We start from the raw sequence: 71,474 nt of genomic DNA, 5'->3' as shown, positions 1-71,474 counted from the left end.
CCTCCCAGGCGGAGGAGTAGGTCAGTACTGCTGTGAAGCCCACCGACATGTTAGGGAAGTACTTCAACAAAGGCTCAATGACTGAGTAGCTGCCAGTGAAGCAATGCCTGTAGGAAAGTATGGTTCAGGGCTTGCTCCCAGGCCTCAGCAGCAGCCCCTAACTGCCTCCAGGCCTGTAGCACCCATTAGTGGACCCTAGAAGAGAAAAGCTTGCATCAAGCAGCTTTTCTCCAGAGCAAGCTGAGAAAGGAGCCAGTACAAACACAGACAAACAAGCTGGTATGAGGTTCAGATACATAGCACCACCAGCCATCCCACCTCCATCCCACAATCTAGGCAGCCAACTGACACAACTACAGCCATGGCACAGGCTGGAGAAGTGTGGGCGAAGAGACAGAAGAAATATAGACCAGCCTTCCTAAGGTTACAACTACAGCATGGAAAAATCATGACTGTGCTGTCAGATCACTAGAAGGAAATTGCCAAATGAAAATCATGGCAAATGGGGAAAAAAATCTCCCCCACCACCACCCCAATTCATTGAGACAGGGTCTCTCTACATAGCCCTGGTTGTCCTGGAACTAACTGTGTAGACCTGGCTGGCCTGGAACTCACAGAGATTCATTTGCCTCTGCTTTTTAAATACTGAAATTAAGAATTTTCTTCTTAAATGTGTCAACAGTTCATGTTCTTGGGCAACAAATACTGTTAACTCATCTGGAACTCTGGACTTCCTGTAGCCACAACTCCCCCATCAAACTGACTGAGCTTTAATCCAGCTGTACATTTAAAGACAGCCATTGTCAAAGCCCCCAAAACCCAAGCAACCATTTCTCACTGTACCTCAGCCAGTTGATAGCAGCACAGTGACTGAAAGCCCACTCCCTTCTGCCATCTGACAAGACCTAGATTCACTTCCAGCCTCCCCAAATTCTATTCATCCCTTCTGCCCAGCAAAACAGCTCACTCAGGCATCAATTTCTGACCACCACTAGTCAGACTAAAAAGCCCATACCTGGGCTCCCTCTATATTCATGTCACATCTCTGTCCCGCACTCTACATACTGATGCCACCAGCCTTTGTCTAGCTTCTACAGCCTCCATGGCATCTCCAGAGGTGGGCCATGCTTGGTACATGCAATGTAGGAATACAAGAGAGTTTTCTAGACTAACACTGCGGTTGCCACTGAGGTAAAACACAACCTGATCCTTTAGTAATACCTGGGATAAAAGGAGTTTTCAGTCAGGTATGGTGATGCATACCTATAATCCCAGAAGAGGGGGTCAAGGCAAGAGGATCAGGAATTCAAGGTAATCCTTCTCTGTATATCTGAAGTCTGGCCTAGGCTAAAGTGAAACCCTATCACAAAACAAACAGAAAAAAAAGCTTTCAAGTTCAAGTAAGGAAAAGAAGTATAAGAAGTACATTTTCTGAAACTTTGGAAGGGTCTCTGTATGCTGAGCTACTGTACCCTAAGCAGCCTCTCTGACATTTTTGACCAGGAAGCCCCTTCTACCTCATTTGTGATTAAAGGATATTAACTTAAAGCTGTTGAAAAGTCATAGCTGTATAAGCAAAGACTCGTCTAGTATCAGAAGTTCCATGACTTAATGTTTAATTCTCTTGAATAGATACTTAAAAACACATAGGAAGTCAGATGTGGCGGCATACGTTGTAACCCCAGAACTCTGGTTGAAGCAAGGGGATATCCATGAATTCTAGACTACACCAGGCTTTCAAAATCCTGTCTCAAAACTCCCAAATTACATTTTCTTAAATGTAATATGGTAGAAGAGGTAGAAATTATATAAATGAAGTACTCATGCTGGGGGAAGGTGGCACACACCTTCAATCCCAGGTCTTGAGAGGCAAAGACAGACAGATTTCTATGAGTTCGAAGTCAGCCTGGTCTACAGAGAGAGTTCCAGGACAGGCTCTAAAGCAATACAGAAAAACTGTCTTGAAAAAACAAAATTAAGCCTGGCAGTGGTGGCACTTGGGAGGCTAAGGCAGATTGACCACTGTGAGTTCGAGGCCAACCTGGTCTATAAAATGAGTTCCAGAACAGCCAGGCCTGGTACACAGAGAAACCCTATCTGGAAAAACAAAACAAAAAAATAAAGTACTCATGTATAGAAATCTTTAAAAAAAAAAAAAAAAAAAATTAAGTTACTTTAAAAAACTACAAAAGGCCTTTAAAAAAAAAAACAAAAAAACACCCAAATAGCATGATTGCTTTCCTTGAGTTTCATCTGCAGTTAGTGTAGGAGTGCCCATGTGCCCACTGAAGCTGCAGCGCCTAACCTATGGATCTTGTAGTCAGAGGGCACAAATTTTTTCATGATGTCCAACAGATCTTCATCAGCTTCACGGCAGTGGATGACCAAGGGCTTCTTCAGAGACACAGCCAGCTGCAGCTGCCTCTCAAACACCTGAGAGAAAGCAAAGTGACAGCATCTGATTAGTGGACTTAAGTCTGGTACTTCTGTCTCTAATTTTTTGCTTCTAAACTATACAATAAAATTATACACAAAGGTACCATCTACTGGTACTTTCCTACACTGCCAAATCCTCAAAGCTCTTGTGCTGCTAAACAACTTGCAATCCTCACTGGTTTTCCTGGGCAGGTACTATGGCCAGCTTAGAAGGCAGTAACCCAGAACTAGAGATACTCCCACAATTCACTTCCCTGAGCAGCTAGCAATGTATAAGGGTGCAGGAGCAGAGATTAAGTATGTGTAATTCCAATTTGCTGTACTTCAGCAAGCACAATACCTCACACTTCTACTTTGAAGACGTTAACCAACCTCTAGACCTTTCCCTATGCAAGAGTTGTACACTCACTCACACCACCAACAAAATGCCTAAGTCTTAGGGTTCGCAATTCCTGAATGTCTTTCTAAGTAAGTACCTGTGGATCCACTTCATTCTGTAGAACTGGTAAAATCCACAGTTAATAATGTAAGCAAACAAGTAGAGTTAAATCTCTCTTTCCTCTACCATGGCCAAGTTTAGAATAAATAATACCAGCAAATCGCCTCACCTGACACACGACACTTCCATAAACAATTATTTTAGCTATGCAGCATAGCTCATGTTTGTATCTTCAATATCAGTAACAATACACTTTTGGTAATATCTACTTAGGAATGGCATTTACATGTCTAAAGTATGTGCAAAATAATCTCAAAACAGGGCACTATAAATTCTGATACAGCTTTTAACTTTTTTAAAAAATTACTACACCTTTATTATTCCTTTTTTTTTTTTTTTTGGTCTCTAGACAGGGTTTCTCTGTGGAGCTTTGGAGGCTGTCCTGGAACTCGCTCTGTAGACCAGGCTGGCCTAGAACTCAGAGATCCAAGTGCCTCTGCCTCACGACTGCTGGGACTAAAGACATGGGCCACCGACACCCAGCACACCTTTATTATTCACTTAAGGTGAGGGCAGATCAGAAGACAACTCTCCTTCCACCAAGTGGGTCCAGAAGATAAAACTCAGGTCATCAGGCTTTATGACATGTGCCTTTAACCACTGGCAACCTTAAGTGTTAATTAAGCACATGATCACAACCAGACACAAATCAAATGATTTTTACATTGATGCTGGAATCCGAACTGAGGTCTCATGCTTGCACTTGCATAGCAAATCTTACCCACTCAGCTATCTCATGCCCCTTTTTTCTGTTCTTTTTTTCTTTTTTTTTTTTTTTTTTTTTTTTTTTTGTTTTTTTTTTTTTTTTTTTTTTGTTTTTTGTTTTTTTTGGAGACAGGGTTTCTATGTATTGCTTTGGAGCCTACTCTGGAACTTGCTCTATAGAGCAGGTTGGCCTCGAACTCTGCCTCACGACTGCTGGGACTAAAGGCATGCACCACCAACGCCCAACTCCCTATTTTCTTTTCTTAAAATTGTTGCAAAGCACAATTTTAAAGTTGTTGTAGCACATCTCCCAAGGCCCTAAATTCTATCTCCTGCATGAGGAGGGTGGGACCACCTACCTACACAACATATATTTTCTTGATTCTTTGACAGGTAATTTTAAGACAAGCCACCAATTGTCTCTTGCAACTTACCAAGAGACCTAACATTAAATATACAATAGCTGGACACATACATACAAATTATAAAAACAAAAAACAGTAAAAGGAAAAAAATCCTAGCATGCAGGGTCCAAGGGAACAACAATAAAGGATGTATACCTGTGTTATTCACCCAGCATTTTCTCCTTATTATCTATGCTTTGGTCCTCAGCTGACAAGTCATTAACAGGGATTTTGGATTTAACCCTGCTCTCCTAGGGAAACCAAGCCTTTCTTGCATCTTTATTAACTCAACAATTAATTCCAGATGAACACAAATAGAGGCATAGATACCCAGGGTTCAAAAAGGTGGGTGGGGACAGACTCCATTCTCCTTGGCTTTTCATTCAAAGAATAATGATCTTAATGATTGATCTGTGCAATGAATTCAGGAAATATCTAGGGCCTAATCCTTGGAACATAAGTAGTTAAATCCCTGATCACACAGATAAAAACAAGGAAAGACTTATTAACTACTCGACCCATTTTCCTCACTTTTTTCCCCTCTATTTTCTCAATCTTTCAGGATATAAGTATCAAGTAACAAAACTAAGCTTCACTGTCCCCCTCCCTCCAGCTACACCTCTTGTGTGTACTGTGAATCAAACCCAGAGTCCAAGCATAGCCAATGCTAAGTGCTCAAGTACTCACTCAGGTATGACTCCTCCCAATACTGCCTGACCCAATCCTTCTCTGGGTGGTTCTTCCTCTCCAAGTAAAACTTTCAGGCCAGTACAAACAGGTTGCTTGTTAATCACTATTCACATTACCTGGTGTCTAATTTAAGCTTTATGGAAAAAAAATACAGAATCCACTTGCTTCCCCTCTCCAGCTTAGCATCCTCCATATTGACAGAAACATCTAAGGTGATAAGTGCTTCACTTTCAGGTGTGTGTTCTGCCCTTCTCCAGTCAACAATCTATTTCCTTATTCATTATTTTTCATTTGAGTCTCATCTCACCAAAACAAGTGACAGCTACAAGAACACTAGCTAAGTTCAGCTTGAGTGACTCTAGGACTACAGATGTGATCTGAGCCTCTCATACTCTAACAAAGGACTTAGATACTGTCAAGCACGGTTCCTGGCACCAAGCATCCAGTAAACTTCAGCTGTACAACTGTGTGTCACTGCAAGGATAAGCTCCTTGAACTGCTCCTCTTGCCCTGGCACACATAACCTGTGACACAGGGACTATCCTGTTCAGTTTTATCAATCTGCCAGAAGCTGGAGTCATTTGCAAAGAGTAAACCTTGAGAAAATGCCCCCACCATACTGGCCTGTGGATTATTTCCTTGAGTGATGGTTAATTTGAGGAGACCACTGTGGGTAACACTACCCCCTAAGCTGACAGTCCTAGGGTATATAAGAAAGAAGGATGAGCACACCAATCTGCAGCATTCCTCAATGGCCTCTGCTTCAGTTCCTGCTTCCAGGCTCCAAATCTTGGCTTCCTTTTGGTCTCTGTTTATCACAGCAATAGAAACCCTCAAGAGGATGGTAGAACCTGGGAAGCAGAGGCAAGTAGATCTCTAGGTCCAAGGCCAGCCTGGTCTATAGACTTCCAGGATAGCCAAGGCTACACAGAGAATCCCTGTCTCAGAAAAACCAAGTAGTAGTAGTAGTTTGAAAACAGGCAGCTGGAGAGATGACTCAGCATGTATGTCCTGTTCTTCCTGAAGACCTGAGTTCATTTCCCAGAAACCATGTCAAGCAGCTCACAAAGACCTAGAACTCCACCAGGGGCTCTAAACTCTTTGGGCCTTCACAAGCACTGCATTCATGTATACACCTATAGATGGATACATATACATCATTAAAATTTAAATGGATCTTTAAAAAGTTATTTCAATAAAGGTCAGGAAGATAACTAGCAGATAAAGGTACTTGCTACCAAACCTAACAAATGAGTTCAATCCCCAGGACCCACAATAGAAAACTAACTCCTCTGACCTCCACTCACCAAGACAATGTGCATGCACATAAACACACACATACAAATAAAATTTTTAAAAAGTCTCAAAATGCCTCATCACCATTTTACTTTTATAAAAGTGCTGAAGAAATCAGATGTAGCCATGCGTGATGGCACACACCTTTAATCCTAGCACTCATAAAGCAGAGTCATGTGGATCTCTGACAGTCTGAGGCCAGCCTGGTCTATAAGAATGAGTTCTACACAGGGAAACCCTGTTCCCAAAAACCAAAAAGTCAGATTTGTTGGCACATGCCTTAATCATTATCACTCAGGAAGTGGAGGCAAGAAATCTCGGAGTTCCACGCTGGCCTGGTCTACATAGCATAGCATGTAATCTAGGATTACAAAAGGAGACAAATAAATTGCTATTGAGTGTGTCTCTGTGGCAAAGCACCATCTCGGCATTTGGGATTTAATCAACAATGCCAATTCCAAATCCAAGTAAAAGAACAAAAACAAAAAGCCCTGGGCTGGAGAGATGGCTCAGCGGTTAAGAGGATTGGCTATTCTTCCAGAGGTCCTGAGTTCAATTCCCAGCATCCACATGGCTCAGGCTCACAACCATCTATAATAAAATTTGGCACCCTCTTCTGACCTGTAGGCATACATGCAGATACTGTATACATAAATAAATCTTCAAAAAAAGAAAGGAAAAAAAAACCCCAAAAACTGGGCATGGTGACAAGGGTTTATAATCCTAGCACTGGGGAGGCTGAGGCAAAAGGATAATGATTTCAAGGCCAGTTTGACACAGTGGCAAAAAAGGCCACTTTATCACAGCACTTGGGAGGAAGAGGCAAGTGGATCTTAGGCCAGCCTAGTCTACGGTTCGAAGACACCCAGGGCTATACAGAGAAACCTTGTCTCCAAAACATATAAAAAAAAAAAAAAAAAAAAAAAAAAAAACATTTGAAGAATGGCATTCAAGGAGCTCTAAATGCAGAATAGCCCTTACTGGGAGGTTCAACCACTAAGGAAATGTACTAGGGAAAGCAGACTAGGGTCAGTACCTGGTGCTGTTCAGGAACTGGTGTGGTACACTTATGAGAGTAGTCCAGGCCCATCTCTCCAAATGCTACAGCCTTGGGGTGCCGTAAGGCATGCAAAAGCTTTCTTTCTTGGTTCTCATTATAGTATCGTGCAAAATGAGGGTGACAGCCAAAGGCCCCCCAAACCAGATCTTCTTTAAGGAGTTCCTCCCATAGGCCATCAGTCAGTGTCCTTGGATCACAGAAGTCAGATATGCAGCCCTGAAACTCCTTAGGGAAGGAAGTGCTATAAATTTTTCTAAACTTTGTAAAGGTCCCTTTGAAAGAAAGCTTGGAGTAAAGCATGTCCAGGTGACAGTGGGTATCGATAAAGCCTTCCTCCAGGCTCATCTCCCGGTGACTCCTTGGCAAGGAGCTGGATGTATGTTCTCTGGTGTGTCGAGGTGGTGTCTCCTCTCGGAATGTCCTTTTTCCCTTTACTTCCTCTTTCTCCTCTGTGCTTCTGGAGAACTGAAGTGAATGGGAATTCTGGGACCCACCTTCCTGGGCAATGTCCAGGTCTTTGGAGATGCTCTGGGTATTCACTGTGGACTTAGAGGAATGAACACTCAAAGGGTCCTGGCTGCTCTTCCCAGCCTGTGTTGAGTCACGGCTGCTAGATCCCACCAATGGATAACCAGGAGTCTTATGGCTACTAGTCCAGTAGCTGGCATAGTCACACCATGGACTACTATATAGATGAGGAGGGTACATAACATAGTCAGTGGGAAAGGAAGAAGATTCTGGAACTGCTGAGTGTTTCAGCAAGACAGGCTCCTCTTGGGAGAACCTCACAGTGGCCAGCTCATCCACATCTGACCAGTCACTCCCTGAAGAGGGATGCTCAATCACCACTTCTCTCTCTGTGTGCTGCAGAGAAGAAAAGCAACATGTTAGCCCTCCTATGGGAAACCCCTCTCATTCAGTGCTATGGTTCCAGAATGGTCTCTCCCCTCCAGAATTCACACAGGCCTTAATCCCACTCTGAGGATATACCAAGGGTATTAATATAACTATGTGATTTAGAAGCAAGACCTTTGCAATGCAATTAGATTCAGATAAAGACTTCAGTGTGTGTAGTGAGATATTCACTTTGTCTGCACCTTTGGCACTTGGCACTGACCACGCCCATTGGGGGATGGAGACAGGGGCGGATGTGACCTGGGGGAACTAGGTCTGGGGAAAGGGCCCCAGAGCTCTCTCTTGCTTGCTGGACAGGGAGAGAGAGCATCCAGAGGAAACTGCTGGTGTTCACCTGTCTCCATTGTAAGTTATTGCTCCCTGAATAAACTTCTATTCAGCCTATTTTTCCTGAGCCTTATTAAACCACAGTAAGTGTGGAACCTGATGTTTGAGATATGGAGCTCAAGGCAGAATTTCTCATACTCTCTTGAAGCTAGATTTTAACTGGGTTTCCAGGTGCTTCTAAATAGGTGTGAAAAAATTCAACATGTAAAATGTTTTAATCAAGTTCTCAAGAAAAAGAAAGTATATTTCCTTTTCTCTCATTAGCTTTCTACTGGCCAATGTCTATGTATAACACACTCAATTCTATCAGCGCCCCCACCTTAGGCTACAAGATAGATACTATATTTAGCAGGGCAGAACATCAAAACAGAATGTACCAAGAGCCGATCCTTATTAAGCCAAAATTCTGCTTTAAGCTACTATCGTGCTGGTCTTTTTTTAGTGTATACCTAACTACACCCTATCACATTTAATAGAATTATTTTTTAAAAAGCCAATCAAAATTTATTAATAACTGAAAGAAATGATGGAAGAGAGGCATTAATTTCCTGGAGTCCATGTTAAATCAAGTATTGCTTTTAATTACTATCTTCTGGGAGCTAGGAGTTAAGATTAGAGGTAAAACTTGCCTCGTATGCCTAGAGTCCTAAATTTGATGCTCAGAATAGTGGTGGACACAGATCAGGAGGGGAGATGCTACCAAGAACAGTATCTCTATCACTCAAGATCAAATCAGAAAGACTAAAGCCAAATATACATAATCAAGAGAATTCAAAAACCAGATGATTGGTTTGTGCTCATTTACCTTTTGAGTATCTGCATGAGAATCAGAGTTATCAAAAAATTCTAGGGCTGGAGAAGGTTTGTCAATGACTGTCCTTTGATCACCAAGCAGCTCCTCATTAGTTTTCTTCACAGACTCTATAATCACTCTTCTATTACAGAAGCTACTCCTGTCTAGCATAGACTCCTCTTTCCTCACCCTGACCTTTGTAGGTGACTCTTTCTTCTGAGGTACAGTGACTGTAACCTTTCCAGCTGGTCCTTCAACACTCTTAACCACTTCTTCCCGGCTCCTGGCTGGTCCTTCCACACTCCTGGCCAGTCTTTCAATACTCCTGGCTGGTTCTTCCACACTCCTGGCCAGTCTTTCAATACTCCTGGCTGGTTCTTCCACACTCCTGGCCAGTCCTTCAATACTCCTGGCAGGTCCTTCATTGCTACTGGCCAGTCCTTCCCCACTCCTGACCGAGAGTCCTTCCCTGATCCTGGATGATCCTTCCACATTCCTGGTTGGCCCTTCCCTGCTTGGATATTCTCCCAAGCTTGTCTTCACCCGAGTGGTGGCAGTCTCTCCCTTCCTCCTGGGCATTGACTTCCCCAGGATGCCCTGGATGGCCTTTAGGTAGATCATTGTTGAACCTTGGTCTCGAAGCCTGTCCTTCTTCCTTTTCTGGAACTTGCTGGGTTCCTCCATAGCATCACTCTGACCCTCAGCTTCAGTTGCAAATTCAGAGTTCATAGAGTGACAAGAACTATCTTTAGAATCAACCTGGAATTTAAAAAGAAACTTTCAAAGATTTGTTCTAAGAACAATTTCATATCTGCAGCACTTAGCCAATGACAAGTCACTAGTAGCTCCATCAGCCCAAGGGAAAGTGAATGAGACAAAGATAAGATTTGCCCAGACAGTAGTTTTTCCCTATTCCACTGTGGAAAGCTAATATAGTAATGCTTTAGTCATTTATTTAAAATTCACTTCTAAAGTGCATCATGGCCTCGTCTTCCCTCAGTGGACAGGGAACATAACAGTATAGCTGCACTATATACTGAAAGATAGGATGCAATAACACACTTCACAATAGCTAAAATAACAAATCAATGTTTTCCCACTGGAACTAGCCCAGTCCACTACAAAAATCAGGAAACCTAAGATCCCAGCAAGGGGGAAGGCTGGCCCAAGGTACCTAAGTATTTAAGTTCTGCCCCAAGGGACTAATCTTCCTTCCAGTCTTCCATTAACTCTTTCCCCAAACTGTAGCCCTGCTGTTAGGAGGATATTCTCCCAAAGATGACAAAGGATACATCAAGCCATCCCACACCTCCTGAAACAAAGGTAGTATCTCAGCTCCATTTTCTTATTCTGTATCCACTCACTCCAAGAGTCCACAGCGGATAAGCTAGACTATTAGTTTGTATTAACACTGAGGTTCACTCTTAGTCCAGCATGAGAGAAAACTAGAGCCCTCAAAAATGCAAAGAAACATCAAACCTCCCCAATTGTAAAGCACAACATATGTGATCCTAGGGCATTCTACAGCCACTGCAGCTTAAACATTTATATTAAGGTCCTCTCAAAGTAAATATACTCATTCAGGCCAGATATAGTGGCACACATCTATAATCACAGCACTTGCCTAAGGTAGGAGGATCACAATGAATGTGAGTCAGTCTGAGCTACATATGGAGTTCCAGATAAGTCTGAGTTATATATTAAAAATTGGTGTCCTAAAATAAAAATAAAAAACACAACAAGTGAGATGATTCACCAACATAAAGTCACTTTCCACTATGCCTAATGACCTTAGTCCAATTCCCAGTACCCACATGGAAGAAGAGTACCCAATTCCTGTAAGTTGTTCCTTGACTTCCTCACAGACATACACATAACAAATGCAATTTAATAAACTCAGAAAAAGGAAGTCCATATTGCATAACCACCACATGCTCTGGTTGCATGACATAGAAAAATGAAGCTAGAAGTTTTCTCCCTGCTGGCTAGCTTTCATAATGCCAGAAGGGGATACTCATACTGTTGGGAGAGAATTGTCATCAATGGTCTTAGTATGCTATGGACCCTTGGGGTGCACACTCCTGTCAAATAAAATGTATCCACTAGTGTACCAGAGTTATTACCATTAAAAGAATAGCTAACCAATTTCTGATTGGAGTTAAAACCAGCTCAAATGAAGATAATTCACATCCAGTACTGCAAAACTGGTCAAAAGCCAGTGGCTGTGAAAGTCATAGGCCCAAAAATGTGAACGCCACTACAGTTATTCTGCAAAAAAATTAAAAAAAAGTTTACTGAACAAGAAAGATAACTCAACAGGCAAAAACACTTGCTGTGAAGCCTTACAACCTGAGCTCAATTCCACAGTGGGAGAAACACTGCTGAAAGTTATATTCTAACACCATTCAAACTGTTGGATGGACACAAACAAATAAAATGGGGAAAAAGGGTTTATTGCTGGGTGGTGGTGACACATGCCTTTTAATCCCAGCACTAGGAAGAGGCATGTTGATCTCTGTAAATTCAAGGCCAGCCTGGCCTACAGAGTGAGTTCTAGGACAGCTAGGGCTGCTACAAAGAGAAACCCTGTCTCAAAAAAAAAAAAAAAAAAAAAAAAAAAAAAAAATCAAAAAACAAAAAAGTAGGGGTTTATTAAGAACACTGCAAAGAGTAGCAAGCTGGATGGGGTGGGTGTGAGATTATTGGTAGAGCACTTGTATTAAGGTCCATGTTCCATCCCTGACCAAGTAAAAAGAAAAAGCTAATAAATGTTACAAATAACCTTCCTGGGGCAGCAGAGATGGTTTCATGTTAAAAGGTGAGTAAAGAAAAGTGGATTCTTGTTTGTTGGCTAGCTAGCCTAGGGTGGAACCAGTAAACTGGATTACCTACTGTCAAGCCTAACAACTTGAATTTGATACTGAGGACCTACTTGGTAGGCAGAGAACCACTTCCAAAAGTTATCTTCAGATCACCACATGAATGCCCCCCATACATACAAAATTAACATTTTAATGACTGTTTTAAAAAGATTTATATAATGAGCATGGTGTTTTGCCTGCATGTATGTCTGCATGCCACTTTATATGGAGACCAGAAGAGGGAATTAGATTCCCTGGAACTGGAGTTACAGACAGATGTTAGCTATCATGTGGGTGATGAAAACTGAACCTGTGTCACCTGAAGAGCAGTAAGTACTCTTAACCACTCAACTGTCTCTCCAAGCCCAATAAACATTATTTTGTTATTTTTAAAAAGAAACAACTGTGGAAGAAGAAGAAGAAGAAAAAAAAAAAAAAAAAAAAAAAAGATGGCAGGTATGGTGGGCACACCCCTGTAATTCCAGCACTCAGGAAGTATAGACAGGAGGATTAGAAGTTCAAAGCCAAACTCAACTGGGGGGATAAATAGTAGTGCACACCTTTAATCCCAGCACTTGGGAGGCAGAGGCAGGTGGATCTCTGTGAGTTCAAGGCTAGCCTGGTCTATGGAGAAAATTCCAGAAGAAACCCTGTCTCCCAAAAAAAAAAAAAAACCAGAAAGATGGGGGTGGGGGAAACAACTAAGAATCAACTTCAGACTTTCAGACTTGAGAAATAACAAAAGAACAAAGTGAGGTGGACATTAGGACTGCCTATTAACCAGGAACTGTGGATGTATCTCAACAGCAGAGCACTTACCTAGCATATGGAGGTCCTAAGCCAATCTCAGCAGGGAATAAATAAAATGTTTAAACATCTTTCCTTTTGAACATTCTGTGGCCTGACACTGAGAACTCTAACCTGAAAGTGCGGGACAAACAAAGCTAAGTGTGCACCTGTTGAAGTCAAGGCGGGCAGAGCTGGTGAGGACAGATTAAGCAACCAGAGATGGCCTAGGGAAATGTCTTCATCAATACTCTTCAGAGCTATGCCAGCTCACAACACCTGAGACTCAAGACACACAGGGTCACAAATATATGCTAAACAAAGAGGCCTACACTTCTGAGGTCTTGAGACCATCTCCCCAATCCTCTTACTATACAGTGCCCTAGGAACTAGCCCCATGTCCCAAAAGAATGACTGGCATAATAACACTTGAGTACTGATTGTAACTATCAAAGGAGACCCCAGTGACCTTCATGAAAGATAGAACCAAGCTAGGATTAGAGGCCATACCCTTAATTAATTAATCAACAATCAGCAATATAGCCTGAGACTGAAAATTCCTGTCCCTGACACTGGGTTCTCTGTCAGTGAAGTTGAAAGCAGTCATCTAACACACTGATACTGTCCAAAACCCACGTGGATGGACTAGTAATGAAATTAAGTTGAATGGGCAAAGGCTTTTATTTACTTGACTTGCATCTGAGCCATATTCAGTATGGTTCTGCCATAAACAACTTTTCAATTCACCATTATTTGTGAACTGGGAAAAAAAAAATTCCACTTGCCCTCCAGAGCTCAGGCTATAAGGTCTAAATTGAGAAAACAAATACTTGGCCTGGAGAAATGGCTCAGCAGATAAACACTAGCTGCTCTTCCAAAGGTCCTGGGTTCAATTCCCAGCACCTACATGGCAGCACGTAACAGTGTACCTCCAGTTCTAGTGGCTCCAACACCATCACACAGACATACATGCAAGCAAAACACCGATGCACATAAAATAAATCATCTTTTAAGAAAAGAAAGAAAAACTTGGTGCTGGAGAGATGGCTCAGCAGTTACAAGCACTGGCTGCTTTTCTGGAGGACCCAGGTTCAATTCCCAGCACTCACATGGCAGCTCAAAACTATTTGTACTCCAGTTCCTGAGACTCTGAAACCCTTATACAAACATATATACAGACAAAAGACCAAAGCACGTGAATGACACAAATTAAAATTTAATAAAGAAAAAAGAAAACAAGCTTAATTAAAGAGGTCCCTGAGTTAAACAGTCAAGTCTCAGCTGGACTTAGGAAACCACCAAGTCAAATATAGTGACACAAATATATACCTCCAACAGAAGGATTGGGAGTTCAGGGTCATCGGCCCCTTATGAAGTTCAATCTAGACTAAATGAGCCCATCTCAAAAAGAAGCCATCAGGAAAGGTTTTAAAACTCCTTTCTTAACAGACTGTCTTCATTACTTTCTCTAGGGGCAGACGCATCTCCCCACAAATGAGACTTTTTCTACATACTCTTCTACATACACAATGCCAGCCCACTTTTTAAGACTACCAGAGCTACAAAGCCTACACAGTAGAAGAGCAGAGATCTTTTACAGTTAAGAATCCCACACTCCTGAAACACTGCCTGGCACAAAACAGGCCCTCAGTAAATCTACTCAAAACCTGAAATGGATCTCTCTAAGCACTCCTCAGTCTGCTCCAAGAATTTACAAACCCTACTGGGGAACTAGACTTGAGTTAATCTCCAAAGGTAACTACTAACAAAACAAAACAAAACAAAACAAAAAAAAACCCCACAAGCCTGGTGCAGTGGCCTATGCCTTTAACTGTGGGTTCCAGGACAGCCTGGTCTACATAGAGAGACCTTATCTCAAAAAACAAAACCTTGTAACCAAACCACCAAAGAAAATGTCAACAAGCCAGAATCTACAACTTTTGTGAAAAACCACACTAAGAGCCCAATTCCTTAGCTGAGATTCATAGTTGTTCTAAGTACAAAGACATTTTTAAATTTTATTTTTACTCGTATGTATGTGGCACATGCAGACGGCCACGGAGACCAGAGGGAGCTGGAATTGGAGGCAGTTGTGAGCCATCTGATTTGGCCTCAGAACTTGGGTCCTCCGCAAGACCAGTATGTGCCAACTCCAACAAATTCTTTAAACTGACCAAAATCTACACCCTCTCTCCTGAGCAACATTCCACCTTCCAACCTTCTCCAGAGATCCCCCAAGCCTTCTCTCTGGGATGGCAGGCCACAAGCATTGTCAAGCTTTCCAGTAGTTGCAAATGCCACCAAGCTTGAAAACTCCCTCTACACTGAACTCCATCCCCCCCCCACACACACACAAAACCACCCAGGCCCTACACAAAAAAAGAACTAATTTTCAGTCTCCTCCCACCAAGTTTCTCCTCTCCACCTCTCAAGCCACGTGCAAGAGACTTTACGGTTGGCTAGATGTCGCCACCACCTACCTTACAAGCTTCCTTCCGAAGAGAAGCCATTTCTTCTACGGAGGAGTGGGCGGGGTGCAAAGCGGACCCCTTGGACGCAATGAACCTTCGAGGGCTCGCAATCAGGAAGCCAGGGGAGGCGGCCCCGCCTGCACCTGAGCCCGAGGAGAGAGACGACGCCGAAGAGGAAGAGGAGGTGCGGCGGCGGGCTGAACTCCGGGGCTTGCGGGCCACATCGTTCCCCCGCCGGGCTTTCAGACGCTGGGGGCTGCTGGCCCCTCGAGGACGCGACGCACAGCTGCGAACTGGTCGGCTGGAGGAGGCCACATTGCCGGGCTCCCGGGGGCGGCTGCGCTTGCTGGGACACCCTTCCGACGTGCTGCCCCAGTGGTACTTGACCTTGCGCCGCTCCGACGCCATGGGAACCTGCCAGGGACAGAGGGACGCGGATTGCAGCACCGGCCTCCGCGGCTGCTCACCTCACACCACCGGGAAGCCGCCAGGGCGGCGGCAGGGTCCGGCCCCACTGACCTTTCCCGTTCCCGTCGTCTGCCCATCCCAGTGCCAGTGCTGCGGGTTTCAGGGACGCCACAGCGCTCCGCGACGCGCCCACGGGCCGAGCGCCGAACCCCACGGAAGCGCTGCCGTAGTCTGCGAGCGCTATCAACACCGCGCCGCTCCCGAGACGCCAAGGAGCTTCCGGCGCGGCGCAGTGGTCAACCTTCCGAAGCCCCTCGCCGGGGTCCGAGCGCGTGCGAAGCAGCCGCCCTTCGGGCTGCTCGCGTCCGCGGGCCCCGGACGCCAAGGGCGGGCCGCGGGCGGGGTGGCCGCTCGGCTCCCGCCGCCCCGTCCCGCCCCGGGCCTGAGGAGAACCACAGGCCTCCGGAGCCGCGCGCCGGAAGTCACCTCTGCCCGCCCCAGCGGACCCGGCCCAGCGCCGCGCCGCACCCTCACCGAAGGCCTCCGCCCCGACGCCTGCTCCGCAGCCTCAGCGTCAGCCCCGCTGAACCTTCCCGGCGTGCGGCGTGCGGCGAGGGCGGAGCCTGCTTCGGGGACAGCGCTCATTGCACCAACGGGAGGGGGCGTTACTCTTCGCAAGATGGAGCGCGTCTATTGGGCAGGCGTTCCGGGGCGTGGCCCTACGCCTCACGAAGCTTTCTGGTTGGTTGGGAGCGACGTGGGGCGGAATCTCTCACGTGGACCGGGAGCAGTGCGTAGCGCCCGCTTGGATAGGCCCCAGCGAATACAAGAAAGTGACTGCTCGGGTTCCTTGGTACCGAATTCTTGCGTGCCAGGCATTGTCACCATTTTTACAAACTAGGAAACTGTGGTTCGGTGAAACCAAGCGATACTCCCCAAAAGTGACGGAATTTGGGGTTAGAAGGCACAAGACACACACACACACACACCAGGCCTGTTGGAGTTAGAAAGCACAATACGCTCACACCCAGAAAGTGAATTTGGGGTAGAAGACACACACACCCAGGCCTGTTGGATAGAATGTAATCCCAATCCCAGCTCAGGAAGAAGAGGCAGGAAGATTGCCAAACTCAAGGTCATTTTAGACAACTTAGACCCTACCCACAAATTTAAAAACAAGAGCCAGGGAGGATCATGAAGCAGCCATGGTGGCTCACATCTATAATTCCATTTGGGTTGCTGAGGGTGGGAAGCTACTGTAAATTGGAAGTCAGTTTAGTTGGAAGCCAGTTTGAAACATCTAGTCTAGTGAGTTTGGCAGAGACCACCTCTGCAATTAAAAAGGAGTGACAACCTATAATCTAAGGAGGCACTGTCCAGAGGATCCAGAGTTCAAGGTCACCTCCAACTACTTGAGACCCTGTCTCAAACCTCCTACCATCCCCAGAAAAGGCAATGGTTGTGGCTCAAAAGCAGATCACTTAAAGGAGAAAAATATTTTTATCCCCATTACGGAATAAACCAGGTGTGAGGAGAGATCAGGAATTCCAGAGCAGCCTGGAATATTTAAGACATTCCACGCCCAACAAAAGAAGACAGGGAGGAAGAGTTTGTCTTACTATTTAAGGTATAATCCAACATTCCAAGAAGCTCACAACTTTGATGGCAGGAATATGAGGCTCTCAGCACTCAGCTGGCTTTCGCTATTATTATTATTCAGTGTAGGTCTCCAGCCCCTGGAATAGTGCCTTCTATACTCAGAACAAGTTCTCTGTCCTTAGTTAATTGTCTCTGTAAACACCCTCATAGTCAAAACCAGGAGCACATCTCTATCTCAAGGTGATTGTGAACCCAACTTGACAGTAAAGGTTAACCATCCCAGAAGCCATAGCTATTTATAACAGTAAAAAATGAAAGCAATTTTAATATCCACTGGTTATGCAAATGCTTCATCCCCACTACAGTGACAGCACTGCTGATGGAACCCATCCGAGTGACAGTATCCTAAGCCTGCTATGTGGGTAAAAGTATTTGCCACACCATGAGGTCTTGAGTTCAGATACCAGAACCCGAATAAAAGCTGACTGTGTAGCAAGGTTATATGTAACTGATATACTCCTACACAGAGGTAGGCCAGCTAGCCTGTGTAAGAAGGAGAAAAATAACAAACCTTATGGAAGAAGGATTGACAACTGAAGTCATCCTCTTGAGCTCCACAAGCATGTGGTGGTATACACACCACATTCACTCACACACACACATACACACATAACACACAAGCAAAAAAATTAAAGCAAGAGTCCTTAAGTCAAACACATTCTGCAAACAAATCACTCACACACAAACTTAATTATAAAATACCTTTTAGGTTACAAATCTTTTTATTTTACAAGAAGGTCACTATAGTGGAATTATTTTAAATAGTAAATTAGAAATAGCTTTGTTTCACAAAAAGGTTTGCAACATGACTTTTCAAAAACATATCCACTGCATAAACATTTTCTACATGGCAGAAATATGAACTTAATACCTTTTATTTATTTTCTAAAACAGGACAGATGCATTTTTCAAAGTGCTTCTTTAGCCACGGACTGCCCCATTCCTCCCAAGAGCTGAGGCAGGGAGAATAGAGCAGGGGTTACCTTACACAGGTACTGAGTTCCTACACATGGAGTGATTGACTTCACTAGCAGCAGAATCAAACATGAGACTAGTTCTCATGGTTCTTCATCCAGCTATAAATAACACACAATCTTGGAGTCTCCGTTAAAAAAACAAAAACAAAAAACTGGACATTGGTGTGATAGGAGGATGAAGGCGCAAAGCAAGCAGTTCATAAATAACAGTGGCTTACAAGATTATTAACTGAAGAAGTAGACAACCTACTAAGTCCCTTGCCAAGTGTCTTGCTTTTGTACTCTTGAACTTGAGAGATGAGTTAAGAATTGCACTAAGACACCAGCTGAAGGTCTTTTAGGAAACAGAAGTTTGCAGAAAGCTGTGAGCAAATATGACAGACAGATAACTCTGAAAAACTCCATGGGTGCTGCAGGATTTCTCTTGTCAGTTTTGGAGGAGTGCTCACTGCTGGGGCAATGGCACCATTGGGATGGTGACCAACATGAGCTCCCTAGAACCACAAAACCACCCAAATCATTGGGTCACATTCCAGGTGCTCCGCTCTTGGCCCACTAAGACATCTTAGAAAGGAAGAATATTTCCTGGAGTTTGTTGTCTGTGTGAGTTGAGGTCCGGTGCCCTTTCCCCTGCAACTCAACACTGATTAAAACAGGTTTCCTTCTGCTCAGGCTGGTATTTAGGTTGTGTGAGTCCTGACAGACCTTGCACTGCTAAAAACCTCTTCCCTGACTGGACAATTGTCCATCCAGTTGAGGATAAGGGTCCTCAGCTGTGCTCTGGTCATCAGGGTCCAAAAAGTTCAATGCTGTCCAGCTTCTCCTCTTTGTAGAGTAGGATGTTCTCCATCAGTTTCCTCTTGGCCTCATTGATCTCAATTTTCCATGAAGTCTCTGTAGCTGATGTTTTAAACAGAAAGTAGAAAAAGTGCAGCTTCAATAAGTGTTACTAGTAAAATTCTTTGAGTCAGACTTGATTAGAGTTTCATGTCAAGATTGTGAAACTGACCCCAAATGCAAGAAGCATGCCATGGCTTCTGCCTTTGCAGGGAAATCTACACACACACACACACCATTTACACCCCAACACACATACACACCCTTGCCGTAGAGAGGCTCTCAGGGGAGAAGCTTAGAGTCAACAATACTGACAACTATGTCCAAATTCTCCTTCTTCCCTAAAGAAGTCAGAATCTAGTCTACCAGTGAGTGAGTCATGTGTATAAGACATGGTAACACTTCATCAAAAGGACTTGACTTTTATTCATTTTTTTTTCACTAAGAAGCCTGGCATATTTGTCCCAAGTTCAAGTGACAGAAGCTGTCTTTAGAAGTGATTGACAAGGAAGAAGAGGCAGGCAAGAGGGACCACACAGGGCCCTGATGGTCCCAAGGAGGTGTTTCTAAGTACAACAGGTATGAGCCACAGTGTGTTTTTATAAACTACTCTAGCAGGACATGGTGGCATATACCTACAATACCAATATAAATAAAATAAGGCAGGGTTTCACTAGATAGCCCAGGTGAAAGTCTGTCTCAATTTATTTAATATTCTTTATTTTGGTCTCTATATCTACCTGTGTGTGTGGGTGTGCACACACACACATACATACCTACATGGGCATATACAGGCATGGCAAGTTGTTTGTGGAGGTTAGAGGATAACTTTGCAGGCATCAATTTTCTCCTTCTACCATGTAATGAACTGGGATCAAACCCAGGTGGGCAGGCTTTAAAGCAAGTGCCTTTACCTGCTGGCCATCTCACCAGCCCTGTGATCCCAGCACTGGGAAGGTGAAGGCAGGAGGATCAGGAGTTCAAAGTCATCCTGGGCTATATAGGAAAGTCTATGTTACCCTGGCTACATGAGACATTGTCTCCAAATTAAAAAAAAAAAAAAAAAACACACTCTAGGACTGGTGATATGGGTTAGTGGTAGGATACTCATTTGCCTACCAACATGAGGCCCTATATCCAGTACCCAGTACCACAAAAATGCATACATAAATACATTTAAAAACTAAAACCTGGGGACTGGAGAGGTGGCTTAGCAGTTAAGAGCACTTGCTGCTTGCTCAGGACGCCAGTATCTGACCTTCTCAGGTACTGTACATAAACATATACTGCACAGAGATACACAGAGACAGAACACCCATATACAAAATATTTTAGTCACTCTCTCTGGATCCTGGAGAGAGAACTAGTGAGCCAGAGGCAAGAGTAGATCAAGGATGAGGGAAACCACACAGCTGCCCTAGCAGATGTGCACTAGCTGTGAGCAGACAGAGGTGTGAAAGATTTAAGAGGCAAGTGAGTCGACAGAAATAGTCACTAGTGAACTGGGCTTCCTCTTTGTGTAACCACTAAGCTGTGAATGCCTGAATAACTAGATAAAAGAGGGGAGGTATGGCCTAAGTTAAGGTCACAAGATAATGTTAGGGTCAATGATAATACATGGGCACCTCCCACTTCCAAGCTTACCATCCTGGGGTGGCTGTGGGCCTGTGCAGGCCTCTGAGGAGGAGTCGGCCTCTGGTCTTCCACTGGTAGATGGCTGTGCTATTCCATTTTCCCTGGAGAGTGGAGAGGAGGCGACCCTTGCACACGATGCCACCATCACAGAAGAGGAGACACTGAGGCTGGAATTGTCAACATCATCTGTTTCCTCTGGGGTATTAGAAGACAGGCCTGTGGCCTCAGAAACCTTGCTCCAAGGGAGGGATGACTGACCTCGGAGATGCTCCACCACCCCAGCCATGGAGACCTGTGCCTTAAGGGAAGAGACAGACAACGCAGGAACTTGAATTAAAGCCAGAGCCAGCACCTAGTCTCCTGGGAGTTATGATCAAATGTCTGCTGTGGTGAGAAGAATAGCATCCTGCCTTAAAGAGATGTGAATTTGACCCCAGTACTCAGAGCCACAGATGAGCGTGTGAGCCCAGGTGGTCCAATCACTACCTTCATTCTTCATATCATGTGTCTCTAAGATCTTGAGTTGAATGCAGAGCCTTGTGAATGCAGAGCCTTGGGTGTGAACGCTAGGCAAACGTACTACCTGGAGCTACATTCTGGGTCCTCTCGTTTGTCTTCTTACATGTTGATTTAAGAGCTCATAAAACTGCCTCCACACCTTGAACTCACTTTGTAGATGTTTTTAAACTTGTGGTTCTGCTTCAGTATCCCAAGTAGTTGTGATTACAGACATGCACTACAGTTCACTCTACATACCCTTCATTATGTGCCTATCATTCCTGGCCAGGCTCAACACAGTGAGTCCTGTCATACACCATCCTGGTGCTTGCCACACAAACAATTCCTGTGCAAAGACTGGGAACATCCGACAGCAGGACAAGAATGGCTTGTTCAGGGATGTGTCCTCTGTAGTTAGTTAAAGGCCTTTAGGCACTTACTACAGCCCGGCTTAGAACACTTGGGCCACTCCAAGCCATCCCTCCAAGAGGGTGGAGGAAAAGCCACAGGTTGGTGACAGACCAGGAAAGAAAGCAGTCTGAGTGAAGACAGGAAGAGACTGCCTTGCAGGAGAGGCCTTGTCCTGCATCCTCTGCAGCCTGGTCAAACACCCACTCTCAGGGTCCCCCATGACCCACACAGCAGCCCTGATTGCTGACATTGTCCCAGCAGGTTCTGCTGAGGACAACCAAGACTAAACGTGGCTTATTACATCACCAATCTCCTAGGTAAGACAGCAGGCAGTAAAGAGCTCACCTCCTCCAAGCTGGCATTACGCCTCCGCAGGCAGAGACATACAGCAGAGGCCCAGGCTTCAGCACAGGCCTCGGGCAGCATCCCTGCCCTCCTCTCCATGTACTTCTGACAGATCTCTTTAGCCACCACCTTCCCCATGCCTGTCTTCCTGGAGTAAAGCGAGGCAGTGCTGCCAGGAATCTCACTAAGAAGCAAATCCTTCTGTTGGAAGAATGAGGAAATCCAGGTGAAATGCTAGGTGTGGCAAGATGTTTTAAAAAGAATCACAGGTTCTTTAACACCAGGTGTTGGTGGTGCATGCTATTAATCCCAGCACTCAGGAGGCCGAAACAGGCTGATCTCTGTGAGTTGAGGCCAGCATGGTCTACAGAGCTAGTTCCAGGACCAGCACCAAAGCAATACAGAGAAGCCCTGTCTCCAAAAACCAAAAAAAAAAAAAAAAAAAAAAAAGACAGACAGACAGACAGACAGACAGACAGAAAGAAAGAAAGAAAGAAAGAAAGAAAGAAAGAAAGGAAGAAAGAAAGAAAGACAGAAAGAAATGCTCTGTGCACAGGGCATTCCCTATGACATCTACAGCTCATCTGAAGTGGCTTAACCTGTCCAGATTCTGTGGCTCCATCAGAAAATGGGAACATGAAATGCCTATTCCTGGGTGTAACACAATAAACATCCAATAATGGATCTAAAGCACAAAGTCTGACAGCTGACAGAAAAAAAAATTCAATAGCCCACTTCCAGTTTCTTCACTCTGCAGCCTACTGTCTGGAGTCCATGTCTTCTCTCCTCACTTGACAGGCAGCCCTCTCAGGGGAGACTCCCTCTTTCTTCCAGTTTCTGGTACTGTGGGCACTCAAAAGGACTTTCACAATTGAATATACTGTTTTTTTGTTTGTTTGGTTGGTTGGTTTTGGGAGGGGGGTAACTGTATACCTTTCCTTGTTTTTCTAATTTATCTATGAATGTGCATGGTGTTTTTGCTTCCATGCACGCCTGTGTGAAGGTGTTGGATCCCCTGGAACCGGAGTTACAGACAGTCGTGAACTGCCATATGGGTGCTGGGAATTGAGCCCCGATCCTCTGGAAAAGCAGCCAGTGCTCTTAATCTCTGAGCCATCTCTCCAGACCCTTGTTTTGTTAAAGACAGGGTTTCTTTGTGTAGCTCTCATAGTCCTGGATCTTGCTATGTAAACCAGGCTGTCCTCAAACTTATAGAGATCTGCCTGCCTCTGCCTCCCAAGTGCTGGAATAAAAGGCAAAAGTTTGTAGAAGTAAATATTCAATGTAAATTTAACTGGCCACTTTATACAACCTTTCATACAAACTCAGAGAAAACAATTCTGAAAGATAATCAGCCATGGGATGTGATGGTGTGTCAAAGACAACACAAGGGCTGGAGATGTGGCTCAATGGTCAAGCCCTTGCCTACTGTTTATGATCCCCAAGTTTGACCCCCAGTACCACAGATTTAAAAACTAAGCAGGTATGGTGTCACAAGCCTGTGGTTCCAACTATACAGGAGGTTAAGGCAGGAGGGCTGCTTGAGCCCAGGAGTTCAAAGCCAGCCTGGGCAATTGAACAAAATTTTATCCCAGAGGGAGAAAAACACAAAATAAAAAAAAAGTAAGCCTCACTGTGCCTCTGTTTCCCCAGCCAGCAAGTAGGTAGTTTAAGGATCTGAGAACACAATATGCCTGACACCATCAGAGATTTGGAAGTAAAGACCATTAAGGCCAGCTGTCCCTTGTGTAAGCATGGAACCTTTTAACTATTTATCTTTGGGGAAACATAATGACATTCAAGGAAGGGGAAATCAGTAACAGTTGAAGCACGTGAGTGCTTTACTCAGAGAGACAAGTTATCACCAAAGAGAAAGGATCCAGAAGCTGTTCATGGAGCCCTACCTCGTGACCCTCCAGAGATCTTATCTGGGGCCAGCGTGAGAGAAGAGCAGTGACTTCACAGTGTGGGAAGCACTGGTTTCAGTGTTTTATTTATTATGTACACAGTGTTCTGTCTCCATGTATGAAGGAATGCCTGCAGGCCAGAAGAGGGCACTAGATCTCATTACAGATAGTTATGAGCTACCATGTGGTTGATGGGAATTGAATTCAGGACCTCTGGAAGAGCAGCCAGAGCTCTTAACCACTGAGCCATGTCTCCAGCCCCCTGACAAAGCATTCTTACAGAAGAATCAACTATGAACCTACGCAAGTCTCAAGAGCCAAATCCAGGAAATTAGAAAACTAGAAAAACCAGTGAGTGAAATCAGACAAACCAAAATGTTACATAGTCTGCATGGGACAAATGACTCACCAACTCACCAAAGAAAAGGAAGGCTGTTATGACAGGGGAAGGAGCTCCTAGAAGGGCTGCAGCTGAGTGTGCTGGGCCCACATGCCTGTAATCCTAGAACTCGAGAGAAGGCTGAGGTGGGAAGATCACCAAGAATTCACAGACAGCCTAGGCCATAATGTAAGACCTTCCCCCGACTCCGAAAAGAGGAAAAAGAAGAAGAAAAAAGGAAGGAAGGAAGAAAAAAGAAAACAGCAAGTAATAGAATGTGGCTTAGCCGCTGCACAAAGCCGCTGCACACACACAGGCAGGGCGGACTGCTATACTTCCGGAGTGGCAGTGTGGAAAGGTGTGGTAAACAGAGAGAGCTCTGGACTGAGGTCTGAGAGCTCTGAACACAATGGGTGAGGCCCTCCCTACCCACATGGATGTGTGTTCAAGGATACCAGACCAGAAGTGATTGGATCTCTTACCAAATAAACTGGACTTCGATCCTTGTCCATCGCGGGGATGCCAGTGAGGACCTCAGCTAACACCTGGATAGGCCACAACACAGAATTAGTGTGATCCTGATATGCCCACAGTCGGCAAAATATTTAAGCAATGGCAGAGGCTTCAGTGTTTTTTGTTTTATTATTATTATTATTATTATTACATTTATTAACATGGTGTGTGTGTTGGTTTTCATGTATCATGGCACTTTGGATAGATGGTAGAGAACAACTTGTGGGAGGGCTGGAACTCAGGTTGTCAGGCTTGGCAGCAAGTACCTTTACCCATTCAGTCATCCTGACTCTTTTTTTTTTTTTTTTTTTTTTTTTTAATGAGACAAGGTCTTTTGTAGCCCAGGCTGACCATGAACTCACTCTGTAGCTGAAGATGACCTTAAGTTCCTGATCTTCCTGCCACACCAACATGATTTATTTCCTTAGACCGCTCTGGCCATTCTGACATGATTTCTTTTTCCTACTTAATCCACTCACAAAGGAGCACAGCCCTGAACAGGTGTAAGCCAACACCCAAGTGGAAACTGTGATCCATGTCTGTGTGAAGAACAAGCCTGCCTTTTGCAGGACTCTCAGCAGTGTAAAGACACAGGAGTTGGAGGATAAGGAGACAGAGGCCTGGATTCCCGGTCCTACCCTGCACAAGAAGTGAGTTCAGGGCTGGGCACTGAAACCTGGACCCCCAAGTCTGCATCTGCCACATGCTAGAGAGCCGCTGTGCCGCAGAGTGAACAGCTACCCTTACCTCAGGTTTCTCCTACACTCTGCAGCAGGTTGGGACAGACACTGTTGCTGAGGTAACCCTGCTCTTAGGATAATGAGGAGCACACTGGTGGTGGCCAGGAGGGGGCAGCACAGGGCACCACAACAGAACAGGGAGGGCAGCCAGTTGAAAAGCGACTGCCAACCAGGACCTTGCCAGAAAGGAGAAACAGGGAAACAAGTCAATAGATGTCTCCTCTGTCTCAGCCATGTCGCCAGCCATTCCATTTTGAAAGGAACAAGTCCCTGACAAGGGTCACTTAGTGGGCATAAAAACACTGAGACATCAAGGCCAGCCATATCTACAGAGCAAGTAGACAGCCAAAGCTACCCAAAGACACCCTGTCTCAAACAAACAAACAAACAACCCCCTCCCCACAAAAAATCCCACTGAGACAGAGGGTGCAAGATGAGGCAGTTGCATGAAGGACAGACCACTTGAGTTTGATCCCACAAGGTGGCAGAAGAGAGGCAACAACTCCAAATAGTTGTTCTGTGACCCATCATACACTGTGGTATAAGCACACCTGTATACTCCGACACGCTCAAATACAAACTACTACTACAATACCCATTTATATACAGCATCCCATTACTCATAACTCTCTTTTAAAATTTCATTCATTTATTTATTTGAGATAGTCTCTGTACATAGCCCTAGCTGCTTTGTAACTCACTTTGTAAACCAGACTGGCCTTTGACTCACAGAGATCACCTGCCTCTGCCCCATAAATGATGAGACTAAAGGTATATGCCACCACACCCAGTCCCATTATTCTCTAGAAGCACAACTAACCCCATTTTACAGAAGGCAAACTGAGGGGTGAGCAGGTGTTACATGGCTGAAGTAACTTTACTGGATGAGGACATTTTGCCTGGTGGTCTGCCCTTTGAGTTTGTTTTGACTTTTTTTTTCTTCCTTCCCTTTGTTTTATTCTGTTTTGTTTGTTTTGAGACATAGTCTTCCTAAACTGCCTAGGTTCTCTGGGAACTTCCTCTGTCTCCCCTACCAGAGAGTCACTGATTCTCCACATAGGACTGCTTGGCCTCACTAAAGCGCTCACAGGGAATTGTGGGCATTGTAGAAGATGGGAATCAGCAGAGCGGCCAGCCACGGCCAGAAGGAAACTGAATCTGATATATAGAGGTCCAGTTGAGGGCGGGAGAGTGGCTCAGTGAGGGCTTCGGAGGCAGATGTGGACAGATAGGAGACTGTGGTCACAGAGAGGAAGTACAAAGTTCAAGACTGGGAGGAAGACAGGGGCTAAGGCCTTCAAGCAGAGGCCTGAATTTGGCTGAAGGCAAACAGACTGGGTTTCTCAGACAGCATTGCCCAAGCAGATTCTGTGGAACACCAAAGCAGACAGACACACCAAGGAAACGAGGTTCCACTGCCAAGTAGGCTGGGGAACCCTGCAAAGCATTCCCTGGCAAGTTCACACCACCCAGGTCATAGGGTCACCATCCTGTTAAAAGCTTCTATTAACTATGATGAAAAAACCTGCTTGGTTTTGCTGAACAGTATCTCCCAAATGCATCTGTCCACTAAACCCTTTTAACATTCCCATCCTGCGGACATCGAAAGGAGTCAGTGTGTCCTGAAGATAAACTGAGCAGACCATCAGGTTCAGTAAGCCCTGAGTGACTGGGACCTGGTCATGCAGCAAGAAGTGCATACGAGAGGCGAACGGACACGGACAACAGAAGTAACTGTGACTGGAATGATACATGAGTGCTGAAAAGATGGGTTGAGGCGGGCAGTGGTGGCATACGCCTTTAATCTCAGCACTTGGAAGGCAGAGGCAGGTGGATATCAGACATGACAGAGAAATGGTTAGGTAGGCCGACAGTGTAGATGGGAATTAGGAAACTGAGAGATAATATCAAGGTCAAGTTGACCAAGAAGTTACTATGTAGCCCAAACTAGCCTGAAACTAGAAACAATCTTCCTGCTTCAACCTCCTAAATTCTGGGATTACAGACATGCACCACCTCACCCAGCGATGTAAACATTTACAACCATGAAAACCACACAGAATTCAGAAGCCACACAAAAATAGACCATGGAAGCTAGGCCTGGTGGTATACACCTATAGTTCCAGCTACTCAAAAGGCTGGGGCAGGAGGATTATAAATTGGTAGCTTGCCTGAACTACAGGGTGAGACCTTGTTGCAAAAAAAAAAAAAAAAAAAAAAAAAAAAAAAACTTATAAGAAACATGGCTCAATGGTAGAGCACATGTCTAGCATGACTGAGGACCTGGGTATTATTCCCAACACCAAAAAAGAGGAGAGAAAAAAGTTTATGCAAACTAGGGACATAGTTCAGTCAATGAAATGGTCACTTTGCAAACCTGAGAAACCACAGAAAAATAGCAGGTATTGGGGCATACACTTGTAATCCCAGCACTGGGGAAGACAAAGACAGGTGGGTCCCTGGCCACTCCCTGTCTAGCCTAACTGTCAAGCCACAGGCCAATGAAATACCCAGTCCAAAGGAGGCAGTAATACCTGAGGATGCCACCTGACCCACAGCCCCACACCCCCGCACCTCATCCCATCCCACACACATCTGCAACCCATAAACTAAAAACAAACAAAAGGGTTAAAAGGGTGCCATAATAGGCTTTGTCTCAGATGTGCCCCATAGGCCACAGTCTAGCTGCCTCTGCTGAACATCCACAGAGGAGACCCTTACAATTCCACAGCTGAAGATGTCCACTTGCTTGGTCAGCTGCCCAACCCTGATGAAGTTTTCAGGCAGATATGCAGCTGAGGCCTGGAACAGGTGAGTCTTCATTACAGTGTATTTGGTCTTTTTATCGGTAGGACACGGATGAGCCACCGGATGAGCCAGTTTGGGATTAAGATGCTGGTCCAGCAAAACGTTGGCACTGTGGGAAAGCAAGCAAAGAAAACCTTCGAATTCTGGGAAGAAGAGTTTGCCATGGAGACACTTTGGGCAAACAATTTAGCAGTGGGCAACGTCAGTCCTCCAAGTGGGTGAAGGGGTGTCACAGAAGACCCTCAACTAAAATGGCAATAAATGGGCAGAGCTTTGGAAACCAACTCACTCCACTAAATGGGAATGAAGTTGAAAACAGCCTCAGGAATGTGACCAAGAGAGACTCCCACCCCTCACAGATGTCAACTCTGGCCAGCAGAGCAGGCCAAGCCCACTGCTTGTGCTGGCCTAGACTCAACTCTTCCAAAGCTGCTCTTACTACAAGCTCTGGCCTCACCAGTACAAAGCCAAACACTGGCATCCTTTACAGCTCCATTTGCTCAGGTTGCAGGGAAAGGGTGCCTGTTTTAAATTTCAAAAAGAGAAGTGAAAATGTCCTTTGACCCAGTCCCAATTGGAGAGAGTTAACTCAGAGAAAGAGTTCCCCAGGGAGCAGGGACAAAAAGTTAAGCTTCATGTACAGTATTAGCCTTAGCAGTACTTTATTACACTTATGTGGCAGGAGGTAGCGTGAACTCTATCTTTTGAGGGGAGCTCAAAGGGACAACTTGTAAGAGTTGTCTCTCTCCTATCATATAGGGGTAAGAGATCAAATTCAGGCCATTGAGCTTGGCAGCAAGCATCTTACTCACTGAGTCATCTCACTGGCCCACCAAATAGTATTTGAAAAAGAAGATATCAGGCCAAGCACAGCGGTAGTTTACCTCTAAACCCAGAGTTCAGGAAACTGGGATAGGAGGACTGCTGCAAGTTCAAGGCCAGCCTAGGCCACATAGTGAGCTTCAGGCCAACCTGAGCTATACAGTGAGTTACAGCCTAGCTCTGTTCTACAGCAAGACTTTGTCTCAATAAACCACAAGAAAATGTTTGAAAATTCTTTTTATGTAGCTAGCAACTCTAATATCTACTATTAGGAGCACTGAAATAAACATGGGCAAGCCCTTTATTGCAAGACTAAGAAACCATGACAAACCTTGATGCTTTTGCAACATGGGGAGACAGCTCCCATAATCAAATGGGGGGGGGGGGCAAAGTCGGAACAGGGAGCCAGGGAACCTCCTAGGGATGAGGAGTTGTGTGGGAGGAAAGCAAGAAATTGAAAATGAGTCAGGAAGCAGCTCAGTGGCAGAGCAAGCCTGGCATATTCAATACTGAATGCAACCCCCCAACCCACTTACACACAAAGAAAACTAAGCCAGAGCCAGCAGACCCACTACACAGGGCAGTGGCTCGGTGGCAGCGCTTGTCCCGGTCTCAGCACAGGTGTACACCATGGAATGAAACTCAGAGGAGGAAAGAGCCTCTGAGTTAGCATGTGACACGTGAGAGAAACCTTGGGGAACCTAAAGGCCCACGGCCATGCGGCTGGCTCTGCTAAATGTTTTGACCTCTTCTGGAATCTCTCCCATGCCACTTGCTCTTGGACACCCAACACTAAGATGAGGACAAGAAGCCTCTCTGACAAGACCCATCACCAACGAACATAGGCAAGGTGGGTACTGAGAAAAGCTTAGCCATGGAGCTCAAATCCTAAGGCTGGGCAAAGCTCCCAGGTGGAGCGTAGACTGGCTTTCGAGTGGACAGTCAAACACTGAGGGTGCTGTGGCCTTCAAGGAAACTGGCTCAGCAGGATCTTGGACATAGAGACAGCTTTGCATGCTGAGTATGAACAGTGAGCACACCTCAGAAATACTGGATTTTGAGGACCCACGGAGAGAGCTAAGGTCCAAAAGGGAGGCAGAGAAGAAAGGAGAGAGAGAGATGAGGGATAGGAAGCAAGAATAGAGGCTGTCCGCATCCATGAAGCCAGGGCTGGGTGGCGGGCCCAGCTCATCTGGCCCTCTCACCTCTTGACATTGCTATGGATGATGTCCAGGCTATGCAGGTATTTGACAGCTAGAAGCAGTCCTGAGCAGATGCTGGCACGCTGGGGCCAAGGCAGCAGGTCTGAGTCACCCTAAGAGAAAGGAAAGGAACAGTAAGGGTCACTCCTACACCATTCTGAAGTCTTTATACCCTGTTCTTGGACACCTTTGAAGGTGGCTTTGGACATAGGGCTCAGTCAGTGTGAGGTACTAGTTTGCAATGATGGTACTTACATATATCAGATAGATTGACTTACAGATCCAAGTTCAGACACGTGTGAGCTAGGTGTCTTTGGGAAAGACGCATGAGGCCTGTAAACCTCAGCTTCCCTGGGTATGAAATGGACATGCAGGCTACATTGATGGCTGTATTGAGAATTATATAAGCTTTCAAGAAAGTTCACATTCTGCTAAGTCCTTATGACCCCTAGGCAGGAGCCACCTGCTCCACTGTCTGACTACAACCCATGATCCAGTTGTTACCTGGAGTCTGTCCTGCAGAGAACCATTTGCCATGTAGGGGTAGATGAGGCTGTGGAACTGTCTTCCAGCGCAGAAGCCCAGCAGAGGTAGGACATTGGGGTGGCAGCACCTGAACCCAACACCAGGGTATAGTCAGGCATCAAACAGCAAGAGCCAAAGGCAGACACTCCCTTCCCACCCAAGGCCATCAGCCACCTCCCAGGTGCCACAGGCTCTGTTCCCTAATGGCCTTACCCTACTTCCCTGCTATGCAGGCTGGCACCATCCCCACCCCACTTCTGGGAAGAAGCTTAAGGATGAAGAACCCCATAGAGGCCAGCACACCCACCCCAAGTTGGTTTAACTTGGGGACTCCCAGTGTCTGAGTCACCTTTCTCCCCATGACTCCAGTCACATCTCATGCTTCACATGAGAACCATCTACATGTTTACCTGGGCAAAGGACACTTCTCTTCTGCCTCCCAGAAACCTCTTGCCTCATGAATTGCCATGTACTGTTTGGTACACGCTTTCCATGCCCTTCTCAGGGTCACAGTCCAGTCCACCTCACAGGACAAATGCAAATGACCCTGTGCCAGATCTTACTGCCTCCCTGTCTCATTAACTAGTCATTTGCATGCCTATCCACACTGTACCATGAGACAGGGTTTACCTGGCTTCAAGTGAGCACTCTCTGTAACCTGGGAAAGCCTAGACTACTAAACCAACAATGAAGGAGTGATCACCAAATCAGGAAAGCTAAGAGTTGAAGAACGGGCATAACCACACATCTGGTTTCCAGAAAAATAGGTGTATACATGTTACACGTGTGTGTGTTCTTCCACATGTATGACTAGAGGAAACATTAACAAATTAGTTCGGTGTGGTGATGCAAGACTTTAATCCTAGTAATCAGGAGGAGAGGCAGGAGGAACTATGTGAGTTGATACCAGCCTAATCTACATATTGAATTCCAGGACAGCCAGAGTTACATAATAAGACCTTGTTTTTTTAAAAAAAAAAAGTGGGGTGGGGGAAAGGAAGGAAGAAAGAAAGGAGGAAGGAAGAAAGGAAGGAAAACAAACAAAATAGGTCTGGAGGACCCAGAAAGCTGAGGCAGAGGGTCTACAAGTTCTAAACCAGATGAAAGCCTGTCCCAATACAAAAGAGGGCTGAGGATAAGGCTCAGGGGTCTGAGAAACAAATGCCAACAAACTCAAACGTAACAACAAATAAAATAGAAATCTCTAAACGTATTAGCTCACAGAGATCTGCCTGCCTCTGCCACCCAGGTGCTAGAATTAAAGGTCTGAACTACCACTACATCTGGCACAAGTTTTCTTATAACTTTGTTGAGGGGTTTTGTAGGGCCCTGCATGGACCCCCCCCCCAAGGCACCTTGAGCAAGCCTGAGCTGTTGGCTGTTTTAGCTGGAACATCTTGCTCCAGAGTTGCCTGATTTGCTAACACACATCTGCTGGGGAGGAACTGAGCCCGAGAACTTGAAGGTTTGACCCTTGATTGTTTTCCACTGGGCTGTGAATCAGTATATAAGCCCACACCTTCCCCTCAATAAATGGCATTCAGCATTATGGCATTCCACGAATGACCCACTGTCTTGTCTTTTATTTAAATCTTTAGGCCTTTGCCTGATTAGTGAAAAAGACTGCAGCGCTGGTGCTACAGGGTTTTGGTTTTTTTGGTTTTTGTTTTTCCCCATGGCAGGGCAGTGCCAGGGATCAAATGCAAGGTGGCACACATGCAAGGCTAAGTAGGTACTTTGAGGAACATCCCCTTATAGCCTTCTGTATTTCTTGAAATGCTTATCTGTGGCTACATCTTAGCAGGAGAGAATGCAGTACCTCCCAACACTTAGTGGCAGCTCGTGATGACAGTGGTCAGTGTGCATCTGTCAAGTCACCAGTCAACGATGACAGAACCTGAACACATCTCAGTTCCCAACTGTCCTCTCTCTCCCTAAGCCCCTCCTAGCTCTGGGACAGGAAGCCTTGAGCCTGTCCTGCCTCAGCCTCTCAATTGCTAGAATGATAAGAGTGTGCCACCCAGCACACTTTTGAAGGCTTTATCACTTTAGACCTGTAATCTTTGGGTGGCAATGGGGTGGGAAGTTGCTAGGACTGGAACCTAGGACCTTATGCATGCTTGGCTATTTCTCCGGCCCTGCAGCCAGCTTAGAGTTGGGAGTGAGTCAGTAAACATGAATTATCCACATACTGTAAACTATAACAACTGCCCTACTGTGTGTTCTGCCCAGAAGGAGTTACAGACACTGTGGGTACTAGTGAATGCAGCCATGTACCAATAAAACTATATTATAGGCATTGAAAGGCCAATGTCATCTTGTGTTCATGGACTATGTGATATTCTTCTTTTGATTTGCTTCAACCATCTTCTAAATACCTGGCCAACTGTAGTGGCATTAATCCCGGCATTTAGAAGGCAGAAGCAGAGGGATCTGTAAGTTTGAGGCCAGCCTGGTCTACATAAAGAGCTCCAAGCCAACCAGGATACATAGCAAAACCTAATCTTGAAATAAATAAATAAAATAAAAAATAAAAGGTATTCTTTGTTCTCAGGCTATATATCACAAACAGAGGCAGACTTAGTCCCATGGGTCCCATGTGTCTAGACAGCTATGTTTTGTTGTCGTTTTTTAAGATTTATTTATTATATATACAGTGTTCTGCCTACATTACAGAAGAGAGCACTAGATCTCATTCTAAATGGTTGTGAGCCACCATGCGGTTTCTAGGAATTGAACTCAGGACCTCTGGAAGAGCAGCCAGTGCTCTTAACCTCTGAACCATGTCTCCAAACCTGAGAACTACGATTTTGCGATCAGTTTGCCATCAGACTCCCAGTCCATCTGCATGTTTCAAAATGGGACAGGAAGGGTCTCTTTCTTCATTCATGGAAAGAGCTGGAACAAACCAAGTTTTCTTGAGAATTCTAATCCAAGCATACACTTGGTGTGTTAAGGACTCTACAGAGTCCATGAAGACTCACACTCCAGCCCTGCTATTTACTAGTTGTATGGTCTTGGGCCAAACACTGAACCTCTCTGGGCTTCAACTTATGCACCTATACAACTGTGGCCCTGGTTCTCATGGAGATGAGATGAGTTTGTCTATACTATGACCTGAGCATGTGTCCCAGAGTTTGTGTGTTGGAAACTTAATCCCCACATTTACAGACAAGTGTTTTTGGAGGCAGGGTGCTTAAGAGCAATTAGGATTGGGCGAGGCCCTGTGTTATGGCTATAGAAGAAGAGAGGAGCAATCCTCAGTCCCACTGTGTGATACCAACTACTGTGGCATCACCCTTCGTGAGACCTCACTGAATCCCCTCCAACTTCCCAGCCCTGAGAGCCATGAATAAGCAAACGTGTGCTTTAGATACAACCCTTTCTGTGACACTAAATGACAGCAACAGAAAATGGTCCAAAACAGTAATGGCAGTGCTAACCACCTGCCTGGCACACAGGAGGCACTGTACTGCCTGCCAACTCCCTCAGGTCAGAGGCTCTGCATGGGGAAACTTACCTGAGGCAAAGCTGCATCTCTGCCTGCAGGAATCTGTCCATGGACCCTGGACTTGAGCCAGCCATCTGTGGGAAAAGATTTAACCCCTGAAGATCCATCGTCTTTAGCCCCTGGCCCCACTATCCCTACAGACACCCTCAGCTCACCTCCCTGAGCTTCTTGAAGGCAAAGGCCACACCATGCCTCTGCCCCAGGTAGATATCAGCAAAGGTCCCTTCACTGATTTGGTGGCTTTGGTCAAAGTCCTCCGTTGCTTGGATGACATCTGCCTCAGTCCAGAAAAGCCTGTCGCCGGGCAAACTCAAAAGCTTTTCCTGCTTGGGGACAGACGTGGAAGTGCTGCCGTACTGGCGATTGAGAGAGAAGAGTGGGTTATGCATTCACTTAATGGTTGCATTTTTTTTTCTTTTTCTTTTCTTTTTTTTTCTTCTTCTTCTTCTTTTTTTTTTTTTTTTTTTTTTTTTTTTTTTTTTTTATAGAGACAGGGTTTCTCTGTATTGCTTTGGAGTCTGTTCTGGAACTATCTCTGTAGACCAGGTTGGCCTCAAACTCACAGAGATCTTCCTGCCTCTGCATCCTGAGTGCTGGGACCAAAGGCATATGCCACCAACATCCAGCTGAGTTGCATTCTTTTATGTTGCATTTGTTTAACCCTGTAATGCTTTGTTACTCTGCTTGCTTAAAACACCTGATTGGTCTAAGAAAGACCTTATCGGCCAATAACTGGGCAGGAGAGAGATATAGGCGGGGCTGTCAGGCAGAGAGGATAAACAGGAGGAGAAATTGTGGCTCATAAAGAAAAGAGGAAGGAGCGAGGAAAGGAGAAGGAGAGGAAGACACCAGGGGCAATCACCCAGCCCCACAGCCAGCCATGGAGTAACAGGGAAAGGAAAAAGTATATATAATAAAGAACGGTAAAAACCCCAGAAAAACCCTAGAAGAGAAACAGGATAATTTAAGTTAGGTTCAAAAAGCTGGCTAGAAACAATCCAAGCTAAGGCCAGACATTCATAAGTACGAATGAGTCTCTGTGTATTTATCTGAGAGCTGGGTGGTAGGCCCCCAAAGAGTAAAAAAACCAAACCAACAAATAACAAAAAGCAACTACAGTGATGACCCTGGGAGCTGACCTTCCCTGTTTCCCAGGGGGACCTTGGTGGACCAAGGGGCTTTCATCTCGTTACAAGTGGAAACAAAGACTCCATTGCCCCCCCCTTTCCACCTGCACCTTCAGCCTCCAGAGTTGTAGCAAGCAATGTGAATGCTGAAATAACCACAAGTTCTCTAAGCAGGGCTAGAGAACCTAAGTCTGTCGCACATGGAGGACCAGAAACAGAAGTCTGGCTTCTGTAACTACCCTTTTCAAATACGGGTGCACGGTTTTCAAGTTACATGTATCCTTATCAATAGTTCTCGGGAACTGGAAGCTATAAAAGATGAATGGAATGGGTCTCCTGCCAGGTAGACATACTAGGATTTATTTATTAAAAAATGAGAATGAGACAGGGAGATCACAAGTTCAAGGCCTGTCTGTGAACCTTAGTAAGAGTCCACCTCAAAACAAAACAAAAACAGGCTGTGGTTATAGTTCAATGGGTGAATGCAGAGGGTCCTGGGCTCAAATCCCCAATGTTCCAAACATGAATCCTGGCCTGTTCTGGGACTCAGTGCTAGGGTGCTTTCATTAGGCCTTGAATTACACCCCAAGGAAACAAACCCACCAAGCCCCCCATGCTCAGTGCAGCAGAGACCCCCATTTCACAAATGACCATACTTAGTCTCAGAAGCTTGCAGAGAATGGTTCATCCTTGTGCTTCCTACCCCCACACTAGCCTCAGGGAATGGAGAAACTGTTTCTGAGAGGACCACAGCCTGGGATAGAAGCCAAAGGTGGGTTTACCTTAGGTTGGGAAGAGTCAGGTTGGTCAGTTTTCAAGGAACAAGGGGCATCCTCCCTGCATGGAAGCTGGTTTGAGACCTGCTGCTGGGCACCAGCCATGGTGGTCCCTGGAGAGGATGACAGATAGAGAGAGTCGCACTCTGCCTGGGACTCATCCCAAAGCAACCTGACACCAACTCCTTTGGTGTCAGTTCATTTAAGCCTGGTGACATCTAACGACAGGAGGAGGCCAGGATTCAGGAGGTGCAGCAAGCAACCCAGGTCATGGGGGATGCTCCTGTGCTGTCTGTCCCACTGACTGGCAAAGGGCAGCCGAAGACACAAAGAAACCTCCACTGTGGTTCCACAGCAGAAGCCATTCTCCAAGCATTCCCTGGGGAGGCCCTGGAGGAAGTAAGGCCAGGAACAGAAGGAGCTACCCAGGCTGGGAGACAAGGAACATTCCACCTGAGAAAATCTGAAGGAATAGGGAGCTGAGGGTGCTGAGGGGGAGGAGGGGAAGGCCTAGCACTCAGTAAATACATAGGCACAGTTTGTTAGCAAACACCAGTAACCAAGGTGACTCATGTAAATATCATGCTACTTTACAGAAGGGAATGAGTAGTCATAGATTCTGGTACCCCAGATATCCCAGAGGGGTCCTGAACCAGCCCCTCAGCAGTCACTGGGTGATCAGGAGTCTGATCATCACTGAAGCTGGCAGATGGCAGCGTGGACACTCTATTTTTGTGCACTTGGATTTTCCTTTTTTGTTGCTGTTGTTTATGTTTTTGTTTTTCAAGACAGGGCTTCCCTGTGTAGGCCTGGCTGTCCTGGAACTTGCTCTGTGGACCAGGATGACTCTGCCCCATCCCCAATGCTGGGATTAAAGGTGTGTGTCATCCTGCCCAGCATGGATTTCCCATTTTTTCAATGTTTTACAAGAATTGCCTAAGGCTTCCCCAGATGGAAGGGCAAGGCACTGTAACACAGCAGATGAAGTAGCCACCAACCAACCACGTATGCCATCTGGACAACAGTACAGGGCCTTCAGTACATTGCTTTTACTGTTTGTATAGACAGTGCAGAGTCCTGTGTTGTTGTTGTTTGGTTTTTCTTTGATTTTCAAGACAGGGTTTCTCTGTGTAACAGCTCTGGCTGTCCTAGAACTCACTCTGTAGACCAAGCTGGCCTCAAAGTCACAGAGATCCAACTGCCTCTGCCTCCGGAGTGCTGGGATCAAAGGTGTGTGCCACCACCACCTGAGTTGACACTGCAAATTCTTGATAAGAAATTACACACGCTACTCTATACTAAATACCATACCACAACACACCACACACAAACCACGTTACACTCCACACATCCTACACACAATCCACAGTATACCACACACAATATACACCACACATATATGTACACACACACTCACAACACATACAAACCATACCCCACCCACATACAACACACAGTCACCACAGCTGACTCACAGAGGGGCCTAAGTGTGTGACTTTAAGTCTGCTGAATGCTGCACGGGTTCATGGAAGGACAGGGACACACTGCAGGACCCAGGTATCGCTACATAAAAGCCTTCAAAACACAATCCTGAGTGCCTGAACTTTTCTCTAAAATAAAAACTTCCTCAAACACTGGCTTCCCTGGGCAGCACTCGGGCCTGGAATCTGGGGTTTTCCCAGGGCTGGCAGGCATCAGTGATACATGGAAAGAATGACTCCTCCTGTTTCCAACTACAAAAACAAAGAGTAACTTCCTTCTCTGTGGGAGGGGCTGACGGGACAGGCTCAGTGACCCAGCACACCTGCTCTCTGCCCCCCTCCAGCCACTCAGGAAAGTGAGCCATACAGAGGCTGGTGGTGGAGGCACAGAGGGCACCAGGGGCCCCTCCATTCTCTCCCCCCCCCCCCCGTCCTCCTCTCGCGGCCTTTCATCCTTTGGCCAAGGAGCAGCAACATGGCATGGGTCTGCTGGTGGTGGAGGCACAGAGGGCACCAGGGGCCCCTCCATTCTCTCCCCCCCCCCCCCGTCCTCCTCTCGCGGCCTTTCATCCTTTGGCCAAGGAGCAGCAACATGGCATGGGTCTGAGGACATGCTGGAGGTCAAAGGCCAGCACACTTTCTCCCCTTCCTTCAACATCTCCAGTCACAGGATACAATCCACACTCCTTGGCCTAAAGTTAACTGTGTCCTATCCCTTCCTGTCCTGTGTGGTCCATGTCCCCATATGTCACCCCCCATGTCTGCTCGCTCGCTCTCTCTTTTGGAGACAGGGTCTCAATATGCAGCCCTGGCCTGGAACTGGATATAAAAATGTTAGAGGGCACCAGGTTCTTGTTCTCACAATCTGTACCCTCACCCACCCAACTGTGTAACCTAGACCACACTGGATCTTCCTCTGGGTCCTTAAGCTATAGAATCCATTCCGTTTCTTGTGTTTGTTTGTTTGTTTTTGTTTTTGTTTTGTTTATTTGGGTTTTTTAAGGCAGGGTCTCTGTGCAGCCCTGGCTGTCCTGGAATTTACTCTATAGGCCAGACTGGCTTTGAACTGCCTGCCTCTGCCTCCCAAGTGTTGGGATTAAAGGCATATACAACCTGTACCCAGCTAGAATCTGTGGGAACGTGATAGCCAGCCCTAACCTGATGGCACTGTATTTTTTTGCCTGCCCAGAAATAAACTGCTCTATCCCAGTCATTAGAATGCTCAGACCTGAGTAAGAATTTACACTGGTCCCTGTGATGGCTAAAGAAACTTAATATGGAACCAGGCATCCCTTAAGGGCCATTGACCTTTTGTTCTGGGATTCCTGGGAGATCCCAGTGGCCTGAAGGTGTGATAAGAATAGGATAAGGAGGGGACTGGAGACATGCCTCAGTATTTAAGAGCACTGGCTGCCCTTCTAGAGGACCTGGGTTCAATTCCCAGTGCCCACATGACAGCTCCTACCCATCTGTGTAACTCAGTTCCAGGGAATTTGACACTCTCACACCAATGCACATAAAATAAAATTAAATAAATTATTTTTAAAAGAATAGGATATACTTTTAATAGGTATTAACAGCTACCTTTGTTTCTGTAAAACTCACTATCACTATAGGGAAGAGAATAGACTTTTTATTACTATCTACTGGAAAGGAAAAAACAGCAGAAGGAAGTAAAACACTTTTCCTGCCCGGCTGTAGATTCAGTGGATAGTTGTAATACACACCTTTCTGATGTCTGCCTTAAAACTACCTTACCCCATCTTCCTAATGTTCAGCTGTATGGGCTCTAAGGCTGTTCTTCTTCTGCTAGCAGTAAGAATAAATTAATTTCACCACAATTCATTTTGACAGGCAGTGGTGACATGTGCCTTTAATCCCAGCACATGGGAGGCAGAGGCAGGTGAATCTTTGTGACATTGAGGCCAGCCTGGTCTACAGAGCCAGTTCCAGGATAGCTAGGGCTGTTCCACAAAGAAACCCTGTCTCAAAAAACAAAAACAAACAAAAAAAAAAGAAGAAATTCATTTCATCTAGATTTGAATTGGGTCTAAGCCTCTGGTTTCTCCCATTGGATTTGAATGCCTAAAGAAATCCACTCTAATGGGAGAGGTCACATGTACTTTGCAAAAGAGTTTCAACAGAGTCAGTCTTTAAGCTTTACTATGATAAACTGATATGGGGTGTCCTTCCATATGCTTTGTATATGTGTTGCTTTTATTGGTTGATGAATAAATATGTTTTGACCAATGGTCAGGCAAAATATAGTTAGGCAGGAAATCCAGAGAGAAAGAAAGCAGACTCAGGGAGATGCCATGTAGCCACAGAAGGAGTAACATACCAGAGCACTATTGGCAAGCTACAGCCTCATGGCAATACATAGATTAATAGAAGTGGGTTAATTTATAACAGAGAGCTAGCCAGTAATATGCCTGAATCATTGGCCAAATAATTATATTTAATTAGCCTCAGAGTGTTACTTCATAAGTGACTGTGGGGACCTGTTGGGCAGTATAAAAACTGGTTCAGTGGGACCAGGTGAGACAGAGAAAATTTTCTGACTACAGGAAACCTTTTCCTAAAGTTGTACTGTGTTTAAATATGTCTAGAATAAACTGTCCAGGGTCAGACTCTAGAAGTTTGAACAAACACTGGCTACTGAGTCTTGTTGAACTGGACTTGCTTCATGCCTAGCATAGATTTTCCTTGGCCAGCTCTGAGTTTACAGGGATGCCCCACAAGAAACCAGGTTGGCCTGGAATTTGCGTTCATCCTCCAGCCTCAACATCCTCAGGGCTGGAACGATAGGCAGAAACAGTCACACCCAACTAAGGTGCCTAATTCCCTGCAATGGGATGTAATGGCTCTGTTCTTACCTATTTTTCAGATAGAAGAACTGAGGAATGAGGAGGTTGAGTGGGAATTCAAGCACAGGGGCAAGCCTCTAAGAGTGGCTTCTCCATGAAGGATTGGCTGGCTTCGGGCCCCTCAGTGAGCTGCATTCCATAAATCTGGGATCTTAAGCTTGCAGGCCACAGGAGAGGAGAGGCAAGCCCTGGAGAAGTCATTGCTGTCTGTCCTCCATCCCTCACCTCTAGCCTGGGCACAAGAGGCTGGATACACATATAATGTGCTCTGCAAGGCTCTGGGACATCAGTGTACACAGTATGAGAGACACAAGTGCTCAAATCTCAGGACCTAAGTCACCTTGCACAAATCCTTATTTTTTTTTTCTGCCAATGAAAATGATAAGGGTCAGGGGCATGGATGTAGCTCAGTGGTAAAGATCACGCATGTCTAAAGCCCAGGGTTCCAGCCTCAGCTCTCCCCTCCCCTCAAAAAAAGTATGTATTATTAATACATTTAGAGACTGCAGGGTGGGGTTGGTACTGAGGATTGAAGCCAGGCCCTGTGCCATAGGGCTCCCTACCCTCCCAAGGAAACCCAGATTACAGGCATGTGCTACACACCCAGCTATCTAGCCCAGAATAGGGTAGGGTTGAACTCACAATCCTCCTGCCTCAGACTCTCAAATAGCTGGGATTACAGGTGTACACCAGCACACCTGGGTGTTTCCCCTTTTCTAACTCACTTTTGGTTTCGTTTTGTTTTGTTTTTTTTTTTTTTTTTTTTGTTTTTCGAGACAGAGTTTCTCTGTGTAACTTTGGAGCCTGTCCTGGAACTCTAGCTCTTGTAGACCAGGCTGGTCTTGAACCCACAGAGATCCACCTGCCTCTGCCTCCCAAGTACTGGGATTAAAGGCATGCATCACCACCACCCGGTTCCAACTCACTTTTAAAGATATTTTGATACACACATGCCCAAAAAAAGAAAAAATAACTTAAGAATACCTATGGGGAGCCTGGAGAGATGGCTTAGAAGTTAAAAGCACTGACTGCTCTTCCAGAGGTCCTGAGTTCAATTCCCAACAACCACATGGTGGCTCACAACCATCTATAATGAGATCTGGTGCACTTGTCTACAGCAGAACACTGTATACATGATAGATAGATAGATAGATAGATAGATAGATAGATAGATAGATAGATAGATCATTAATAATAATAACACTAACAACAAGAAGAATACCTATGGGGCGGAAAAGATGGATCAACAATTAAGACACAACCATCCCTAACATCAGTTTCAGGGGATCTAACACCCTCTTCTGTCCTCCGTGGGCACTATACACAAGTAGTGTGTGTGTGTGTGTGTGTGTGTGTGTGTGTGTGTGTGTGTGTGTGAATGCGCGCGCGCCCATACATGTAGGTAAAACATGAATGCACATAAATAAAAATAAACAAATCTAAAACCGATTAGAGGAGGAGAAAGAGAAGGTAGAGCACCTGTGCCCAGAAAGGAGCCCGGCTTCACAGGCTGGCCCTTTTCCTGGTCATCCTTGAGCTTTCTTCCAGAAGTAGCCACAGGCCCTGGCTTCGCAGCCTCTGGGAAGGCTGGAAGAGGAGATGAGCTCTCGGGAACTGGCTTCCCTGGAATAAGGAAGAGAAGATGTTGTTACTTTCCATGACCAGGAGAACAATGGAGAGGTGGGTCTATAACTCAGGGACATAGGATCTAATCCTGCCTCCAGCACAAATTCTCACTGGGCCTCATGGTTTTGTCCTCTGGGTCATGGTCTGCCCATCTGTCTACTGGGGTAATAGGCTGTGACAGTGCCACATGGTTTGGCTCTGACATTCTGAAGCACATACACACACACCCCTAACATCTGACTGGGCTAATTATGTAACTTCAGAAAAGTCACTTTCCATCTGTGAACCTTCTATAAGACAAAGACCATTGGGGCTGGCGAGATGGTTCAGCAGTTAAGAGCACTGACTGCTCTCACAGGGGACCTGGGTTCTGTTCCCAATACCCACATGGCAGCTCACAACTCCAGTCCCAGGAGATCCAGCATCCTCTTCTGACCCCCATGAGTAGCACATATATGCAGGTAAACACTATATACATAAAATAAACAGGGACTGGAGGGTTAGCCCAGTGGCTAAGAGTACTGGCAATCTTCCAGAAGACTCAAGTTTGATTCCCAGCACCCTCATGGAGGTTCAAAAATGTCTGTAACTGTGGTTCCAGGGGATCCAACACACTCTTCTGGCCTCTTCAGGCACCATGCACGTGGGTAGTACACATACATATATTCAGGCAAAACAGTCATACACATAAAATACAAAGGAACACATATTTAAAAATTAATTAATTAAAAACAAGTGGAGACCATGAAGGTAATGCCTGCTTGCCTCTTTCCCAGGGCTGCCATGAGCAGAGAGTGAGAGCCCAGGTAAGAAAGGGCTTTGCAAAGGGCTGTACAGTTTACCCAATGTGTAAACAAGTCGAAGGCATCCATCTGGGAGCCAGATATGGCTCAGTGGGAGAGCCCTTGCCTAGCATGCACAAGACCCCGAGTTCCAGGAGTCACAGGTAGCAAAGTCCTGAGTGTCCTGCAGTTTCATTTCCCTACTTCCTATGTGGGAACCCTACATGGCAGCTATGTCTAGAGAGAGTCCCCGGGCCAGCCCCACCCAGCACACACACAACTGAACAGCTCATTTCTAAACAGCTTCAGGGATTTGCTGAGGCTCACACAGCCTGGCTGCAGAAGCCTCCTGCCCTCCTATAAGAACTGACTTCTACTTAGCGTGACTTGGGGAAACTCCAAAGACATCAAAAGGTCACACACATGCCAGCTCACATTCAGATCCTCAAAGCGGTTCTGTCGAACAGCTTTCTCCTCTCTTCCACTAGTGCCCAGGCTTACCCTTCCTGCCCGCACTGCTTCCAGCTCAGAGGCAGCAAGAGACTAAAATGTCGGTCCATGCTGGCCCCAGCACATTCCACTGCTTAAAGGGAAGCACGATGGCTCCTCAATGCCTGGATAACATCTAAAGTCTTCAGCCCAGATTCTTCCATATCACTGCTTCAGATAAAACCCAAATTGTAAGGGCTGTGCCACTCAGAGGTGACAGAGCACTTGGGAATGTGTGTGACGGCAAAGAAACAAGGCCACAGCCCTGTGCGCAAGGTCCTCGGCTCTCTGTTGCTGTGAGGTAACATATGTGTGAGAGTGAAGGCCCACAGGGGATCTGACACCCTCTTCTATCTTTCTCTGGCACTATGTGCTGGTGGTGCATATATACTGCCACAGGCAAAAGCACTAAAATGAGCCAGGCACGGCTGCATTCACCTTTTTAATGCCAGAGCTGGAGAAGGAGAGGGTGTCTATGAGTTCTAGGCAGGCCAGGGCTACACAATGCTACCTTGCCCCTAAACAAACAATAACAAACCTTGGAAACTGGAAAGATGACTCAGTGTAAGAGAGTATGAGGACCAGAATTAGGCTACCAGCACCCACATCAGATGGCTCACAAGTGTGTGTAGCAAGAGTTACAGAGATTTGACATCTGTGGCCTCTGCGAGCACTGAGGGCACCTGCGTGTGCACACAATGGCACCTGTGTACGTGTATGCGTAGGTACACACACACACACACACACACACACACACACACACACACACACACGAAGGCCCCCGACAGCTGCCTAGTTATTCAATCTCTCAACAGCATCAGGCCAAACTGGAGTGAAAGGACACTTACATCATTTGTTCCAAGTGATAAATGGAGTCTCTCAAAACAAAACATGGCTGTAGAAGTCGTTTTGCAAACTCAAGCTTGGGTATCACAACAGGTAACATCTAAATTCATCTGGCAGTATGCTTTCATAAATCCTAGAAGACATACTTAACTTTCCCAGCAATCTGGCAGTTAATACCTTCATGCATGCTTTTACTTTTAAAAATATCTGTTAGTGGAGCTGAGGATGGAAGAAGCCAAGGCCTGAAGCATGCTGGGCAAGCCCTCTGGCGCTGAGCTATATACCCCAACAGTGTCTCACAAACTTCAGTCATCTCTATAAGCTAAACACATTGGCTCCTATTTGTACTCCTAGCCCTTGGGAGGCTGCATTAGCAGCAATTTAGTCACACTTTGTTTCAAAATAAAAGATGGGGAGCAGTCTAGGGAGATAACTCCTTGGGTGAGTGCTTATCTAGGAAGTGTGAGACCCTGGACCAGATCACTAATACCAAAACCCACCACTGTCTGTGACCCCACTCCAGTCCAAGTTTCATCAGAGAAGATGAGGTCCCTGCACAAATAGGAGCAGAAGTACAATGAGGTCACTGGGAAGTTCTAGGAATTTGGGACAACAAAGCCTGAATGGGAATCACAGTGACTTTCCCCTGAGTTTCCTATATTATACATGACGCATTCCTCTATTAATATTTTTTAATTATATTTACTTATTTGGTAATGTGTGCATATGTGTGGAGGTCAGAGAACAACTTTTGGGAATTGATTCTCTCCTTACACTATATGGGTTCCAGAGGCCAAACTTAAGTCGTTAATTGGCAACAAGTACCCTTAGCCACATTACCCATAGTTCACTGGTCCACATTCCTCTTTTAAATAAGCTTTTCTTAGGCCTGGCATGATGGCACAAGCCTTTAATACCAGCACTCAGGAAGCAGAGGCAGCAGGATCTCTGTGAGGCCAGCCTGGTCTAAACAGCAAGTTCTAGGAGTACATAGAGCGATCCTGTCTCCAAAAGGAAACAATAAAATAAAAAGTCTGTCTAATGAAAGCAAGAGCAAGCAGCAGCTCCATACTGTCCCTGTTGAGATCACTCTGGACCACTTCCCAGAGGATGGAGGAAGCTGGGTATTGTGTGGTAAGGCAGGCCTGTAATCCTAGCATCAAGAGGCAGGAGAATAACCAGAAGTTCTAAGCCAGCCTGAGCTATAATGTTAGATCTTGCTTTAAAAAAGAAAGGAAGGGAGAGAGGGAGGGAGGGGAAAAGAGAATTCACAAATACAAAGAGGAGAAAAGAGATGGTATAAATGTGTAAAGGGCTTCGCTCTGATAACTGCCTGGCACAGTAGCTCATATCTTTAATGCCAGCACTCAGGAGGCAAAGGCAGGTGGCTCTCTGCCAGCCTGGTCTACATAGCCAGGACAACTAAGACTGCACATCAAGAACCTGTCTCAAAAAAAAAAAAAAAAAAAAAAACCCAAAAACAAAAACTATAAAAAACAAATATTAACAAAGTCATAACAAAGTCAAAGATAGACAGGAGAGCCTATGAACAAACACATCACTGTCTTTCATCTTCATCTCAAGCCACATCTCAAGCACAACTCATGGGAGAAAGATCCCAATATACTAAAACCCTACCCTTTTTGCTTATCTCCACATTCCAATCTGACTGGTTTCTTTTTTCATACTGTCCAGAACCTGGCATCGTTCCTTCCTGTCCTGGTCATTTAGGGAACATGTTTTGTTTTGGTTATTACCTTGCTATTTGAGTTAGAGTTTTTGTTTTTCATTTGGTTTGTTTGTTCATTGAGAAAGGGTCTCTTGTAGCCCAGGTTGGCCTCAAACCAACCATTAAGAGTAAACTCCCAATCTTTTGTTTGTTTTTCAAGACAGGATTTCTCTGTATTGCTTTGGCAGCTGTCCTGCAACCAGCTCTTTTAGACCAGGCTGATCTCGAACTCATAGAGATCCACCTGCCTCTGCCTCCCGAGTGCTGGGATTAAGAAATAGCATTTGTCAGGTCATGCCACCCGGAATGCAGACTCTAAACCAGACATTTCCCACATCAGCCAACCCACACTGTCTATGCCTTGGAGACCAGGCTAACCCTGAAGGCCAGGTGGGGAACAGACAATCTTTAGAACAAAATGCCAACAAAACCCATTTGCTGAGCTAACTGTAATTCATGAGCATGCCTGCCACAAAGCCTCCCAACCAGGGGGTGACCAAGAGCAGATTTTAAGCCTGTCCCCAAGGGGCAGGCTGCTCCACACATGGCTTACCCAGCCCCCACTCTCTGCTAGGGACACTCTTTCTTGTGTTACTCCTCCCTCCCCCAGACAGCCATGGTCCTCAGAGAGCATACCAGCAGCACCTCCCAACAGGCGTCTAAAGCAGGACAGAAGTCTCCATGGTAAGGACCCTTCAACCATGACTTGGGGCTAAAGCCATGCCTACAACACCCATCTCCACGTTGCTCTAGGGCCCAACACATAATGCATCTTTTCCTTTTCTTTTACATTTTGTATTTATCAGTGTGTATGTACACAGTGTGTATATTCCAGTGTGTGTGGGGGTGTGTGTGTGTGTACATGAGCATGTACTATAGACCTTGCATAGAGTTTAAGAGTCTCTTTGTTGTTTTTTATTGTGTATACCAGGCTACCTAGCCTGAGAGCCTCTATGAATTCTCCATCTCCCATCTCCCATCTCCTTTAGGGAAACTGGAAATAGAGACACAGGTGCCAGTGCCTGGCTTTTACATAGGTTCTGGGGATTTGAACTCAGGTCCTCAGACTTACAAAGAAGTGCTTTTTTACACAGAACCATCTCCCCAGCTAGAGGTATTTTCTCACCTATCGCCTCTCAATAACATGGAGATCAAGGGTCATTCCATCCTTACTTAACCTTTGGGTCCTATTCTTGGTGACTTTGTCCTTTCCCCTGTTTCTGGGAATGGAACCAGGGTCTGGCACTAAGCCACTGAGTCATAGCCCAGCCCCTATGACTATTTTTGTTTAGCAGGCACATTTGGTGTGGACATCAAGGGTCTCAGGGTTCATGGCTGACCTTTGCAAGCTCCACCCAGAAGGCACACAAAAGCTTCATTTACTATTTTCATTTCAGGGAGAGCCCATCTTTTCTCTCTTTCTTGTTCTTTCAGCAATGACATGCCACAGGCTACACCTGGCCGTGTGTCACTGAATGGAAACATTCAGGGTTGGGTAGGAGGAGGGCACACACTGGGAGGAGCAGCTTGAGAAGGCCTGGAGGGAACCTGTCAGCACATTTGGGGTTAACACCCCCTCAACCACACAAGGGTACCAGTGACACTTGGAGAGCCATGCCCAGCCACAGATGTCAGCTGACAGCCCCACAAGTCAGGCTCTACTACGTCAGGCCCCATCAGCTTCCTGAAAAATCCCCGGTCAGTGTGAGCTTTGAGTTAGCTCAAGCTTTCCGAATGCAAATGATGAATAGTATGTGTAAGGTTCAAATGTCTGGACTAGGGATCTGTCTCAGAGGTCGAGTGCCTGCCAAGCAAGCATGAGTCCCCATGCCCTACATCCCCAACACCAAAATAAGTAAATGAATAAAATGTTAAAAAAAAAAAAATCAGACAGAAAGAAATAAAGACAAACAGACTTAAACCATCCCAGTTTGTCCTTCTCAGTTCTTGCCTTTTCCCACTGTGAAAACCAGATGGGAGAAAATGTGGCCAGGAAGCTGGCTCAGGCGCAAGCCGCCACCACCCAACCCCCACCCACTCCTTCAGCCACCGGAAGACAGAGATGCTGGAGAGATGAAAATAGAATACCACAGGCCCAGAGCTCAAGAGTAAGGGGTGAGTGAGTGTTTTACCTCATCCCAGAGCAAGCTGGTGACAGAATTCCCCTGGACAGCCTCCCAGTAATCAGGACATTGTTCTTTTTCCCCCTTGGGGATTAAATTCTCAAGGGCATCAGGTACACACACTCAGTCAGAGTTACGAAATCCAAAGGCAGAGTGTGGTCCAGGGGTAGATCTGGGATGAAGCAGACACAGCTTCCCTGGTCAGCTGGTACCCAGAGCAGGGTCTTGATTCCCTCGGGCTCCTGCACCCTCTGTGGAGTGAAAGTATCCTAACCCCAGAGCTCTGAGAGCATGCCAGGGCTTGGTGAGATTCGGTGAGAAACACACAGCAGCTGGCCAGCACCCACACACCACACAATGAATACAGGAGGCCCCGGTGTTCTCAGCCACTCTTTGCTACACAGTGAGTTTGAGAGGTCAGCCTGAGCTACATGAGCCAGGTGTGGCAGTTTAAAGGAGAAATATCCCCCATAATCTCAGGCATTTGAACACTTGGTCCCCAGCCTGTGGTACTTCTGCAGGAGGCTTAGCAGGTGCAGTCCTGTTAGAGGAAATACGTCACTGAAGGTTTAAAGACGCAGGCCCTTTTCAGTTTGTCCTCCCTGCTTCATGTTAGTGGGCCAATAGGTGAGCCCTCAGCTTCCTGCTCCAGCCACTCTTCTGCCTGTCTGATGCCATGCCTCGCCACCATGAAGGCTCATCCCTCTGGATGAACTCTCTCTTCTTTAAGTTGTCTTGGTCACAGTGTTTGGTCCCAATAACAAAAGAGTGACTAACAGACTCTGTCTCAAAACAAAACAAACCTCTAGGAGCCACACAGAGCCAGGCATTGGTGGCACACTCCAGAAATCAGGAGGCAGAGGCAGGAGGATTTCTGTGAGTTCGAGGCCAGCCTTGTCTACAGACCTCTAGGAGCCACACAGAAGACAAATGCCACATGCTTTCTCTCATAAGCAGAATCTAGAATTTAATATACGGAGACAGAAAAAATAGAAAGGGGACTATAAAGGGGAAGGAAGGACTCTACAGGGATGAGGAGTGAGAGAGAAAACTGGGGATACAAAATAGCTGTTCTCTCTCATATGCAGAATCCATATTTAAATACATATATATTCACACATGCATATATATATATGTGTGTGTGTGTATATATGAGAAAGCAAAAGAGGAACAATTTAGCAATTTAGGGACAGTAAAGGAACCAGCAGAGGGGTCTGGGTGATGTACAAATATATGCTAAGTATACTGATATATATGTATGAATGTCAAAATGAAAACTATTTATTTTAAAAGGACTCTGGACCAGGCATTACTCACTCACTGGTTATCAAACTTCTTCAGTGGTGCATGACTTAATCACAGCAATTGGAAGGCAGAGGCAGGCAGATCTGTGAGTTCAAGGCCAGCCTGGTCTGCAGAGCTAGTTCTAGGTCAGGGCTGCAGAGAAACCCTTTTTCAAAAAATAAACAAACAAAAACTACTCCAGAGGCTGAGACTGGACAATCACTCCACCCAGAAGTACTAGTCTAGCTTGGGAAACAAAGCAAGACTGTTTCAAAAGAATAAATTACTTGACTAGGTAAAATCAAAAAAGAACCTCTGAGTTCTAGTGAGGGTCTGGTTTTGTGTTTTGGAGACAGGATCTCATGTAGCCCAGACTAGCCTGCGACTTACTATGTAGCCAAGAGTGACCTTAAAACTCCCAATCCTGGGTTGGGCATAGTGGCACACACTTTTAACCCCAGCACTCCAGAGGCAGAAGCAGGCAGATCTCTGTGAGTTCAAGGACAGCCTGGTCTACAGAGTGAGTTCCGGGACAGCCAGAGCTACACAGAGAAACCCTGTCTCAAAAAAACAAAACAAAAATACACTCAGGAAGTAAATGTGGGTAAGGAGTAACTCAGTGGGTGCATACAGGAACAAACAGCACTTGAGGTGGATGGTGGGAGAAATGGGGACCCATTCTCACCTCCCTGAGGCTTCACTGACAGCCTCATCACATGAAGAACAAGCATCTTGGAGTTCACTCTCCTGGCAATCCCCCTCACCCCAGGAAGAAAGGGGACACTGGTGTCCTTTATCTATAGTTCTGGTAACATATGGGTTCTTGGAGTCTGGGAATTTCCTCAAGCTGGGCCTGAGCCAGAGTAGACCAGCATGGAGCCTTGGACAACAAAATGGCAAAGGGTGGTGCACAGCACTGCCCAAGCCCCTTCAAGGTTGCCAGACCTGAGTATGAGGGGTGTGATTGCTTTCTCTCTTTGCTGAGTACTGTCTCTATGTACAGCTGTCTCTGTGAGCAAGAATTATTTACTGAAAATCAGCCGCCAGCGACCAGATGCTCTGGCCAGCATCCCACCAGCTAAGTGCTCACAGTGACAAGCTGGCTCACAAATGAGCCTAGAGAAAGGGGGATCAAGAGATGTAAGCCATTGGGGCTGGAGACAGCTCAATGGTTAAAAGCACTTATTGCTCTATCAGTGGACCTGAGTTTGGATCTCAGCACCAACATCAGGTTGCTCACAAACGCCTGAAACCCAAAGGAATTATAACATACTCCCCCTGCCTGGCCTCCAAGGGCACACATACACATAAATTGAAATTTTTTTTTTTTTTTTTTTTTTTTTTTTTAGCTATAAGCCATTAGTACTTCCCACTGTTGTCAGATGGCTCTGACTGGACAATGATTGCCACTCTGGGGACATTTAACTCAGGTCTGGCAAAGAGGTTCAACTATAGCCTGGTATGACTCACTTGTAACCTCCCACCACTCAGAATGCTAAAGGAGGGCTACCTTGAGCTTGAGAATACACAATGAGTTCTAGGTCAGCTTGAGCTACATGGTGAGACCCTTCTTTAAGAAACAAAGGAGATGGTAAAGTGTTTGCTGTGTAAGCTTTAGGACCTGAGTTCGGATCCCCAGAGCCCATGTGAGAGGCAGGGGGCACATCCCTGTAGCAAAAGCACCAGAGGGACTGAGACAGGTGATCCCTGAAGCTCACTGGCCAGCCAGTGGAGAAGAAATGCTGCACTCCAGGTTCAGTGAGAGACACAAGTGCAAATGACTGAGGAAGTCACCCACACTGACCTCTGAAGGCCCTCACACATACAAACACCCATGGGCACCCATACATGCATATGCACACACTAACAACTACAATCCCCACACACTCACACACAGGTCCAACTGATCTCTGTCATCCTGAAGAAAATGGAAACTGAAACCCTTGCTTTCTCTGGACTCCTATATTTCTGCTCCACTTCCTTCAGTGGGAATAAAAAAAGGCAGTTTGCTGAAGCCTTGGCTGACTGCTGGGAGGCCTGGGCCTCCTCCTCTGGCTGCCTGGGAACATATAACACAGTGGCAAATGCCAGCTCTGCTCATTGGAACAGAGGGGACTCACGAGCTGCCACCAAGGACCTCATTTTATGAACACATTCTGGAAAACCTGCCCTTTACCCACTCAAGGCAAATAATAATATAATACTTAAGTATTTATTTTAATTCTAAGTTGACTTGTCAAACAATCTAAAGTGATTAGCCACACACTAAAGACCCTGGAGCAGGTACCCACCTTAAGGACAAACAGCTCACTAGGCCCTTGCTTTGACTTTTCCTACTAATCCCCAGACCTGGTCTCTGCATCTGTGATCTGTGATTTAATAGTGCTCGTGTACGTGTGTGCGTGCGTGCGTGTGCGTGTGTGCAGGGGCTGGAGAAATGGCTCACAGTTAAGAGCACTGGCTGCTCTTCCAGAGGACCTGAGTTTAATTCCCAGCACCCACATGGAGAATCACAGTTGTCTGTAACTCCAGCTCCAGGGAGACACTCATACATATAAACAAAATAAAAATAAATATTTTTGTTGTACTTTTTCAGACAGGGTTTCTCTGTATAGCCCTGGCTGTCCTGGAACTAGCCCTGTAGACCAGGCTGGCCTCAAACTCAGAGATCCACCAGCCTCTGCCTCCCAACTGCTGGGATTAAAGGCACAGGCCACTACATCTGATTCATCTTCTAACTGCTCTGGCCCTAGATTCCCAGAGGGCCCAGACCTATCCACGGTTTCAAAGATTCACTGTGACTCATTCACTTACAGTGTCAGAGACAGGGTCTTGGCTTGAGACAAAACTCAGTGCAAGGGCTGAGTCAATTCCCAGCGCTGGTGGGGTTGGGGGGAGGCATCAACCAATTTACAAAGTGGGAGGACTCCTGTGCAGACAAGCAACTTGAAAGATGGACCTTATGAGCTTCTGTGAGGAGATTCCCTTGAATCACAGGCCCAAAACTGTGTGATGATGAGGACTGGCTTCTGGAAGAATACAGGGAAATTTGAAAAAGACTAAAGCTCCTGGGAACAACACAGGCAACAACACTGCTGACAGGGACTCATGCATCCTCTGAGGGCAGCTTAACCTTACACTCAGAAGGGCCTGGTGACCACAGCATAGCTCACAGCCAGAGTTTGACAGATGAGCCTCACTGTGCCCCAATTTAATTGAGCTGCACGTGGCTCTCTGAAAAGCCACAGTAACTGAAGAGTCAGTTCAGAGAAGGAAATCGGGTGACACGCCCCACACTGGGCATCAGCACCTGTCTCTTGAAGCTTCCTGCACTGAAAGCAAACAGCGGTGTGCTTATACAATCATTAGATCGTTTGTGACAGGGTTTGTGTAGCCCAGGATGACCTCAATGTAGCCAAGGCTAGCTTTGAACTTTTGACCCTCCTGCCTCCACCTCTGGAATGCCATCATACCTGAAGATGCCTGTTTAACAACTTACCTAAATACAGATTAAGCTCAACTTGGCCTTGGTTTGCATCTTGGCCACTTAATAGTTAAGTGACTTTGGACAAGTTTCTGAGCCTCGGTTTCCACTTCTATAAAATGGGAGCAACTAAAATCATGAGTAAAGGTGCTTACTGGGACATGGCAGGTGATAAAGTCTAGTTGATTCTGGGTCCACAGGCTGTGACTCTGGGACTGATGTCTCAACCCAACACAATGACAGATCCAAGGACAAATTCCCAATGGCCCACATTCTGTTGCTCCCTGAAACTGTAAAAACCTTAGAGAGGACATACACAGAAGCTCTCAGAATATACATGGGAGCCCTATCGACAGTGTGTGAAGAGGGAGGGGACACACTTCTCAGCTTTGTTCAACAGCTGCTCAAAGTCCCTTGTCCACAGAGCCCCAACCCAGAAAGGAAGTGACTCTGGCCCACATGCCAAAGTCTGAGTAGTCAGAGTTGCACAAGCACAGATTCAAAAACAACTGCAAAATTTAGCAAGAAAGTTCTAGCTGGGGTTAGAAATCAGCCACACAGATCTACCCTAGTGTATGAGGGTCCCATCCCCAGCACCCACAAAAAGTCATAAGAAGATGGCAGCCAATGGGAGAGGAAGATTTAGTCACCTCCCACATCCCTTCAGATCCTCAAGGACCTCCCCCTACTGTTTGACACCCAGAACCTAAAAACAAATAGCAGGATGTCTTCTAAGGTCCAAACAAGGTAGGTTTGTTCTATCAACAGAGAAAGTGTTGAAGAAGTCAGGAACACAAGCAACACCAAACAGCAGGTTTCTCTTTTATATTTTTTCTTTCCTTTTTAATTTTTATGCATTGGTGTTTTGTCTCCATGGATATCTGTATGAGGGTGTCGGGTACCCTGGAACTGAAGTTACAGACGGTTGTGAGCTGCCATGTAGGTTCTGAGAATTGAAGGACCTCTCTGGAAGAATAGCCAATGCTCTTAACTGCTGAGCCATCTCAGTTTCTTTTCAAGACAGAAGTGGGGGTCATGCTTGCCCAGCATGTACTAGGCCCTAAGTTTGAGCCCGGAGTTTTGTCATCTGGGTGTAGTGGTACACACCTGTAATCCTAGAATCTGAGAGGTTGACACAGGAGACTCAGAAATTCAAAGGTTTCTCTTGGTCCTCAAACATGCCCCCTGGCCACCACAGGTTTTGTGGTGTCTATGCCCTCTGCCTAGAAATGACCAAGCAGGTCTGCCTTTCGGCTGCTCACTAGCCCTTCAGTTGGAAAAATCAGCTCCTCCGGGGAGGCCTCCTAGATGAGACTGATTTCTCCCATCTCCCTCTCCTGTGACAAGCTTCTCTGCATGCTCTGGCTGTGCGTATCTGTGTTCAGATCATTACTATCTATCCACCCCACTACACAAAAACACCATGAGACCTAGGCTTATGTATGCAATCAAACCCTCTACACTACTTCCCATCTGAGCTCCTCAATCAAGGTTCCAGTGAAACAGAACCAGGGATGGCAAGATAGGCTGTCCAGGAAAGCCACACCAGCAGGCTATGGTGAGGTCCTGCTGGAACCACGGACTGTCAGAGGCAAGCATCGACATGGCCTGCCTGCGGCTTCCTGTTCCAGCCCAGCGATGAATTGTGGGTATACTGGCAGGAAGCGGGGTACAGATAACCTCTTTCTGTCTAAGACCCACTGGGTCATTAGAAACTGATAGGGGACAGCCTGGAATCTGCCAGGGAGAGTTCCAAGAATGGATGGGAGGAGGAGAAAAGGTTGTGCCTGGCAGGAATGGAGTCCTATTATGTGCCCTTTGTATTCCTTTATGCTAATTCTTGTCACATTTCAGGTCTATCGGGTTAAATAATGACCTTGGCAATTAAAGTTGAGAAAAAAATGAAGGAACAGAAACCCACAAGCCAATCCCCTCAAAGTCTTTGGTTTCAAAACAATGCATGTCTGGCACCTATGAGCCTGAACTTGGCCTTTGGCTCATATATAATGGTCACGAGGCCACTGTTAATTGCAGTGTGTATTTACTGAGACACTCCTCACTCAGCTCTATGGAAGCTGCTGGATGGCTGGGGCTTTTTGGCTTTGGTGGGAGCCCAGGCCCTTGCCTAGATAAGTGCTATGTACCCACAGGGCATCTGCTGAATGCAGCTACCTTCAAATCTATCTTTTAAGAAGTGTTTATAGGCAGAAGCAGGCAGCTTTCTGTGAGTTTGAAGCCAGCCTAGTCTACAGGGTGAATTCTAGGCCAGCCAGGGCTGTTACACAGAGAAAGCCTGTCTGGGAAGGGGATGTTTAGGGGGCTGGAGAGGGCTCAGCAGTTAAGAGCACTAGCTGTTCTTGAAGAGGACAGCGTTTGATCCTCAGCACCTACATAGTGGCTCACAGCTATCCCCAACTCCAGTTCCAGGGGTTCTGATGCCCTCTTCCAAACTATACTGCACACAGGTGGTGCACATATATAAATGCAGGAGGAAACTCATACACATAAAAAATCTTAAAAAAGAGATGAGTGAGAGAAAGAAATGTGCAGAGCCAAACATAGCAACATGCGCCTTTTATCCCAGCAGAGGCAGGTGAATCTGTGAGTTCAAGGCCAGCCTTATCTATATAGTGAGTTCCATGCTAGCCAGTCAACACAAAAAGAACCTCCCCATACACACTCACACACACACACACACACACACACACACAATCACACACACACATTCAAGGATGTGGTTTACTTATAAGACAGTTGTCTAGCATGTATGAGGTTCTAAGTTCATTCAAGCAAAAGTCAATTTTTCAAGTTAACAGCAGCTGGGCAAATTAATAATTAAACAAAATAAGATTAAATATCATGGTTAGGAAAAGGGACTCTAAGTGCCCCCCCCCCCACACACACACACCCTTGGTGTTCACCTCCAGAAAGGGCAGGCCACTTTTTTCTCTCTAATGAAACACAGCAAGAATCAGAAAGGGGAAGTGTGTTGCCTGGAGACTTGACACAGTGGTGAGCACATAGCCAGAACCTCATAAGGAAAGCCAGGGGACAGGGGAGTGGGGATCAGCCTTGATTGGCTTCAGCCAGCAGGACTAAGGAAAACAGAAGTATGTTTGGGGGTGTGTGGGGGGGGAGTAAAAGGCAGAACAGGGCGGACCTGGTCAGAGAAAGGCTCTAAGCTCAAATGCCAGGAAGTGGTGCTTCCTCTGGGCCCAGAGACCTCCCTCAACTTCTGTGGGAGAGTGGAGTAGTGGGCCCTGGATCCAGTGAGACTGGTGGATCTTGGACCTTGAGACCTCAAGCCACATAGCCATTCTGTCTCGGCCTCCCTGGTTCTGGAATTAAAAGTGGGCACCACTGCACCTGACATGAATGTATTGCTTTAAATCTGGTGCTACAGTCTTTGTAGACCTCAAATGGAAAAGATTTTTCCTGTATTAGTCAAATGATCTCTGCCATCAGTGACCACAGGATATGGCAGGAGGCACAGCTTCTCAACCTCTGGGGCTCCTTCTCAGCTACCATACATCTGGATGGGACACCACTGTTAGTCTCAGGGTTTTGCCTGGCCTGGCCAACTGCCTCCCCAAAGTGAATCTTCAGCAAACCCACTGCGACCACATAGGAGCTGGCAGCTCCTCCTACTTCTGGGAACCCTCCCGCATGTAGCCCAAGCTAGCCCTGAACTCGTTATGTGACCAAAGCTGGCTTTGAATTCTTGATCTTCCTACCTCTACCTTCCAAAGAATGGATTACAGATATTTACCATCGCACCATATTAAACATTATCATTTCTCAGCATCTTTCACGTTTCAGTTTTCTAAGAATACAGAGATTAAGATCACAATCATCGGTGGCTGATCACATGATCAAATGAAATGCCTGTTGGTTCCAGTGATCAAGAGGACCACGGCTCCAAGAATCCCAGAGAGGGCTCTGCTTGGCATCCAGGCTCGTGCTGTACCCTGAAAGGAGAGGGGTCTCCCAGGGCTGTAGCAGGGCCAGGCCTGTACTCACTCAGCTATGGCTTGCCCCAGGCCTCCCTGGCTGTTCCTCAGGAAAGGAGAAGAGGAATAGTGGTCTGGCACAGCTCAGGAAAGGACAGGATAGGTTCCAGCACGTTCTAAGGGGCTGTGAGCCAAGCAGACTCCCCTGTCCAGTCTGAGGGAAGGTGGACATGGAAGGATACTGGGTAGGGAAGTACAAACAGAACAGAGTCAGAGTCTGGGAGAAGCCATGGCCAACAGGCGGGGGCTTGGTTTACGGGACAATTTCTGGAAATGCAGAAGCAAGCTTGGCTAGACTCTCTCCTGTGAACAGACACCTCCTTTTTAAGCTCCAAAGGGAAAGTCATCAAGTGTGAAAACCCTGGATCCTGGCAGCTGAAGGGTAGACCCAGTCCCGGGGTGGCCCTGAAAGCCCACATGAGCTGCAGCTCTGAGGCTGGAGCTCTAACCCCCATCCTTCTCTAAAAGAAGGCTTCTGGTCAGGTCATCTAGGCAAGTGCTGCATCAGGGTCTCTGGTGCGGCAGGCAGCCATTCCGGTCCCCACTTAGGTCAACTTCAAAGCCAAGGTGGGGACTTTCCAGGTCTCAGATACTCCATCGCTTTTCTTTTTTGTAGTGTTGGTGTTGGAGCTCAGAGCCTGGCACCTCTAGGCAAGTGCCCTACCCCGGAGCTACACCCCCAGCCCCAGCCCCATCTTTCCCCGGGGCTCTCTGACCCACAGCCATCTCCGGGGACCGGCCATCCCTGGCCACACTCCTAGGAGGCTCCCCTCCTCCATCACTTCATCTCTTGATCTGGGGATCAGGAGCCACCTACCTGGCTCCCCAGGCAGTATTTAAATTTTTTAAATTTATTTTTTTCTGTGTGTTTGTAGGGAGAGGCACAGCTGCTACAACACACATGGAGAGTCAGAGGACAACTTTTGGGAGTCCCTCCTTTCACTGTGGGCCCCAGAGGTCAGACCCAGGCCATGAGCCTGGGCAACACATGCCATTACCCACTGAGCCATCTTCTTGACCTCCATTTTGTTGGGGTTTCGTTTCGTTTCGTTTTGTTTATTTTGAGACAGCATTTCTCTGTGTAGCCCTGGCTGTCTTGGAACTCACTCTGAGGACCAGACTGGCCTCAACTGAGGTGATACACCTGCGTCTGTCTCTCGAGTGCTGGGATTAAAAGCATGTGCCACCACCACCCAGCTCCAATAGTTTGTAAATTACAAAAAATAAAAAGTTTTAGGTCTCTGCCTAGTCACCATGTCTTCCGATAAACCCAGTACCAAGTAGGGTACACAGCAGGGCTGCAGATAACACCTGATAAGTAAATGATTTGGTGTGTGAATTTTAACTTGGGGAAAAGAAGGGTCCTAGGGCAAGGGTGCATGCAGCTCAGTGGTAGAGAGCTCATCTCACCGGAGCTGGTTTCATCCCTTGTACTGATAGAGGGCAGACAAGGTTTTCAGACAGACACACAGCCCTTGCTGAGTCTCCCCCCCACCCCCACCCCCCCGTAGGCACAGGTTACTCACAGCTCAGGACAATCTGGGCAGCTCGGTAGAGTTCCAGGTGACACAGGAGGTCCACCAGCTGCTGGACAGTGGCCTGTCGCATGGCCCACCACCACAGCAGCTCCCGAGTGATGCTCACACCCTGTACCCTCTCCATGGATTTGATCTTCCTCAGCTGTGTCAGGTCTGTGATCACATAGGAGGCTGGAAGACAAGAGAGGGCTCTGCTTAGAGCTGGAGGAGCTACCTGAAAGGGAGAGGCCCTTCCTACCCCACTGTTCCTCCCCGGTGTCAACACAGCTACTGCACCCAACAGGAAGAAGGATCACAGGACAGGAGCCTGGGAGCCTTGAGTAGCAGCAGTTTCTTTGCTTGGGATGGTCCTTTCCCTAGCAAATGCCTCAGTGGGGAGCAGAACTGTGCCCGCTCCATCTAAACAAGGAGTTTCATCTCTCTCCAACACTGTCACATCCCCAAATGGAGAAACTGCCTGGCTCAGGAGAGGACAACAAGGTAGGGAAACCCTCAGCCTCAGGGGTACCCACTCTTGGGCGACCCCAACAAATGTCCTCTGATGTTGTTCCCTGAGTAACTGGCTCACTAAGTCTCAACCCTGGTGGGAAAAATTCGTAGATCTATGATTGATGAATAAACAAATGAGCCCATGGTCACCATCCTTACAGAACTGTCACAGCCCATGGGGTTGTCACTTTGCTGTGACACACTGGGCAGAACTGCAAGGAACTGTGTTGGCAATAGTGCAAAACTATGTATTCCCTCTTTTTGAAACAAGGTCTCGCTGTATAGACCAGACTGACGGCCAATCCTTCTGCCCTTGTCTCCCATATGCAAGCATTACTGGCATGAACCAACACACCTGGCCTCCCTTTGCATTTGTTTGGTATAAAATAGACAGTTGTTCTCATGGAAAAGACACACTGCATGGAAAATGCCACCCTCCCTGGCCAAGTCCACTAGGCCACTCTCTCTCATCCTTCACCAGGTGCCGGCTCTTATTTGTTCATGTTCAAGCCTTCTCCCAGTTGATCTAGGCTCATCATAAACGGCTACATTTTACTTTTATTACTATAAGCCAAGATTGATGGTGAACACCTTTAATCCTAGCATTCTGGAGGCAGATGCAGGAGGATTTCTGTGAGTTTGAGCCCAGCCTGGCCTACGTACTGAGTTCCAGGCTAACTAGGACTACATAATGAGACCCTGTTTTATATTCTTTTTCAAAATCTTAGTTTTATTATTGTCATCACTGTTTTTATTGCCATGGTGCCTGAGCCTCCAGCCTTACCTCACATGACTCCACTCTGAGCTTTTCTCTCCAGCTCATAAAGTTTGTTTGTTTGGATGGATTTTTTTTTTTTTTTCATTTGTTTTGTAGAACTGGGGATTAAAACCAGGGCCTCATGCATGTTAAACCACTGAGCTACATTCCCAGCCCTGAAAAGGCATTTTTTTTTTTTTTCTTTTTAAAGATAGGATCTCACTATGCAGATCAGGCTGGCCTTGAACTCACAGATCTGCCTTCCTCTACCTCCCAGGTGCTAGGATTACAGGCCCTGTCACTGGATTTATTGACATAAGGGAAACATTTAGCCTTATGTCATAGCCTGGGGAGGCATACCAACAGAAGAATCCCTGCTAGCATGTGCAGGGGCCCCAGGCTCCATCCCCAGTACCGCAAAACAAAACAGAACAAAAATGAGGAATTAAAAAACCAAGCCTTGGCCAGGCGCTGGTGGCATGTCTTTAATCCCAGCACTTGGGCAGCATAGGCAGGATTTCTGTGATTTTGAGGCCAGTCTGATCCACAAAGCAAGTTCTAGAACAAGCTAAGGCTGTTGCACAGAAAAACCCTGACTTAAAAAACAAAAATAAAACAAAAACCCCAAAACAAACAATAACAAAATCAAGCCTTGGTGCCAAGAGTTCAAAAATCCCAGAGCAGGGATTTATTTAAGCACAGAGTCAAGTGTTTGGGGGACTGTGGTTGATATGATGCTTGCCTCCCACAAACCAGGCTCTGGGTTCAGCCCTAGCACCACCAAAAAAATCAAAAACAAAAAACAAAGTCGTTAAGCACTGAGCTTTAGAAAGAACAAAACTCCATGGAGCTTTTCTGTTTGGATTACGGGCTGGGGGTGAGGGGTGGAGGGAGCAGGGGGACAGGAAGGCCAGTGACAAAGCTCTTAACTCCCTAGGGCCATGGAAGACATCTGAGCCAAGATAAATACAAGGGACCTTACATTGTCAGTCCCCTCTAGAAAAATGAGGAAGGGCCAATACATTCTCCTACAGAGAAAGCCTCCAGAAGTGCCCTGTAGGAATGGAAAGTTCCAGCATTACAGTTTTAGTCACTGGAAACTCCAAACCAGATTCCTAGCCAGTAGGAAGTGATGCAATAGCCCAGAGTCCCCTTCCCACTGTTCACAAGGGGCAAAGAGGAAGGAGTGATGTCATGCCAAAGCCAGCCCAGTGAGGATGCTGTGGAGGAGTGGGTGGGGCTTGGCCTGTCAGAGTCTTGACCCTCCCTGGATTTCAATTTCCTCCCAGGGCGCCTTCTAAAAGGGAGAGTTTAATCCCATGAAACTTGGGTCTCTCAAGGTACTGATCCATTATTACTGCATCCAGAAGCAGGACAAGCAGAGAGTTGGGGGACTCAGTCACTGCCAAGGACCTCGCTAGGCTATGGCTCTTACTAATCTGATCAAAGCTGTCCTCATCTTCCTACCTGGGATACCAAGGAAACCAGTGGCTGCATTCCAGCAACCCATCTTCCACACTTGCCCCACGTGGTGTGTGAATGCTTCACTCTGGGGTCCCACAAAGGGCCCTGGGCTAACAGCTTGGTCCCCAGTTTGGTACCTGGAGAGATAGGAGCTCTAACGGATGAGATCCAGGGAGAGTCTTTCAAGCACTCACATGTGCTCTCAAGGGGCTATGGGAGTCCAGCGTCTTTGCCTGACCATGAGCTCCACGTCATGAGGCATTGCCATGGGCAAAAGCAGAATCAAAAGATTGAAATCCCTCAAATTGTGAGCCAAACCTTCCCTCTTTGGGTGTTTTGTCATAGTGATGAAAGTTGATTGACGCAGCATGTGAGCAGCCCTGTTCAAATCCTCCCAGGCACTTCCTCGATGTACATTTAGGGAAGCCCTTGTCGCCTCTCCCAGAGCCTGTTTTCTCATCAACCTCAGAGATGGCTGCAAGGACTAGATGAACTCTACATACTGGGACACCTGGGATAACACTTGGCCCTCGGTCACCAGGACATAAATGTGTTATATCCATTGTTCTATGCTGACTTCCAGATCCTGGGAAAACCTACCCAACCTTAACAGTCCTCCAGAGCAGGGGCAGCCCAGCCTCCTGAAATGGCCCTCTCCTGAGTAGCCAAACTCCGCCGTGTTCTTACAGATAAAAGGCTCAGAGACATACAGTCACTTGCCTGGAGTCACACAGCTCCACAGTGCACAAAGGCTGCGACACACTGGGCAGCATGAAGAGTGGTCCAGCAAAGGGGCTCCTGCAGGGGTCCCTCTGCACACTCGCAAGTAAATGAAACTGTAAGAAGCCCATTGACACAGATTCAGGCAGACACTACAACGCTCTTTCCCAGGAGCAAAGGAGCGCAGCTGTGAGTACAGAGAAACCATCAAGGGACAATCTACCAACTGGGTTAGATCCCTGTGTGTGTTCTGTGGCTGTGGGTTTCCTAAATCACTTTAGATCTTCCCACACCCCACACCCTCCCTCTCAGGGCCACAACTCAAGATCGCCTTTCTCTACAATGACTCAGCAGCCAAGACTTAAGAGTAGAGGGACAATCATCCAAGCTCTTCCTCCTTTGGGACATGGAAAACCAGAGTTTTGAGAGTAGCTGGCATCTGCATAGCCAGCTCTGGACCCAGCGACCCTGACCCTAAAGGCAGGCCCAGTCTTGGGCTCAGAGCAGCCTCAGGGTGAGGCTCCCCATGCATCATTCTCTGGGGTTGGCGCTGAGCACCTGCCCACTTGCCCAGCAATGTCCTTGACTCCAGAGACACAGTGAAAGATGCGGAACAGTCCTCACTCACAGGGCAGATGTGCTAGAGAGAGACTAGTCAAAGCAGGAATAAGGGAATGGTAAGCATGCTCAGGGGAAGCAAGGTGAAACCTGTGATGGGCTGAGAAGTTGGGGCAGGGGCAGATGGGTCCCTCCAAGAAGCAGAACTATTGCAAACAGACCAATATCTACCCCAAAAGCATCTGGTTCCTACACCCCAAGACCCTTAAATATATTGTCTTTTAGGAGGCCAAAGGGACTGTGTGAAGGGGACTAGGTAAGAATGTAGAGGGAAGGCAACCTTCCCAGACTGCCTGAATCAGCCCTGTTACTACCAGAGTCTTCTAAAAGGAGGGCAAAAGCTGGGTTCGGTGATTTTGAGACCCTGATGGGGTGGGCAGGGGAGAATTAAAATAGGGAGGCAAGAGAAACACAGATGAGAGGTCCGAAGATTCCACTCAGCTGCCTTGATGGTGGAGGGAGGGGCCACAGGCCAAGGGGATGGCTTCCAGCTGTTTGAGGTCAGAAGTCTGTCCTGCTTGAAGCCCCCACTCAGTTTGTGATTATTTGTTACAGCAACAAGAGGAAACTAGTACAGACTGCAAAGCCAGGCAGGAGGAAGAGTAACTCAGGCAGAGGAAATAGCAGATGCAAAAAGGAGGCCAGTGAGGCTGAGGCAGGGAGTGGAGTGAGGTACAGGAGCTGGAGGTGAGGGGCAGAGCTGGCAGGCATGCTGGGTAATGTCCTTGATGTCCTCAGTCAGTGAGGCCTGCGGGTGATTCTGTCATCGCCAGGACTTGCAAAGGCAGAGCAGTTCTCCGAAAAGGGTGTGCACATGGCCAATAAGCAAGAGCCGAAAAGAGGGACAAGGCCGGGCTTTGACAAGATGAACAGCAGCCCTCCCATGTGGACAGTGGGATGTGAGCCAGGGCAGTCCCTCTGCAAAGCACCTGGCAGTGTGTCCCTCTAACGTGCAGTACAGAAGGCACTCATGCCTGTGTGTGTATACCAAGGGAGATGGAAGCAGAGAGAGACACACGGAGAGAGACAGAGCACAAAAGAGGAGGAGGATAGGAGAGTAAATGGAGAAACAGGAGGGGTGTAAGAGATGCACCAGAAGGGGACAGGAGAAAAGAGAAGGAAGGCAATGCAGAACTCATGTTTACAACAACATGGAGCCAATTGTGAAGCGCTCTGAACACTGGATGGTCCCACTCACACAGAATGCTACAAAAGGAAATACCAGAGCTGCGGGAATGAGGACAGAGGGGTGACACATGGCACTTAAGGAGAACAAGGCTCCATTTTGGAGTAATAACAATAAAACCACAACTCTGATTGTACCAAGTGCCACAAAGGTGCTCTTTAAATATGTGCATTATATGATTATATGATTTTGGGTTTCTTGTTTGTGTTTTTGTTTGTTTGCTTGTTGTATCATTTGCTTGCTTGTCTGCTTGTTTTTTGCCTTTTTGAGGCAGACCCTCAGGTAACCCAGTCTGATCTGTAATTCATGACATAGTGGAGACTGACCTTGAACTCCTGATCCTCCTGCCTCTACTCCCTAAATGTTCCAATTACACATCTGTGCCAGCATAATACACCTCCCTCCTCTTCCTTCCCCTCCTCCCTTTCTCCCCCTCCTCTAATATTTCATTCCAGTAGTTGAATCCAGGGTCTTAGACAAGGTAAGCACACACTACCATTGAGCCACACCTCAACCTCATGGATTGTATATTTTTATTTATTTATTTTTTAATTTTTTGGTTTTTCAAGACAGAATTTCTCTGTATAGCCTTGGCTGTCCTACAACTCACTCTGTAGACCAGGCTGGCCTTGAACTTGCAGAGATCTGCCTGCCTCTGTCTCCCAAGTGCCTGGATTTAAAAGTGTGTGCCACCATCACCCAGCCCATAATTATATCTTAATAAAGTTTTTTTAAAGTCATAAGCCATAAGTGTGCCTCTAACACTAATATCCTAAGATTCTAAGAATAGAAGGTATCTAAGAGCAGAAGGTATCTGCTCTGGGAAGTTCAGGGCTGGGATGGAATAGAAAAAAAATTAGAGACTCCCCCACCCCAACACACACAGCTAGTCACTGCCCAGGGAATATTTCAAGTCAGCATAGGGCACCTAATATTGGGTCACAGAGTCCCCTGGACAATCAGGTGGTAACAGACATCCTCACTGGCACCCTGAGACTAAGGCTGATGGCCACAAGAGAAGAGAGCCACTTCCCTTCATCCCAAATGTTACAACACCAGTTCCCCTGGAGTGATGCAGAATGAAAATGCACATTCAAGAGAAAATCCAAAGAATACACTGCCAGGTGTGCTGTAATCCCGCTTTAGAGATGCTGAGCAGGAGGATCACCAGGTTGAGGTCAGTGTGAGCTACACAGAGGATCACTGTGGGGAAATGCCTATGGATATATTTTAACAGAAAAAAAAAAAAAAAAGCAGGCTGGGAGGTAGTACAGGACACTGGAGAGATGGCCCAGCAGTTAAGAGCACTGGCTACCCTTCCAGAGGACCCAAATTCAATTCCCAGAATTCACATGGCAGTCACAACTGTCTGTAATTCCAGTTCCAAGGGATCTGACACCCGCACAAAGATATGCATGCAGGCAAAACACCAATGTACATGAAACAAGGCCCAGTCCTGAGCACTGTGGGGCTGCCAGGTTAAGAAGCTAGCAAACATGAGCAGCAACTGGTGTTACTGGGCTCTCAGAAGTAGGAATGCTCATCCCTGTGCAGAACTGGGGCTCATCTTTCTGTTCTCCACTCCTACAGTATTTTCTTTCTTTCTTTTCTCTCTTTTCTTTGCACATCAACCTCCTTTCTACCTGGGTTAAAGGGTCCCTGAACCCCATCACCAAAGACTCTTGGGAGCAGCTGTGCTTTGTGCTGAGGGTCTGCCCTGTGGGTGTTTTAACAGTAGCCCTGATGTTCACCCACTGCATCTACCAAGGTGCGCCAACAGGTATGTCTCTAAGTACTGGCAACTGTTATTTATGGGGAAAAAATGCCAAGCTGAGGACCACTACCTTAAATAGTTATGATTTCTTTTCTTTTTTCTTATTTTCTTTTTCATTTGCAGGGCTAGGGACAGATCCCAGGGCCTCCCACATGCTAGAAGAGTGTTCTACCACATAGGGACACCTTAACCCTAATATGCATATTATATGTTCAAACTAGAGGGACAACACATACATATTCACTTTATCTTTGTGCCAAGCATACCTATATACTATATACTCTTTTTAATTTAGTGCTATGCTTTATAATGTAAAAAATTGGCAAATGCTAGTTTTGTTCTGTTGTTGTTTGACTTCTGTCACTTAGCCCAGCTATCTTCAAATTCCCTATATATCTGCACCTGACCAGATACCCCCCAGGCCTCCATGTCTCCAGTGTGGCTTTATAGGTGTGTACTATACCACACATAACAAAATGTAAAACTATTTTTTTTAATTTTAGGACTCACAGACCTTTTGATTCAACAATATACATAAAAAGAAACATGTTTTAAGTGTCACTCCTGGGGTGTCACCACCCTGAGTATGACTGAGCATGACTTGTGAGAGTGTACACGCCACAGCTCATGTGTGGAGGTCTCAGGACAACTTTGTGGGGCTGGTTCTCCTTGTCCACTTTTATGTAGGTCCCTGGGATTGAACTCAGTCCATAGCCTTGATATTGAGAGCCTTTACCCATTGAGCAATCCTGCCAGCCTCCAATAATGCAAAACAAATAAATAAATCAATAAAAATGTATTGCTAAAGTCAGGCATGGTGGCACATTCCCATAATCCCAGCACTCCAGAAGTGTCAGTAGGAAAACCAGAAATTCAAGGTCCTTCTTAGCTATGTAATGAGTTCTAGGCCACCCTGGGCTACATGAGATCATGTCTTAAAAAAATAAAAAGCAAACAATAATAACAATGGAACACACACACACATTCTTTCAAGAAATTAAGTAATGGCAGGTGGATCTCTGTGAGTTCGAGGCCAGCCTGGTCTTCAAAGACAGTTCCAGAACAGTCTCCAAACCTACAGAGAAACCCTGTCTCAAACACACACACACACACACACACACACACACACACACAGAGAGAGAGAGAGAGAGAGAGAGAGAGAGAGAGAAATTAAGTGACAAGTTACATTGACTTAAACTGTAAAACTAAGAATGACAACTGTTAACCATGTCCTTTTGACCTACAAGAATAAGGGGGGGGGGTCGCTCAGTTGGTGTAGCGCTTTATTGGGTTTCATCTCCAGCATCACATAAACCAAGTCTGTAATCCCAGAATTCCAAAGTGGAAATGGGAGGATAGAAGTTCAAGGGCATCCTTGTCTACATAGCAAGCTTCAGGCTAGCCTGGGTTACATGAGTCCCTATTAAAAAATAATACAGAAGAGGGGGAAAAAAACATCAAGGCATGATGGTTCAAATCTGTAATCCCACACTCTGGAGGCTGAGAAAAGAGGACGACAAGTTCTAAGACAACCTGGGCTACGTAAGGAAAACATCCAATCTCAAAAGAACAAAACAATCACCTTGGATATGGTTCAGTGGTAGCTTGCTTTCCTAGCAGGCACAAGTCCCTAGGATAAGTTCCCTCACTGCAATAAATAAATAACTAGACAGACATACAGATAGTCAAACACGGGGGTGCACACCTTTAATCCCAGCATTTGGAAGGAGAGTCAGATGGATCTACATTAACAAGTTCCAGGACAGTCAGGGCTACACACTGTCTCAAAACAGTAAGAAAGAATGGAAAATAGCCCAGGGAATGACAACACTAGGGTAGGAAGGAGCCTTCTTGACACTACTTTTATTCTCATAACTGTATAACGAGGCTATAATTGTCACCTGCAGTTTATAGATCAAGGCAAGTTTCAGGGAAGTTAAGAGCGAGGCCCCAGATACCACAAGTTGCAAAGTGATAAAACTGGAACAGCCGGGCAGCAGCACAGCTGCAGGCAACCTGTCCCTGGAGGCTACAGCTCGGCGATCAAGACACAAACAGGAAAAACACTCCAAGCGGCTACAGTGGGCGTCACCCAGAAGCCTGAGTTCGAATTCCACCCACCCTTCCATTTAGCCAGCCCAGGCTTTGGGCAAACTCATAGACAGCAATGTCCTAAACAGGTATCCCCCGGCCTCGGGCGCGGAATCTGATCGCGGGTCCCGGCCGAAAGTAGGCGGTATCGCACTCACCGAACTGCATCCAGTCCCATTCGCTGAGCGTGTCGATGTTGCGGCACAAGTCATCCAGCACCCAGGACGGCAGCTGGTAGATGTAGCAAGCCATGGTGTCTACGCGGCAACCGAGCCCGCGACGACTGACCCACGGCGGAGGGCCAGGGCTTCACTAGTGAGGGGAGGCGCTGCCCGCACAGCCGCTCTGGGCAGGCAGGCGAGCGAGCGCCCCCAAGTGACCAAGTGCGGCAGCACGCTCCAGCCAGCCCACGGCCGAGAACGAACAAGCCAGCGCCGTCTAGTGGCTGCATTCGGTAGCAGATGCCACCCGACCCCTAGACCGAGGCAGTCCCTGAGGCTCTGGCCAACTCTACCTCCTTGGCAACCTGGAATGCATTCACCTAAAAGGTGTTGGTGAGGCTTAAGTGAAGAGAATCCAGAGATTTTTTTTGCTGGGCATTAGTGGCGCACGCCTTTAATCCCAGTGGAGGCAGAGGCAAGTGGATCTCTGTGGGTTCAAGGTCATCCTGGTTTACACATCAAGTTCCAGGACAGGCTCCAAAACAACCCAGAGAAACCCTGCCTCTAAAAACAAACAATAGAAGGATAAATCCAGAGATTTTTGTCTTCATTGTTGGGAGAAGGAATGAATTACAAAACGTGATAAAACAATTTGGCAATAAATGCAGAGCATGGTGTCACACACGGGTCATCATTCTCAGGTGGTTGAGGCTGGTTAACTGTCACACAAGTTCAAGGCTAGTCTCAAAACACACACGGAGTTTCAGGGCAGGCCAATTTGATCTACAAAATGAGATCACATCTTTAAAAAATAGTTTTTAATTGAAAAGTAAGCTGGGTGTTGATGGCTGTGCCTTCCTAGCACTTCCAAGGCAGAGGCAGGTGAATCTCTTGTGAGTTCGAGGCCAGCCTAGTTTACAGAGGGAGTTCTGGGACAGCCAGGAACGTTTAGACGGAGAAACCTGTCTAAAGAAGACCAAAAAAACAAAAATCAAAATAAACAAAAAACCCAATAATAATAATAACAATAATAAAAGCAATAACAAAGTATTCATGTCAATAAAAAAAAGTTCCTAATTGGGGAGCTGGGGCTGGAGAACTAGCGTGGTGGTTAAGAAGAGCCCTTACTGCCGCAGTTTCTAACAACCTACATGGCAGCTCACAATCATTTCTATCTCCAGTTCCAAGGAATCTGATGCCCTCTTCTGTCATCCTTGGGCACTAGGCACGCATATGATACACATATATACACATATTCAAAATACTTCTACACAAAATAAAATAGAAAAACTTAAGTTCATTTTAATTTATTTGCTTCTTGAGACAGTTTCTCTATGTCATCCTTGTTGTCCTGGCACTTACCCAATAGACCAGGCTGTCCTGGAATTCAGAAGCCTGCCTGGCATGTGGTGATGGGATGAAAGGCATGTGGCACCATGCTAATCTTTAGTTCATTGTTTTAAATCTTATTTCTCTGCCACACTAGAGATCAAGGCCAGGCCTTTGGCATGCTAGGCAAGTATTCTAGTGATCAGTATCATTCCTAAGTTCCCATAACTAGGTTTTGTGGAGTAAAAGAGAGCCCATCTCACTTTTTGATAGGTCCTACCCATCCCTCTCCAGGAAGATTATGTCACTGCATACTCTCCAGTCTGTCAAGCATGATGCCCATGGGTCCTTTTCACAGCTCATTCAGGCACAAAACGTGTGCACCTTCCCAATCCAAGTAAAACTTTATGGACTAGTATATACATGTGGCTTTTGATCAAAGCTTTCACAGTTCACCAGTGTCTAAAGAGAGGGGGTGACAGGACAGATGACTCAGAGGTCAGTCCTCAGCACCCACAAGGAAGCTCACAACTGTCTGTAACTCCAGTTCAGGGTCCAACACTCTCACACAGACGTACATGCAGGTAGAACACCAAACAATTCATGTGGAATAGAAAAAAACCAAAATTGACAAAACTGATATTCTAATGTTAACTCAAAACTAAAACAAACAAAATTGCGTATTTAAAGTTGAAGAATTGGGACTGACAAACATGCACCCCAGGCTTGGCTTGACAGAACACACCTGCAGTCCCAGGTTCCTGGAAGGCTGAGACAGGATTGAAAGCTTGAAACCATCAGGGAAACTCTGCAAGATCCTGCCTCAAAATGAAGTAAGGCAAGGAAGGCTAAGACTGTAGCCCATTTGCCACATCAGCACTTGCCTAGCAATACCAAGCCCGTGGGCTCAAACCCCAGGAGCTACACACACACACACACCTTAAAAAAAATTAAAAGCCAGGACCCTGCTATACTAAAGAATGCTCCTCCCTTGCATGTGAGCTATTGAGGGGCATTCCCTCCCAGATAAATCTCTCCTGCACTTACCATAAAGTGGTCCCTATGGCTTCACCGGGCCTGAGTAATCTAAACATTTTTTTTCCCTGACAGTGTTTCTCTGTGCAGCCTTGACTGTCATGAAACTTGCTCTATAGTGGTCTTGAACTCACAGAGATCTGCCTGCCTCTGCCTCGAGTGTGGGATCTGATCTTAGAAACATCTATGTCAGCTTCCAGGCCTGTCTTAACTTTTCCTACTTGGAAGTTTCCTGCCTTCCACTTAATAAGTACCTATATGCTGCTGAGGATTGACTCCTAATTTAGGAATTAGTTTTAGCTTTTTTTTTTTTTTTTTTTTTTTTTTTTTTTTTTTAATAATCCAGTGCTATTGCTCAGTCTTTTTTAATGACCATCTTAAGCCTCATCTAATTTTTCTCTGCTCTGCTGTCTTAGTCTTAGGGTTTCTATTGCTAATAAATACCACAGCCAAAAGCGACCTGGGGAGGAACAGATTTATTATTTCAGCTTACAGAACCACATCACAATGAAAGAAGGTAGAGCAGGATCCTGGAGGCAGGAACTGAAACAGAAATTGTGGAGGAGAGATGCTTACCAATGTGCTCAGCCTGCTTTATTACAGTACTCAGTGTGTGTGTGTGTGGTGCTGGGGATCAAACCCAGGTCCTCTGGCATGATAGGTAAGTCAGATCTCTGTTGAGTTTGAGGCCAACCTGGTCTACAGACTGAGTTCCAGGACAGCTAGGGATGCAAATTAACACTGTTCCAAAATCAAAACAAAACAAAAAAAACCAAACTCAGCTTAGCCTGGACTCTCTGACAGAGGGTGTCCTCCACCTCCTGATCCAATTGCTCCACTTCGACTTCTGGGATCACAAGAGTAGGCCACCACACCTACCTGAGTATTTCACCATCCTCAGTGTTTAAATGCTTTTGCAGACACTTCATCTTTATAAGGGAAATGAAGCTAGAATAATCAATATTAAAGAAAACAAAAACAAAAGGACCTAAGGCTGGAAAATGAGACTGTAAAGGAAACTGAGGCCTTGCTTCTTGCCCCATCCCTCACCATTCAGTAGACATCTCAGCCCCCACAGGAAGAACCCTGTCAAAGAAACACATCTGCTTCTTTACTTAGCACCGTTTATTGTACTAAAGGTCAGCTTTTTCAGAAAATTCAAGATAGAAAACATCCAAGTCTGAAGAACACATTTACAGGATACCATAGGTCTCCACACTCGGTCAACACAGAGAACAGTGTTCAAGCTTCCAGCTTAACAAGACAAA

At 46.2% G+C, this 71,474-nt stretch overlaps 2 protein-coding genes across 4 annotated transcripts in view; both read right to left on the bottom strand.

Moving 5' to 3' along the window:
* Tatdn2 (TatD DNase domain containing 2) overlaps positions 1–15,894 on the bottom strand; it is a 17,395-nt gene extending 1,501 nt beyond the window's left edge. For both annotated transcript variants that reach the window (XR_007835760.1, XM_051203811.1), the window contains exons 1-6: positions 15,763–15,894; positions 15,253–15,657; positions 9,138–9,884; positions 7,067–7,954; positions 2,306–2,433; positions 1–107 (exon numbers count right to left, since the gene is read on the bottom strand). The exon at positions 1–107 is cut by the window's left edge and continues 77 nt beyond it. Coding sequence is in view for 1 of the 2 variants with exons in the window: in XM_051203811.1 (XP_051059768.1) it covers positions 1–107; positions 2,306–2,433; positions 7,067–7,954; positions 9,138–9,884; positions 15,253–15,651 (2,269 nt within the window). In the remaining variant the exon portion in view is untranslated. The remainder of the gene's footprint in view (positions 108–2,305; positions 2,434–7,066; positions 7,955–9,137; positions 9,885–15,252; positions 15,658–15,762) is intronic.
* A 2,119-nt stretch (positions 15,895–18,013) lies between these two features.
* Positions 18,014–67,976, bottom strand: Irak2 (interleukin 1 receptor associated kinase 2). Of its 2 annotated transcripts, XM_051203623.1 has the most exons (13): positions 67,840–67,976; positions 58,571–58,753; positions 42,151–42,294; positions 36,330–36,436; positions 34,576–34,776; positions 34,430–34,494; positions 30,889–30,997; positions 30,388–30,497; positions 28,274–28,469; positions 24,782–24,844; positions 22,014–22,214; positions 20,769–21,057; positions 18,014–19,187 (listed from the first exon to the last, which is right to left on the bottom strand). In XM_051203623.1, exons 1-13 carry the CDS (start codon positions 67,931–67,933, stop codon positions 19,075–19,077), a joined length of 1,875 nt encoding a protein of 624 aa, XP_051059580.1. In that variant the 5' UTR covers positions 67,934–67,976; the 3' UTR covers positions 18,014–19,074. The 2 variants fall into 2 exon arrangements, with proteins under 2 accessions (XP_051059580.1, XP_051059581.1); XM_051203624.1 differs by lacking the exon at positions 24,782–24,844.
* Positions 67,977–71,474: the final 3,498 nt, after the last annotated feature.

This window comes from Phodopus roborovskii, unplaced genomic scaffold, assembly GCF_943737965.1.
Source record: "Phodopus roborovskii unplaced genomic scaffold, PHOROB, whole genome shotgun sequence".
Classification (NCBI taxonomy): Eukaryota; Metazoa; Chordata; class Mammalia; order Rodentia; family Cricetidae; genus Phodopus; species Phodopus roborovskii.
The sequence above is the reverse complement of the archived record's forward strand: the minus strand, read 5'-3'. Positions and strand labels throughout refer to the sequence as shown.

Excerpts from the sequence above, each read along its gene's own strand:
- Irak2 (XM_051203623.1), bottom strand. The coding sequence starts at position 67,933 with ATGGCTTGCTACATCTACCAGCTGCCGTCCTGGGTGCTGGATGACTTG. Across the intron at positions 28,470-30,387 it reads ATCCATAGCAATGTCAAGAG|TGCCAACGTTTTGCTGGACC; the intron begins GTGAGAGGGCCA and ends GCTTTCCCACAG. Across the intron at positions 22,215-24,781 it reads ATCGAAGTCCAGTTTATTTG|AAGGATTTGCTTCTTAGTGA; the intron begins GTAAGAGATCCA and ends TTCTTCCAACAG.